We start from the raw sequence: 70,015 nt of genomic DNA, 5'->3' as shown, positions 1-70,015 counted from the left end.
TATTAATAATAAGCATCATGCATCAATGATGAGCAGCAGCCACCCACTAATAAGTGCACAGTAAACGAATACGAATAATGTGGAACACCAAATTGCAAACTCATGGATATCAGTCCCGTAAATATGTCTAATTTATTAATTTAGAAACATTAATTATTACCTGTGAAATTGGTGGGTGCTTCCCCCCACCACCCCATCCCCAGTGACCAGTGATTCTTGTTTCCTGGCAGATTATGTGATTTTGCGCGCCACTGAGCCTGTCACACAGAGCCCACTGCGGAGAGCCCTCAGCACTCAACATGACCAGACCCTGTTTGAGGAAAGACACCTACGCTACATCACCCCTCTGGGAAAGGTAAGCATGAGACACCAGAGCAGCCACAGGACCATATCTCTATGCAATGTTACACATCAAGATCATATGGTTCATACTTCATTTCTGGGTATGACAAACAAATGCGTGACTCAAAACCTTTCCAGGGAAACTTCGGCAGTGTTGAGCTCTGTCGTTACGACCCGCTGGGTGACAACACGGGCGAGCTGGTCGCTGTGAAAAAGCTGCAGCCCAACCAGCAGTCGACTCAGGAGGACTTCCAGAAGGAAGTCAAAACCCTCAGCGTGCTGCACTGCGACTACATCGTCAAATACAGAGGAGTCTGCTACAGTATGGGTAATGAAATCACGCAACATAAACACACAATCCTTTTCAAAACGAGAAACTAGATCAACAGCTTTTTGCCGTTCGCTGCTGAGAACATGCATACTGTGAAATCTCAGTCCATTTCAACAATTCCACTTATTTTTATGACAAACTCGTAGTGGCACACATCTATCTGTTTGAGGTGTAGTTATGATTTGGAGTTACTATATTCAGAAGCTTTGCAGAACCATGGGGAGACCATAGACTCTCTTTATCCAGAAATCAAGCTAAAAGGATCCTGGATGCGAGCGTAGCCATCTTGCATATTCAGAGCCAGAGTCTACACAGTAGTGATCGAAGGATGGAGCCACGTTATCAAAAAACCATCGATACACCGACTCGACGAATCACCAGTCAGTTTGAGCTGTAAATAACGATATTTAACCTCAAATTAATGATCTAATACAAAATGTACTAGTAAACTAAAAACTTGAGCAAACACCAGTATGATAAGAACTACCTTTTGTGAGAGAAACCATCTTGAAGAAAATATTTATATTTTCTATTTGGTCCATGTCCCCTCCACAGACCTGGATTAATGACTTGTACTGCAGTATGCTTTTGGGTAGCGGTCATGTCGTCCATCTTTAAATACAGTCAAAGATGGAGATTTATTATGAATAATTTCAATTGATTCCCATGTTTTCCCTCCTATGGCAGCATATGAAAGCTGTAATGTTGATGTGACTTCAAAGTGCTTGTTTGGATCAATACCAGAAACTCTTAGGATTTACAGTGGAAGATTTAGCTCAAACTGACAGGACAGCCTTGTCAGATCTTGTGCATAATTACTTTAATGTTTAATACTTATGTTCACAGGTCGCCTCAGTATGAGCTTGGTGATGGAGTACCTGCCGTACGGCAGCCTTATTGGCTACTTGGAGAATAACCAACATAAAGTCAATACTAGGCGGAAGCTGCTCTTTGCTTCGCAGATATGTAAGGTAAGAGTCAGCGACCTGTAGATCAGACATTAATCTGTATATTAAGATTGACGATATGACAGCTCCACAAAAGTGAAGCCAGTGTCTTGATCACCCCCTGGTGGCCGGCTGCAGGATAGATCATAAACCCATCATAGACTCTTGCTCCAAATGACTTCATCGGTGCAAGAGCATTTGTATTACAGTCAAAACTTTCAAAGCAACAGTGAAAGAACATAAAATTAAAGCATGCTGCAAATTTTTTAATGTTCAATGCAAAACTAAGACTCATCTTAGCATCTTACTTGTGGTTTCACAGATCAAATTCACTTTCACGGATTAAACAATGTCGAGGACAAAAAGAGATGTTTGTTTCAATTTCTTCCGTTTCATTATTTCCCCAGGGGATGGAGTACCTGCAGACGCTGCGTTACGTTCACAGAGACCTTGCAGCCAGAAATATCCTCGTGGCCAGTGAGACGCTGGTGAAAATCGCTGATTTTGGGCTGACCAAGATTATTCCTTCTGACAAGGAGTACTATCGCGTCAAACAGCTTGGCGAGAGCCCCATCTTCTGGTAGATCTTTTTTAATTAAATGTTTTGAAACTATGTTTTTGAATCAGAAGTAATAAAGTAGAAATATATCAAATTATGCAGGTTTTTGTTTTAAACCTGCTGTGAAATATCTATCAGCAGCTCAGTGGAAAAGTTTGAGGAAGCCTACTCTGTGTTTGAAGTGGAGACGAGACAACTTGGCTGGTAGTTTCCAGTCTTTGTGCTACGCTAAGCTAACTGATTTTTTTTTTTTTATATTTAACAGAGATGCCAGAGAGCATCAATATAAGAAATCGAGAAAGAGAAAACATAGGTTTTTGGAAATATTTTAAAAAGACAAATGAAAGTTATAACATTAAAACCGGATCAGGCCTTTAAGATCATTCTGTAGGTTAGCTTTCATATCTTTAAATTGAAGATTACATTTGGGTTCAGGAAACTTGAATGGTCTAACACTGCTGATCAAATGCAGGTACGCTCCAGAGTCCATCAATGAGTCCAAATTCTCACACAAATCAGACGTCTGGAGTTTTGGAGTCGTTCTTCACGAGCTTTTCTACAACTGCAACATGAACTGCAACCCGAAAAGAGTAAGACACATGCCGATAATTCAACAGTTAACTCAAATCCCTACTCCTTACTATCTTTACCTATTTAAAAACCTGTGCCACTATTTCAGCTGTACATGCAGGAGATCGGACACAACGTGCAAGGTCCATCCATTTCAATGCATGTGGAGAATATTCTAAAGAGTGACTGGAGGTTACCGGCTCCTCCCCACTGCCCACCCAAGGTATGTTGACTCTGCTGTATGGTTTATTAGGTAAAATGCAGATTTTTTCCCCCCGAAAACCCTCATTGTCATGACTGGTGATACCAGCACAGGCAGGGAAGATCCAAGAACAGATGCACAGGCAGGCTGGTGAAGTTAGAGGACCAAGCTTATAGGCTGAAACTTGAGCAAGCAGGCAACAGACAAAAGCAAGCATGGTGGTGGCAATCAAAGGTCAGAAGAAAAATATAAGGAGACAAATTATTATCTGGCAGCAAACTGGGGAGAAAGTGTATAACTACAGGGGAGGGAAATGAAAGACAATATTTTAGTTGTGTTTACAAATAATCTTTGAGTCTAATAATCAGTTGGGTCTACAAATAGTTTTTAAGTTAGGTGCACTTGACTCTTTCAGTAATTTCAGATTAAACTATTTATAAGTATTTTTTTATAAACTCAAATGAATTATGTACATTCAGCTCAATATTATGGTTTAGTTATACATATTTATAGGGCAACAGGTGGATGTGTGAACAGGATGAAAGTCCGAGGACCTCTGGTGGGCGAGAAGAATAAAGCAGGAGACAGAGTGGTCAATATAAACATAATCCATGATGTATAAGCTTTGATGATCATTTTACTGTCTGTCAGTGAGACCACAGAGGAGATGATTGTAGAAATTACTTCTTGGATGTCTTTCTGCTGCTGTAAAATTGCAAATTTCCCCATTTCGGGACTGATAAAGGATTTCTTAATCTTAAATAAGGACCATGTGACACCTGCCGGAAATATTAGTTTTCCTAAACGTTTTCTTTTTTTAACGGATAATCTTTATCACCGTGGACCCATCTGTCACAATCAGCAAAATCACATTTCAGATTCTTCTCTGTGTACCACCAGGTGTACAGTTTGATGAAGGAGTGCTGGGCGTACAACTTCGACGAGCGGCCATGTTTCTACAGCCTGGGAAACCAGATTGAAATCATCATGCAGGATGACAGAGAGAACCCTAAAGGCTGAGAAGGAGCCGCTTCGCACCTCACAGCAATGCTCAGTATCAAATGACAAAGTGTCCTTCATTGCTGTGGAAATTCATTTTTTTTAATGCAACATTTCCTGGTCCGATAACAAACAAGCTGCTGAGGAAAAAGCATCATGAATTCCAAACTGTTGCATAGTAGGTACCGAGACATTAACATTTCTATTGCGTGTTTCTTAGTTTTGGAGGAGTCGTTTGTTATGGTCTGTTGTTGAGATGCTGAGCAAGGCAAAGCTTTGACCAGTCACTGCTCGGCCTCTTGACCGACACATCAGCAAAGTAAAAGTTACAACTTATTATGCTACATTTCATTATATTTTCTTACAATTGAGTTAATAAAAATATCCCCGCAATGCCAGATGCAGATTTCTTCATCAGACTCACAACTAATTTTGAACAACGAATGATATTTACCTGGATCTCTCACATCGGGATTGTGCCAATATAAAATGTGACACATAGGGTCACAGTGGCAAACATTTGTATGAAAGACAAGATGTATGACTTTCTTATTCAGCTGTGGCCAAAGGTTTCGTTCTTACCCAAGTGAAGAACATTTCATATTATTTTAGCAGTGTCTCTAAAGGCTGTAGTTCAGGTAAGGTTCATACATCATATAGCTAGAGGGAAATCTAGAGAGACCATCTCAAATAATAATTACACCAAGTTTGGTGAAAATCTGTCCTACACTGGGTCACAGTTCTATCAACCAGCTGTAGAAAAGACAAAATGATTTATGTGAATTAAAATCTCTTTTGATAAAAATTTTAAGAATTGTGATCGGAAATTCTAGACAGTCTCACATCTGCCGTTGGAGCATCAGGGATGTACATATATAATAAATTATGAAATCAACAAACTGTCATTTACCCAGCGATCTTAACATTAACATTGTCTCTCCTAATATTGCTCCAGGTGCATATTCCACAAATTTGGCAGTGAAATCACAACAAAATTTCAAAATTTGCCTTTCTCCCATGGCTGCTGTGGAATTTCTATCAATCCAAAAAAGAAATGCTTGTCCTCCGCATTTGTCAGGGACATCCAGCAGCATGGGGAAATGTCGACAGTGTTTATGGTAGAGAAAGTCTTGAATATGAAGACGAAGAGAGCTGAAGTTGTCCACTTTGGCAGGGGAAGTGTTCGGTTGGCATTTTGGCCAGGAGTATACATACTGGTTGTTTGTGGCTGGTTTTCTTACTTCGTTGTCCTCCTCTCTCACCTTTTTGTCGATGTTGATGGTGACTCGATAGTTAAAATCTTTACAGAGTTGAAGGAACAATAGACCAAGAGATACTGCCAGCACTAATGTTCTTACTCTGATATTTGTCCTCCTTGAGACTCTGCAGTAACAAAACAAAAGGGTTCTTATTAAAAGATCCCAGTCAACACTGTTTATGTCAGCTAGAATAGTCTGTGATGAACAAATAAAATGTCATAATAAAGGTTTGTTTCTTCACAAGAATCGATGCTGTATTGCTTTTCAAAGCCAACTTTTAAATTGTGCTGTGTAGGCCATGTTTATTTAGCCACCCAGCAGTAACATTAATTTTGTTCAAATACAGAAATTGCTAAACAGCTCATGCTTGCTCTCTTATGCGGTGGACCCACACGTTTCACGCATTCCATTATACCTCTGGGCTTAGCCGGGGAATATGACGTCAAAATCAAATAACTGGAGCTGGTAGAGACAAAAAGATAATTCGAACCATGCTGGAGAGGATCCTCAGTCAAAAGCACAACTGAATGCAACACTATGTCTCGTTTTCCTGGGGATAACGGTGCATATTTTCAAATGAGAGCAGTAAAGTAGTTCAGTTTACAGTTATTAAACTGAGCATAATTCCAACTATCCTTAAAATATACACTCTCTCACTCTGTTAGTTAACTACATTTCAAACTCTTTCCACTTTAAAATAGGGAAATTACACTTCACTCTAATGCTCTGCAGCATTCATGCGATATCCTTCACCAGAAATCTTTTAATCTGAATCAAAGTGATGGACTGAGAGAGGGACAAAAACGTCACACTATTTTATTATTAGGGCCCGAGCACTGACAGACAGTGAGGCCCTATTGAAATTGTAATGATTATTATTATTTTGCAGGCAAATTAATTTAATTTAATTTAATTTTTTTTTTTAATTATATTAAATTAATTTAAATTAAATAAAAATTAAAAATTAAAAAACTGGGCGCGCACATCCTGCGCAGAAGCCCATTGCGCACATGTGCGCAGAAGCCCATTGCGCACATCCTGCGCAGAAGCCTAGTGTGCACATGTGCGCAGAAGCCCATTGCGCACATGTGCGCAGAAGCCTACTGCGCACATGTGCGCAGAAGCCCATTGCGCACATGTGCGCAAAAGCCTAGTGCGCACATTTGCGCAGAAGCCCATTGCGCACATGTGCGCAAAAGCCTAGTGCGCACATTTGCGCAGAAGCCTACTGCGCACATGTGCGCAGAAGCCCACTGCGCACATCCTGCGCAGAAGCCCATTGCGCACATGTGCGCAGAAGCCTACTGCGCACATGTGTGCAGAAGACCATTGCGCACATCCTGCGCAGAAGCCTAGTGTGCACATGTGCGCAGAAGACCATTGCGCACATGTGCGCAGAAGCCTACTGCGCACATGTGCGCAGAAGACCATTGCGCACATCCTGCGCAGAAGCCTAGTGTGCACATGTGCGCAGAAGCCTACTGCGCACATGTGCGCAGAAGCTCATTGCGCACATGTACGCAGAAGCCTACTGCGCACATGTGCGCAGAAGCCCACTGCGCACATCCTGCGCAGAAGCCTAGTGTGCACATGTGCGCAGAAGCCCATTGCGCACATGTGCGCAGAAGACCATTGCGCACATGTGCGCAGAAGACCATTGCGCACATCCTGCACAGAAGCCTAGTGTGCACATGTGCGCAGAAGCTCATTGCGCACATGTGCGCAGAGGCCCACTGCGCACATCCTGCGCAGAAGCCCATTGCGCACATCCTGCGCAGAAGCCTAGTGCAGGATGTGCGCAGTGGGCTTCTGCGCAGATCCTGCGCAGAAGCCTAGTGTGCACATGTGCGCAGAAGCCCATTGCGCACATGTGCGCAAAAGCCTAGTGCGCACATTTGCGCAGAAGCCCATTGCGCACATGTGCGCAGAAGCCTAGTGTGCACATGTGCGCAGAAGCCCATTGCGCACATGTGCGCAGAAGCCTACTGCGCACATGTGTGCAGAAGACCATTGCGCACATCCTGCGCAGAAGCCTAGTGTGCACATGTGCGCAGAAGCTCATTGCGCACATGTGCGCAGAGGCCCACTGCGCACATCCTGCGCAGAAGCCCATTGCGCACATCCTGCGCAGAAGCCCACTGCGCACATGTGCGCAGAAGCCCATTGCGCACATGTGCGCAGAAGCCTACTGCGCACATGTGCGCAGAAGCCCATTGCGCACATGTACGCAGAAGCCTACTGCGCACATGTGCGCAGAAGCCCACTGCGCACATGTGCGCAGAAGACCATTGCGCACATCCTGCGCCGAAGCCTAGTGTGCACATGTGCGCAGAAGCCCATTGCGCACATGTGCGCAGAAGCCTACTGCGCACATGTGCGCAGAAGCCCATTGCGCACATGTACGCAGAAGCCTACTGCGCACATGTGCGCAGAAGCCCATTGCGCACATGTACGCAGAAGCCTACTGCGCACATGTGCGCAGAAGCCCACTGCGCACATGTGCGCAGAAGACCATTGCGCACATCCTGCGCAGAAGCCTAGTGTGCACATGTGCGCAGAAGCCCATTGCGCACATGTGCGCAGAAGACCATTGCGCACATGTGCGCAGAAGACCATTGCGCACATCCTGCGCAGAAGCCCACTGCGCACATCCTGCGCAGAAGCCCACTGCGCACATGTGCGCAGAAGCCCACTGCGCACATCCTGCGCAGAAGCCCATTGCGCACATGTGCGCAGAAGCCTACTGCGCACATGTGTGCAGAAGACCATTGCGCACATCCTGCGCAGAAGCCTAGTGTGCACATGTGCGCAGAAGCCCATTGCGCACATGTGCGCAGAAGCCTACTGCGCACATGTGCGCAGAAGACCATTGCGCACATCCTGCGCAGTAGCCTAGTGTGCACATGTGCGCAGAAGCCTACTGCGCACATGTGCGCAGAAGCTCATTGCGCACATGTACGCAGAAGCCTACTGCGCACATGTGCGCAGAAGCCCACTGCGCACTTCCTGCGCAGAAGCCTAGTGTGCACATGTGCGCAGAAGCCCATTGCGCACATGTGCGCAGAAGACCATTGCGCACATGTGCGCAGAAGACCATTGCGCACATCCTGCACAGAAGCCTAGTGTGCACATGTGCGCAGAAGCCCATTGCGCACATGTGCGCAGAAGCCTACTGCGCACATGTGTGCAGAAGACCATTGCGCACATACTGCGCAGAAGCCTAGTGTGCACATGTGCGCAGAAGCCCATTGCGCACATGTGCGCAGAAGCCTACTGCGCACATGTGCGCAGAAGACCATTGCGCACATCCTGCGCAGAAGCCTAGTGTGCACATGTGCGCAGAAGCCTACTACGCACATGTGCGCAGAAGCTCATTGCGCACATGTGCGCAGAGGCCCACTGCGCACATCCTGCGCAGAAGCCCATTGCGCACATCCTGCGCAGAAGCCTAGTGCAGGATGTGCGCAGTGGGCTTCTGCGCAGATCCTGCGCAGAAGCCTAGTGTGCACATGTGCGCAGAAGCCCATTGCGCACATGTGCGCAAAAGCCTAGTGCGCACATTTGCGCAGAAGCCCATTGCGCACATGTGCGCAGAAGCCTAGTGTGCACATGTGCGCAGAAGCCCATTGCGCACATGTGCGCAGAAGCCTACTGCGCACATGTGTGCAGAAGACCATTGCGCACATCCTGCGCAGAAGCCTAGTGTGCACATGTGCGCAGAAGCTCATTGCGCACATGTGCGCAGAGGCCCACTGCGCACATCCTGCGCAGAAGCCCATTGCGCACATCCTGCGCAGAAGCCCACTGCGCACATGTGCGCAGAAGCCCATTGCGCACATGTGCGCAGAAGCCTACTGCGCACATGTGCGCAGAAGCCCATTGCGCACATGTACGCAGAAGCCTACTGCGCACATGTGCGCAGAAGCCCACTGCGCACATGTGCGCAGAAGACCATTGCGCACATCCTGCGCAGAAGCCTAGTGTGCACATGTGCGCAGAAGCCCATTGCGGACATGTGCGCAGAAGCCTACTGCGCACATGTGCGCAGAAGCCCATTGCGCACATGTACGCAGAAGCCTACTGCGCACATGTGCGCAGAAGCCCATTGCGCACATGTACGCAGAAGCCTAGTGTGCACATGTGCGCAGAAGCCCATTGCGCACATGTGCGCAGAAGACCATTGCGCACATGTGCGCAGAAGACCATTGCGCACATCCTGCGCAGAAGCCCACTGCGCACATCCTGCGCAGAAGCCCACTGCGCACATGTGCGCAGAAGCCCACTGCGCACATCCTGCGCAGAAGCCCACTGCGCACATGTGCGCAGAAGACCATTGCGCACATGTGCGCAGAAGACCATGCGCACATCCTGCACAGAAGCCTAGTGCATACGAATTGCGCGCGCAGTTTTTTAATTTTTTTTAATTTAATTTAATAAAAATTTAATTTTCCTTTATTTCTGTTTTTATATTTATTTAATTTAATTTATTACATAAATCCTGCCAATTTTAAGAGTTCATTTTATTGCCGGCAAGAAGATGGGAAGGAGTGGGGCTCGAACCCGAGACTTTAGTATTTGAGGATCATCACTCTACCGACTAGGCCACATGCCTAATGACTTATATGTGGAACTAAGCACAATAAGACGATGGAAATATTATCGTGTGTCTGTATTTGACAGCCTTACTTAGAAGTTACTTTTTATATTTTGGGATTTTAGATACTGGATGATTTAACATGCTTTAAAAACCTATTGTTAGAGAATAACCCAGTAGTTTCCAACCTTCTTCGTCTTCTGACGCCTTACAAGAATCACAGTCTGCTGCAGAATTCCATGTGATGTCCTGAGGCTGCCCCCTGCTGGCTGCTGGGTTCCTCTGCTGCTCCTGCTTGTTTGTCCAGCTTGTGATTAACTAAAGTTGTCCATAAAAGAAAATCTTTATTATCCTTCAAGGGCAATTTGATGTACAACCAGCCACCAGTGCACGACAAAAAGAAACCAATACAATGTAAATAAAACACAATATAAAAACCGTATAGACTAAGTAGCAGGGGGAAATGAGCTTTTAATAAATGAATTGATAAGTCGACTAACAGTAAATTCCAGTCAACTGCCAATATCAGCAAACAGCTCCAGGAGGTTTTGAGGTACGACCAGATACTCTGAAGGGACATAAAATGGAGGGATAGTCCAAAGGAAGCGGAGAAACAACACATGAAGGCAGAGCATCAGAAATGGATGGAGTGGATGTGCTAATAGTCCAATAAAACCAAATATATTTCCTGTCAGCGTCGCTCTTTTGCAATGTGCAATATTGAATTAGCTTGGACCCCTAAAGAATGTTTGTATTAAACTATGAAATGGTCTCAATCTCCTTATTCGCCTTCCCTCAATGTTTCTCCTCCTTCTCCCTCTCTCCCTCTCCCTCACTCAGCAGCAGAATGACAGGCTGGAGGTGGGATCACATCAGATACCATGCAGCGAATCCAGCCTGAGCAGCAATCCAAGTCGCAAACAGAACCTATCCCGCTGGGTGTCGGAGTACGGCCATGGCGAGTTGACCGGATTATGCCGTTCCACTCGACGCCGCTGGATGCACAGCAAAGAGAAAAACAAACCTTAACAACAACAAACTCACAACAGTTCCTCATAGCAGCATGATTCAAACAAAGAGAAGTATAAAAACCTACTCATTTAGGCAGCATAGTAGGGACATTTGCTGATGTCACCACCCGTGGCTCGTTGGACAGGCAAGCCAGCATCTAAAACATCCTCCTGGATTATTGTTTTTTATAGCTTACAATTTTGTCTGCCTGTGTGTGCATCTGTATACAGTCAAAAAGTTCTTGGGGATGCATGACAGTTTGTGTGTGTATGTTGGGGGGCACCAATTTGAGGGAGCATGTCTGAACATGTCAGTGTGCAGTATCAGTTCTTCCGTGGAATCGTTTAGAAATGAACTGTCCCTCTCATAATATAAAATCCTCAAGTTCCTTTTGTACAGAAAAATAGGTATATCACCTGCTGCAGTTTTATTTTTTATTTACTTTGCTTATTTACACAATATAAGCTGATATACATACTTGAAAGGTGTCGTCTTAAATGATAGTTCCCAGAGAGCTTTCATCCTCCCTTCAGTACAATGTAATGCTCAGGAATACAATAACATTAACATTCAAATTCCCTATTAAATGGAATGTTAAACCGTAATGCATAAATTCATCATGGTGAATCCTGTGAAAACCTTAAAAAAGATGGTATTTATTATAACTATAATGAAAATATATTAGATTGTTTTAATTCTTTGAAAAACCTGATGCCCAATTACCCACAATGCAACTCAATTGACTTCAATGTGTAAAATCAGATCAGAGCAGATCATCACTTTTATTCAACAGAATAATCAATTCTAACACAATATATACAAAATCATTCAGGTACAAAAAAAATTTGCAGCTAATATAATGTGTTCCTCCTGAGGAACGGGTCCTGCATTAAGTTTACAAAGCAACACACTAAAGACAAATCACTTACACAACTTATCACACCACTTTAAAAGTCCCTTTATAGTAAATGGTTTTGTATTTATATAGTGCTTTTCTAGTCTTTATGACCACTCAAAGCACTTTACAGTACAGTTTTACATTCACCCATTCACACACACATTCATACACACATTCATACAGTGCATCTACTCGCATCACTTTGTTATTCTATGGGGGGCCATCCGGGGTTCAGCATCTTGCCTAAGGACACTTCGGCATGCAGATGGGTCAGACTGGGGATCAAACTGCCGACCTTCAGGTTGGAGGATGACCACTCTACCCCTCAGCCACAGCCGCCCGTGGACACCCGCAGCAGCAGTCTAAATATTGCCGTCCTCCACGGAGTGATGGAAACACGTGTCCATTTTGTGTCGGAGGCGCTCCTTAAGATGAAAGTGTCGCTTCACTAAGCTGGTGTTGTACTCCTGGGACTTGAGCTTGGCATAGTAATCAGAGAACTTGTTAAAGAGCAAGGAGATAGGCATGCCATTCAGGATGATCCCGAAGGAGATGCAGCCGAAGGCCACGATACGGCCCAGGACGGTCTCAGGAACCACGTCCCCGTAGCCCACAGTCGAGATGCTGACCTGAGACAGAAAAGTGGACATGAGAATCCATTTCCATGAACATTTTACTGTTCTGTACAAAATGAAACATTTTGTTTATTGTCAGGTGACCTGTTGCTGCTGTTGTGATGATGAGGAGAACAGAGGAGGAAGTTAAGTTATTTAGCATAAAGAGTTATGTTAGGAGGAAGACTTTCACTCAATAGTTTATTCGTTTTTTTTAAACCAGAAGTCAAAGGTTGTCTTTATCCATGACATGCTCCACAACCGTAACCTCCTCCTATTATTGTAACCATGTAGACAAAGGTCCTATAATCTCAGGAAAGTAACTTTGTACCCGTGTGTACCGCCCGGCAACTTAATACGTTAAGACATTCCACAACTTTCAAGTTAAACTGGTAAGATAATGCAGTCTCAGCTAAGGCAGCATGGCAGACAGGATTTTATTATTGGTTTATAGGACGACACGCTTGCAGCTACAGGTCTCAAATGGACTATTCCTGTTTGATTGTTGCTGTGGTCCAAATCAGAGCAATATAGAGACACTGTGAATTTCATCACCTGGGTTTTAAAATCCAAGCAGGTGATTCATGTTGCTCCAACTGAAATTGATCCCTGTTTTTAATAATAAGCAGAAGGATTTACTCACATACAGCAACGTGTTCTGACTTGTGAGAAGTATGGTGTGCGTGTATTTTTGTGTGTGTGTGTGTGTTAAATTCACTGGCTGGCGATAAGAGCTGTGTTCCACCCAAAATGTGTAATAAATGATATTGAAACCAGCAGTGATGTATAACATCAAAGAATAGTCATTTAATTTAGTTTAAATCTCCTAACACTATTGCGAGTCCAGTATCTCTTTAAAGACTTTTATCCTTCATCTTTCCATGTGGGAAATCCAGCACAATGAGGATGACGTTTGGTTATTTAGCAACTGGTACTCACTGCAGCCCACCACCAGGCGTATGGGATACTGCTGATGGGAGATCCCTCAGTCTCCCTTTCGGCTGAATGCAGAAGAGCAGAGAAAGTTAAGATCCCCATGGCGATAAAGAGGAAAATGCAAGAGGCCTGCTGGTAACACTGCCGCAGAGTGAACCCAAACGCTCTCATGCCCGTTGAGTGTCGAGCCAACTTTAAGATCCGAAAGACCCTCAGTAGCTTGACCACTTTGAGGACGTGGCTGAGTCTGCTGACTCGAGCCACAGCCCTGACCTCCTCCTGTGCGCCCGCATCTGCGTAGTTAGTGAAGGCTGCGAAGACGATCTGGAAGAGATAAGGCATCACCGCCACCATGTCCACAAAGTTAAGTCCACTCTTCAAAAACATTGTGATGTCTGGAGTGCTTACAAGGCGAAATAAACATTCAAAGGTAAAGAAGACAATGGTGATGATCTCCACCCATTCCATGTGTGTTTTGCCATTAATCGTATACTTTTGAATTTCCTCCACAGTGTTGAGAGCCATCGCCACGATAGAGAGGAGCACAAAAACATTGGAGAGCACGTTGAAAGCCTTCGCCAGATTTGAAGAGTACGGATCCTCTACAATGTTCCACAGAGTCTTCCTCACATCCCCAAACATCATGTCCCTGAAAGACTCATCGTTGTACTTAACCTCAATCTCAGCCATCAGCTCCTTGTCCACCTTCAGGTAGTCCTTCACCTCATCCACCTTCTCCTCAAACATCATCCAGCAGCAGCGCTGAGTGTCCTTCAGGCTCAGACCCCAGTAGGTCATTTCCTCCTCAAAGTTGATTGGGCACATTTCCTGTATGACCCACAGCACTCCACTTGTGTAGAAATGGCAGATGTGGTGGAAGAAGGCAGGGTCCCGATCGAAGAAGAACTCGTTCTTGCGTACGGAGTAGTCGTCGCACAGTGTGCAGAGTTTTGCTCGGTCTAAGCATAGAGCCAAGGACCCGATGCGGGTATTAGGGTATTTGATGACACACTGTGTGGGGATGTGAAAAACTTTCCCTCCGATGTTAACCCTGATGCTCTGCTGCAGCTGAGGTCTGTCCTCAGCTTTTGGACACTCTGCTTCGATACCAGGACTGTCGAGATCCTCCAGCGAGCTCCATGCTTTGATCGTTTGCTCCTGAGAAAACGGGAATGTTTTGTTGTTGTCTGCACCCTTCGAGAAATAATTAATAGTAGACCGGCGGTTATGTAAACACCTCTGGAGTTGAGCTTGTGCCGAAGCCATTTCAACTGTACGTCAGCACAGGAAATTAGTGAAATTGAGCGAAAAGAAATGAGCAAACACTCCAGGAAACGTGTTCTAGCAGCACATAATATCTTGTTGAATCATCAGAAAGACTGCATCAGGTCCTACAGGAAGAGATACCCCGAGATCATCCTGTTTTGCTGCTTTGCTTTGAGACTTTATGTTACTGCAGAGACTGAATGAAGGCAACTGATTCTTCAGAGTAGGAGAGCGATGACGAGCAGCAGGGATTTCCTCTGTTTAATCTCACTGGTGCCCTTCCAAGTCTCCTTAAGCAGTTGTAGGAGGTGGAGTGCGTGTGTGTGTGTGTGTGTGTGTGTGTGTGTGTGTGTGTGTGTGTGTGTGTGTGTGTGTGTGTATCTGCGTGCGTGTGCATTAGGAAGCAAAGTTGATTTAAGGATTTCGCAGTGTCGGGGGCAATGAGCCAACTGAGGCCTTATGTTGTATCTGTTCTCCTAATTCCTCGTTTAAATCACTTTTTTTCTATTCTTGTCTTCTTTCCTTTATGGGTGTTCTCTACTCCCTGCAGTATTTTCTTTTTAACCCATGAGGTCAAATACGATTTATGATGAAGCTGTATACAGTGTTAACATACAGTGGGAGTTGGCAATTAAACTCAGCTATGGGCCATTATTTTCCTTGTATGTAGTTTTAGGTAGTGTCGGGGGATGGAGGTGGTGCCGGGGACCCCAGCAACACATCCATCAAGTTTGAAGTCAATCAAATGAGCAGTTGTTGACGAAATTGAAGAACGAACTATGACTTATAACTATTATGGTGGAGATGCAGAGCTGTATGGCTCAAATTTGTTTAGTGCCATTTAAATTATTTGAATGGCGTTGCTCCTAAATACTCTCGGACTATCTAGCATGAAAACAGGTCTATGTGTTTGAGTAATTGCAAACATTTCCACCACAGTGTCCTCAGAGTGCAGACAGTGTGTCAACCTAAAGCTCATTATAGAGGCGACGTCACGTGATCAAGTGAATGTTTGTTTCACCGCTCAGCAAGAGGCTCCTTCACCTCAGTTCCACAGGTCTTGTTAGTAAAGACCCGATTCATAACTCGCGATCCAGAGTTACTAATCTCATCCCACACGTTTTACCAAATGTCACCAAGTGTTCTTCCTGCATTTAGCAGCTGTAACTGTGTTTCCTTTACACTGGATAATGTGTTTGTTCTCCTCCTATTTTACCTAATATAACGGTTTGATCCTCGTTGTGAAGTCTCTCTGCTGCCAGTCAAACTTGTCCATGTCTGGGATTGGTCATATGCATGTATATGTTAAATTGATATTACAGAACCCCTGCAGTAATTGGGTGGCGGCGAGTAAAGACAGGACTCAGTGCACAGAACTGATACTGCTTATAAATCCTACATATTAGATTTACTGTGTAATACTGTTTAGAATACACAAATAAATATAATTTTTGAAACTAACAATTTAGTAGCACTTAAATGGCACTTACTTAGCACTTTGTAGATTTGCTTTATTTTTGAAGAAATTGTACTTTCTTGATATTTGCTGTTCTGAGAAATATAATGTAATGTAATGCAATGGACTATGGCCCACTGTATTGCACTTCTCAGTTTAGTCACTAGGTGGCACCCAACTCACGCCTGACCTGACTGAGGTCAAGACACCATGGTGGCTTCCTGTGTGCACTATTTAACCAACAGACTACTCTGTTCAATCAAGTACTCGTTTTTTCATCTTTGGTAGCAAACAAATATGATTTAATGTTTTAAATGATTAGTTAAAGACAAACCACTGCAGTGTTAGGTTATTGTTAAATAATGAAGATTAAAATTATTAAAGTTTTTGTTTCTCCATCTTTCTATGATGTGACACAAGGTTGTATTTTTTATAAATAGACAAACCTACAGGAAACAACATGAAATACTTTCGATATTTATTTCATGTGCATTGTGAATTTCATCATTCAAGCGAATCCCACGTGGCGCAAACACAGTTCATCAATGAATGTGAAGCCGCCCAAATATAAATAAAACTCTTCCTTTGAAATAAATACCAACAGCGAAACTCACACCGTTTGAGCACTCATACAGAATCTTCAGAAAAAAAAAAGAACACAAGGAGACTGGACATCAGACAAGTTACGTCCATCAAACATTCACGAGCAAATCAAAACCTCTAGGAGACATTTAACCAAAACACACACATTTGTTCCCATGTCTCTCTACTCAAACTCCTAACACTGACTACACGTACAGTGTTATTGTCTCTGAACAAGCTACACTTCATATTTTTTTTATTTCTTTAAAAGCAATAGTTTGAAATGTGGGGAAGACGCTGATTTACTTTCTTACAGTTAGAAAAGAAGATTGTTACATCTCTCATGTCTGCACAGTCGATATGAAGCTACAGAGGCCGGGCTGCAGAGATGGAGGAAGGTGGACTTGATATCAGCATCACGCATTTCCCGACATTCAAAGACAAAAAAAAACAAAAAAACAATTAACCTTGATTACCTGTCCCTTCCTCTGACAGAGGACAAGCCGAAGCAGTTTCAGTAGTATTCAGTAAAAACTATAAGAAAAGCCGTACCAGATCCTCCTCTGATGGATAATTGAAACCGAAGGATGCTATTTTGCCACAACTCCAGATGAGGAAATCCCAGTGAGAGTAAAACCCAGTGTTTTCATCTATTCATTGACCTTTAAAAGTTCAGTTTACATAAATACTTTGAATTGATGGATGAATATTGTACAAAGGCAGCAGTTTGCACACAAAATATTAAGGCCATGTGTAAAATAAATAGAGAGTATTCTTACACTGTAATAAAAATAAAGAACATTTTCTCAGTCAAGTGCACTTTTGGGAGAGTGTAGAATGATTTTCCTTAATTGGGCAAAGTTTTTAAAACAATAAAGCTTCTTTTTTACAGATTACAGTTTCATAGAATTTCCCTCCGGGGGAAAATAAAGTTGTTTTGAATTGAATTGAATACTGACAAACCTGAAGGTCAAGAACTAAACATATTTGTTAGAAGGAGATTCTACTATTCACAACTACTCCAATCAATCGTAAAAAGTAAAGTGACAAAAAATAAAGTGGAATTGTAACGAGTCATTATTTTCCTCAATGATTCTTTCCCTCTATGACACTCTAGAGAACAGTGAAATTAATTTGTCACCACTCCCAGCAGAACACTAACTGCTTGTTTTGTCTGATCCACAGTGCAAAACCCAAAGATAATTTCATTTTACTCTCAAATTTGAAAGAAAAGCTGAAAAATCTCATCTGAAATCAGCTAATCAGTCATGAAAATATGCAAATTCATTTCAGTTCGTTGAAGATCTATCGATCAGTCAACTAATAAATTAATCTCTAATCCGAACGGATTCTTTTTCCATTGGTCATCTTTGAGAATTTTATGCTTTAAAAATTAAGCCAAATATTTTATCCATATTAATATTTAACACAAACAAATAAATAGATGAATGCTTGTTGACCTGTTTCAGAATCAAAATTGACAATGGCATTAAACAACAAGGATAATCTACAGTAGAGGTAAAAGGGCTGAATGTAATACTCCTCCAGAACAGAAGGTACAACAGGAATGAGTGTTCAAAGGACTTTCCCCTTTCCGATCTCACTCATCTACCACCAGGTCACCTCTCCGGAGATTTAACCTCCAGGGGGAGTTGTGATCCGCCGAGTTCGCCGTCAGGTCGTTCGGTCCGGGGGGTTGAGAAGCACCAGGTGAAGCCCGGTCAGCTGGTCGTCTGTGTCACACTTTCTTCGTTCCCCGTCCAAGGCCAGCTTATAGCCGAGTTTCCTAGCAGGGAAGAAAACACATGGCTTAGTCGACAGACACTGCAAACTGTAAGCCCTCAAGCTAAAGAGCGCCGTCAAGCTGTGTTTATCTGCAGAATACCCAGAGTGCTTTTTAAGAAAAGCTGAACCGCATTTAGAAACCAAGAGATCTAAATAAACAACAAACAGGCTTGATACTGGACTATTGAGAAAATATTCATGCTTATAAGTAAAAACTAATTATGTTTATATTTGATACTGCTAGACTTGGTTTGTCAACATTTAGATTGAATATATAAGTACATTTTTATGATAAGTCGATGATAAAAGATTTTGGGCTTCTTAAATAAGTTTAAGAAGCCATAACCAATTATTTTCTGCATAAAATTGATTATCATATAAAAAGTTGTGGGTTAAGTTTCTGTAAAATGACCAAACGATAAAGTGATAAATGAATCCTTCATATATGAATATATCCTTCATAGTTCTCTGTGCTATAATGGCTTGTTACTTCTCTGCAGACACACACACCTTCAGTGACAAATCTGTCTCCACTCCAGCTGGTCACGGCCACAGTTTCAGAGAAGGAGAGATGGAGGACAGGTGAGGACACATGCAGCTGGATGAATGGTGTCTCCTCTCGGGAGGTGAAGAACATGCCCGTCTTTGAGTGTTTGTGTGTTTACCGACTTCTCTCACCTTCGCCCCTGGATGATGAGCGGGTCCTGAGATTCGTTGAGGTAGAAACTCTGCACAGTGAGAGGCCTGGATGGACTGAACTCCTCTTTCCACCACCACACAGCAATCCCCACCAGCAGCAAACTGAGAAAAACTGGGAAGTGTTCACAGACACACACAGACACAGACAGAGTTCAGATGCTGTTGACAGGGTCCTGTATTAAACTATGAGCAGACGAACCAGTGGCCGCTTCGACCGAATTAATGAGGAAACTACAAGATATAGAAAATGTAAAGTCTTTCAGAATCAACAGGGATTCATACAAAGAACATCTAAAAGGCATTTTCCAAACTTAAAACAAGTTTAATAATATATTTTCCTGGTCAAGTCTCTACATTCCAACTCAAACACTTCACGTGATACATAACTCACATCAAGTTTAAACATTTTAAAAAAAAAACTGAGGACACACGCCTTATTTCCTGGTGCCTTGTTTTTTTATTGTGTTTATTTAGCAAAGCTTCACTCTGCTTCTTCAAAGCTTTTATTAGTTTGTTTAAAGAATCAATATTTGATTATGAGTCACTGTTGTGTTAAGACATTTGTGTCATGTGGTGGCTGTTCAAACACACGTCTGTTCTTGTTGCTTTAGCAGTGTTGACTTGTAATGATAGGACAGGAATGAACTGTCTTTGTCTTCATCAGTAATGTGTCCCGCAGTCAAGACTGAGGACGGAGAGAACAAAGGATTCTTACTGATGAGGGAGAGGATTCCGGTGAATGCCGGATCAGATAAACTCGAGGCAGGAACAGAGCGAGAGACAGCAGGAGTTTCTTGAGAATCATTTTGTCCAGTGTCTTGAAGAACGCAGCTGAACTGTGGACTCTCGGGCAGCAGGTCGACCACACACTCGTGCCGGCACACCGCCCCGGCACGTCCACACACAGACCATCCTGAGAACAAGCAGCATGTGGTCAGTTGAGATGAACCAGCGATCACGAGGTGACCATATATATATATATAATATATATATATATATATACACCCCGTTTTTATTAATCACACCTAAACAAAACGTAAACCAATTATGAAATTTGAGACTTATGTAAAAGAAGTGTCCTTGACCATACCATGGGGCTGGAGGACGGGCTGAACCACGACCACACCCCCCGGCGACGTTACGTTTGTCAGCAGTGCTCGAAGTTGGCTGCCGTTGTGCTTGTTTGCTCTGCAGATGGAGTGCGTGACTTCTTCACTCCAATACACAAAACCCTGCGTGGAATCAGAGAGAGAGCAAGTAGGAGCGGTTTCACAACAGATGTGGGAGAAAGGATTTGATCCCTCTCAGTTAAAGGTTGAGTGATATATCGTGGGTTTTCTTAGGCTTCTTTCCACAGTTCAAACACATGCAGATCAGGGCTAGGTTGATTGCAGCCTCTAAAATCGACTGTCGCTCTGAGTGTGGAGGATTTTTTTTTTACCTCAAACACAGCCAGTCCGAAGGGTCGGTCCAGATAACCATTAGACTCTACCACTGTTTTACGATCACGGCCTTCAAAATTTACTCTGGAGATGCTTCTCTGGTCAGCCCAGTACAGCAGCTGACGAGGCATATCTAGGAACCAAGGCCACAGTAAACAGGATTGCTGAGGGACTCAAACATGTTCAAATACATTCAACTTACCTGGGACGGCTGTCAGGCCTCACACATACTGTTTTAAAGTAGAGGCTAGGGTTTATTTTGTAATTTTTACTTTCCAAAACAAGTCAGATAGATTTCAAAATGACAAAGTATGGAGAATAGAGATTCAAAACCTTCTGCAAGTTCCACAGAGATTGAAAACGTTCTGTGATTTGTATCACAACCTACCTACAGAGAGGGCACCAGGGCAGCGTATCGAGGAAGTGACCAGGGCCACAGTGTCACGGCCGTCCAAGCCAGATCTCTCGATCTTCGGGAAGCTGCCACATTGAGCCCAGAAGAGAAACCTGAGAAAACAAAATGCAGCAGAGTTCTCTGATAAGATTCTCGCCTCATCCCATTTAATTGTTGTCCAATAAATCTGTATTCCTTTCATTCTTCCTTTTCCCAATTTTGTGAAAATTGCAATTAAACCAAACGCTGATGATTTTTCTATTAATTTTTTTAATGTTATTAATGTTACAAAAAAAGTTTAACAGCCGGGTTTGGTTTAGTAAATGAACCTGGAGACTCTCAGACTGACGGATGAAAACAACCTCCGTGTTGAAGGTAAACAATTTTAAATGTGTGTGTAGCTCTACCCTCTGAGAGGATCCACAGCCACAGCAGAAGGTTTGTCCAGGCCTGTGATGAGCGGACGCTGTGTCGAACCATCCAGCAGGCCGACGTTCACCGAACCACTCTCCACGCCGGACCAGTAGAGGAGCTGGTGGATCCAGTCCACAGCCAGGCCCGACACCGAACCTTTAACTTTCAGCAGCAATGTGGCATCCTGTGGTTTTCCATCCATGGAGACCCTGAGAAACCAAGATAGTGAACGTGGTGAACATTATAGCTGCTAAACATGTGCATGTAGGTCTCGTCTTTGTGAGCATGTTTTCCCTGAGAACCATGTTTTGCCGAACCAAACAGAACTGTGGCTGGAGGGTAAGACTGCATCTACTTCGAGATCGCAGATTGTTTTATTGACTCTCCTCTTTGCTTTGGTCAATGACAACGTGTGTGGTGGCTGCAGACGCTAGCGCTCCACTCTGGTACCTGTATATAGCGCCTCGTCCTCGCCGGGCCCAGTACAGTGTGCGGTTTGAGGCCAAAGCCGCCACAGGCCCCGGCCCTGATAAATGTGGGGCCAGTTCCCTGTGCTCTGTGCCAGTCACGCTCATCCATTGTGCTCCTTTAGAGGAGATGAAAACCACCTCAGCCTGATTTCCTGGAAAAGCCAACAACAAAATTTAAAAGGTCTGCGCTTAAAATGGTCCAGGTAGTACAGGGGCACAGACACACATACAGACACACACACACAGAGAGGTTGTTCACCTTTGGCTTTGCACTCTCTGGTGGTTGGATTCATGCTGTAGCCCTCAAGGCAGTCACAGGCGAAGCTGCCGTTCACGTGAACACACAGTTGATCGCACACATCAGTCTTCAGGCATGTGTCCTCCTCTACATGAAAGAACAGATACTAGTTTTAATTTTCTTTTGGAGATATAAACTTCCCTCCTTCAGGCGGCCGCTCACCCTCGCACTGACTGTCCCCGACCAGCCTCATGTTCTCCGGGCAGTGGCAGACGAAACCCATCTTCAGGTCCTCGCAGCCATGAGAGCAGCCCCCGTTGTTTACCAGACACTCATTCTGATCTGCAGGAGACAAAAATCCTTAAATCCTTCAGATGGTAGATATCATCATTCATCGGAACCTCAGCATTTAGGCCACACCTCCACAGACTGAAGCCTTGTCACTTGTGGGTGGATTTGCTGTTGGAGGCATTAAGACATGCAGACATGCTGGCAGGTAGATAGTAGCTTTTGTGAGTCAGTGGTTCGACCCCCAGCTCCAGACTGCATGCCGATGTGTCCATGAGCAAGACACCCTACTCCCACATGATGACAGCGTGTGAATGGTGTGTGGTTGAAAAAGAGCTGTACATAAAAGTACTGTATGAATGTGTATATGAATGTTTGAATGTGTCATTACACAAAATATTTATAATAGCAAATATGCACTTTGTGCGATTTACCAACTGCCTCAAATCAAACTATTGTTTCTCTCTTCACCTTCAATCCAGTGGGACTGGAACTCATGTCCTGTTCTGTCCAATTGAAGTTTAATTATGTTTGTCTGTTCCATCTGTTCATCGAGCGTTGCTGTGCAGGAATTTGTATAACAGCTCATCCAGGTTGGGCAAAAAACAAAACATCACTCATAACATGAGAAGAAATTCCATCACCATAGTGTCATTAAAAGATAATGTCTTGTTTTGGGCCCAGCCCCCACAAACCAGCAGAGTATCTTCCTTGTTTCAGATATGAACTCCATGAATGGAGAAACATTTTACTACATTCGTTTGATGCGACTTTGCCGAAGCCCATCGATGGTGCATGCAGGTGGTTGAGCAGCTCAGCTATAAAAAGAAAGGTTGTTGGTTCTATTCCTAGCACCTCTGGTACATGTGGAGAAGATTGAGAAGCCAGTGAGCTCAAGCTTCCAAAAAATGTGAGCTGCTTTGGACAGAGGTGTAAGGTTTATGTAACACAGTCAGTGGAGGTGGCAGAAATGAAAGAGTCAGATCACATCACTAACCACAACTGTCCTCGTCGCTGCCGTCAGAGCAGTCGGGTGCGTGGTCACACCTCCAGGTCTGGCTGATACACCGCCCGTCTCCACACGGAAACTCGGAAGCTGCACATGTGCGAGAGCTCTGTGGCCGAGGCTGGGTCCACCCACACAGCTCCGGGGTCTCATCCCGTCCGTCCTTGCAGTCGGCCCGTCCATTACACAGCTTGTCACTGGCCAGGCAAACGTCAAACGGACCGCAGGAGAAGAGGCCCGTGGTGCAGATCTGGCAGGATGCCTCGTCGCTGCCGTCGCCACAGTCGTCAACGCCGTTGCATAAGAAACGTGTGGATATGCACCGTCTGCTGCGGCATGTGAATTCATCTTTGTTACACCACACATGACCTGTGAAGACAGGGAGATGCCGCGTTGATTCAATCTGAGCAAGAACAAACGAGTGTTATCACAACACGTGTCTCAACCTTTAACTTGAAATTCTTGGCAACATGTTAGAGTTGGAACAGATTCAGGGGTCTAATCTGTCAGGGCTTTGAAAGCTTAACGGGTTTAAACCAGTTCAATAATTTCACAAAGGGCGGCTGAAATTGTCCTCCAACTAGAAGGTCGGCAGTTCGATCCCCGGTCTCCCCCATCTGCATACCGAGAAATGCTGCAAAGATGCACTGTATGTAATGATGTTGTCTAGAAATCCCCTTTATAAAACCAAAACCATTTTCCACTTCTCATAGACTGTCAAGTGCAAGACACACACACGTCCTATATTTAAATCTTTATGCATTTTCTGGCAGATAGTCAAAGCAGCATGTTCCAGGTCTAAATCTCTAATCTGTCAGTAACCCCTACTAATAATTATTCCTTCAGCCACATTAACAATGTTAACGTTTAAAACATTAAATCCTTTTAAATAGAATTCCTCCACAGGGTTTTTCTTTGTGACTCAAACGGTTGCCCTGAACAGTAAGTCGCTCTGGAATGTATCCCTAAAGATTTCAACAGGTACAAAACTCCACTTTGTGTGTATATTTTCATAAGTAGAATTAAGATTAAACAGAAACAAAAACAATTTTATAATGAACTTAAAACTGTGCAATTTTTTACTTTGAAAACAGCTTCAAAATGAGTTTGAACCAGAAGTTCAAGAGTTGTACTCAACTGTGAGGTAAAAACACTAAGAAGTCACTAAGAAAATATGATGAATTCTGAACAGAGTTATGTGGATTTGTTACAGGCGCAGCTCGTCTGAGTCACGAAGGATCATGGGTAATATCCACTCTTCAGTTGTTATTGGGGTTTGTTTCTCTCTACATGAAAACCCCTTCATTGCTCGGACAACGAGCACAACAGATTTAAACTACACTGCCTGGCTGCAGAGGGCGCTGTTGCTCAGGAACTAGACAAATAACAGTTACAAGTTGTAGATTCACACGTGTCATTCAAGGAAGTTCTGCTTTGAAACGGTCCTGTTGTTTTTTTGTGTTTGAAGAATCGGTCACTACTTACTTCACTTGTATTGGATTATAAACACTGTTTACCCCTGAAACTCCAAAAGTGTTTTTGGGCTCCAACACTTTACCCCCCCCCCCTCCATCTGCAAGGTGGCGAGTACATATTGAGTGAATTTTAATGTGTACTTTTGGGATAACATGTGTAATTGTATGAATGGTGCGGTGCTTATGATGGTGTCATCTTCACGTACATACACTTCGTCATCACCTGTGTGTGTCAGGACGGGTGAACGTGGGCAGCGTGGTACTCACTGCAGTGTTGTTCGTCCGAACCATCCTCACAGTCTGCGCGTCCATCGCACAACGTCGACCTCGGGATGCACGAACCATCGCCGCACTTATGCTCCAGCTGCAAGAGGCAGCCGGGCAGAGAGTGACCTGCAGCACCTGACACACGTGCAAATGTACAGTTCACTATCAGAGTGTAAATCACACAAAATAAACTACTATATCATCTAAATGGTTCACAAGTAAGGAATCAGGAAACGGGAGAGGTGAAGCCTTTCAGAAGCAGGACGCATCTTGAAATAATGATAAACAACCATGAAGAATATATGATGACTTGGAGTTTTCAGTCATGTGATGCCTGTCAGGCGGGACTGAAGATAACATGTACTGTCGCTTTTCTTCATTCAATCCATGAAATATTATTTGTAAAGCCCATATTCGCAAATTATAATTTTGCCTTTTGGGGGCTTCGCTCATGTTTAAAAACATTTATGACTTAAAAAACCACCAAAACTGCAACAATATAATAATATTGATGATACTAATGGACTTATATTGAGGCACCTGCATTAAGATAAGTGCATGTAACTGTCAAAGTCCCCTGATCACGTTGACTTTAGTCTCTCGGCGCAAACAGAGGTGAGCTCCTGTCCTCGTCACTCTCCTCCGACACAACACGGGACACGCGGAGCTTCTTACCGCGGCTGGGACGCCACCGCACCGAGCCGAGCAGAAGGAACCAGACTGCGAGGTGCACCATGCTGGACGTGTCCTCCACGCTGAGTCTGTATGGAAGGTCCTCCACCTCCACCTCCAGCTCCACCGCCGCTGCTGCTGCTGCTGATGAGATACACGCGGTCGCACAGATATGACGTCAGAGGCGCTCCCGGCCAATCTGCAGGTCTGTGAATGAAGGACTATGCACCTTCCTCACTACTTTGAACACTTAAGTCAATATTTAACTTTTTTTAATTAACGAATTCATTAGCAACAAGAAATCAGTTATGTAAAATATATGTATATTAACAAGACAAGAAAGCGTAGTGTCATTATTTAAATGTAATTTCAAGATAATGAGGGTGGGGGCATTGGACTTATACATTTTATATACAAATACCGACATTTTTTAAGGAAAAACTAAACTTACTGATGAACAACATGTAAATATCGTTGAGAAGGTCATTACTCAATCTGGATACAGAGCAGCAGACGACAAATAGAAATAATTTGTGATGTGTCCTCTCTCTTTATTGTAGCTGCTGTAATTTCACAAAGCTCCACGAAGAAAAATATTCAAAACTATTTAAAATCAATATCACAAGACCTCCACTGAACTTATCCGGTACCATAGAGACACGTGATATATGAGCACTTTCTCTTTTAGACATTCCTTGACCTCATAAACACTATTTGTAATGAAAGTGAGATTTTACACCAAGAGCATTTTTATTAATAGGTTTCCAAACTGGCCTCCCATTGACAGACAGGTTTTCTAGTAATATACCACATATCCCTCCAAGACAGTCTTCAAGTGGACTAAATTCCAGGCGTTTTTTCAAATATCTTCTTGAGTAAGTGTCTCTGTCCTCTGAACACAGGAATGGTAACAGAGACAGAGGAGCTTCAGAAATACACTGTTGTTGTGTTGGATTTGATCTCCACACAATAATAACAGGTATAGGGAAATGGAATATTAAATGTTTTTTGGGATGAAAATGAATTACCTTGGCACCTGGAGGAATTCCCATCATGCACCGAGCACTCTGTGTCTCTGCCCCACCCCCTCAGTTATTTGCATGGCACTTTTTTTTCACTCCCATATTTTGTGAAACCAATGAAACTTGACATGCAGCCAGTCGGGGTCCCCATGAACGGGAGTGAGGGGAAATATCTGTGTCACCTTTCAAGACTTTTTCGAAAATATTATGTAATATGAGCAATTTATGAGTACCATAATAAAAAAGTAGCAAAATTTGCTGTAATTTTTCTCAGAACTTCTAAAGTAAAGTGTTCTGAACCTTGACATGCAGACAGTGGGGCTCACCATGAACAAGAGTGAGGCAAAACATCTGTGTCACCACTCAAATATTTAATATGAGGTCCTCCCCTCTTTCAACCACAACCCCACAGAGGATCAAACTGTTGATCTGGCAAACATCTATTGAGTACTCAACTTTTCCACATTGTTTACACCCAGTAAGTCTATTTGCACAATTGACACTGATGCTTTATCATCCATTACATATTTGTTCAGCTCATAATGAAACCAGAATTACCCCTTGGACAAAACACTTTAACAAAGGACACACTTTATTCACACTTTCTATTGTACAGGATACAGACACCATGTGCTGTGGTTTAGGCCTCTACAGCAGCACCGGACAGAGAAATGAGGCTGTTGGCGCTGAAGGAGTTTGTCCTGCTGCTCAGAGGTACGGCTCATCTGTGGAGAGTGGTGGATCTATATATACAGCGCCTGGAGTCACTGGAGGCTTTGGGGCTTCAGCAACTTGGCTAGAAGAGATTTGAAAAAAATACATTTACATAGATTCAGCTAAAACTGCAAATACACATTGGCGCATGATCAGGCGTGTGAGCTGCGCTGCTCTTCTAGAGTCCAAGTCTCCCCTATCGTCTCTGTGTGCAGAACGCAGTTCACAGCACAATAGACAAGGACAATGATTTTTCCCCACAGTTTCAATCTCTATCTGTCAAATATGTCAAACATAAATATTTACAACACTTCCTGTACCCATTTCTAAGTAAAGGCAAGCCATTCTTTTGGTTTAACAAGATTTTGTATTGTTATTGTAGGAGCAGAAGATGCTGCCTTTTTTCAAGAAATTACAGTAGTCAGCTCTGCTGCAGACACATGCCTGGGTGAATAGCAGATGGCTGCGAGACGTAACAGATGAGCGGCGCAGCCAGTGTGGCCAGTGTGGCCCAGGCATCACTGCAGCTCCTCTTACTTTAACTATGAACATAACTGCTATCTCATTTTCTGTCTCTGATATCCCCCTAGTAAACACCTGACTCAATAAAATGCATTTGTTGTGTTGTGACGGTAATCTTTTTTCTTGTTACCAGTCTGCTTTCATTTTAACAGAACACTTCATGTGTTAGTACTTCCCAGTAATAGCTCTCCAAACAGCAAATTGAACATGGCCTTTAGCATAAAGTAACAACAGGAAGTGCGTGAATCACTGTCTGCTGATCAGGCTTAACTATGTTAAGGCATTGTCCCTCCTCCAAGGAAGTTATATTTTAATTTGCATTTGTTTTTTTGTCTTTTCGTTAGCATCATATATTTATATGTACTGGTCAGATTGGTGGAAGGATGCAGTATGGGTAAGGGAAGAACCTGCTAAAATATAGAGTGGAACCAGACCAGGGGGCCGATTCAGGAATTTTTGTTCATTTTCTAAGTAAAATGTCCAGTATGTTTCAATCAGAATAACGTCCTTATACAGTTACAAACAAACAATTAGTGCATACAGAAAGGCAGAGATTATATAATGTACCTGCCAGCAGTGAGAGCCTTCTGTGATGACATGATGACTGTGGCAGGTACTGACAGTCTGCGTCCGTCTCTGCTGAAGTAGTAGTTGCTGGCGAACTTGTGGCTCGGGCCAACGGGCAGTTTGGGCGGCGGCTGTGTCCTACAGAAAATATAGTACTTCAATCTTGTAGCTACAGCAAATAACAGAATAGGGGTGGAAATTCATATAAATGACATTTCATGTTTGGAAGAGGAGGGTGAGGTGAGGGGTATTCAGCTTAAGATGCAGCTTCACCCCCTTTTAATTTTGGGATGGTAATGATCCTCTAAGAAGCACTGCTCATTCCTGATTCCTGCTCCTTCAGAGCTTTTATTAATACAGCAGTCTTTTTCAACAGTGTTTCTTCAGACAAGGCAACTCCTGATTCACCTACAGCACAGGTTTCAGTATGGATTAGCATCCATTAGTTCTCCCAGGGTCAATACCACAGCTGTCGGTGGGTCTCACCTCTTTGCAACCTCCTCATATCGCAGCTGGAGTTTGGTTTGCAGCTCCCGCTGAAAAAGTTTAAAAGTCATGTCATTAACAGAGCAGACTCATCACAGGAACAATGTGTGCACAGCTCTCCAGCTAGCTCGACCAGCTAGCTCCTCAATGCTACATGCTAACTAACACTGGCAGGTTAAATTACGCCTGTGGGGGAGCTTTCCAAGCGGTGATAAACCTGTGTAACAATCACTCAACGTCCTGACTTCAGTTTAAAGTCTGTTTCTTACCCCTGCTAAGAAGTTTCGCAGCCTCTGGACGATTTTGGTGGCCGTCGCCATGTTTGCTGTTGTGAAGGACACGGAGCTTCGTCTGTGAGTGTTGAGGGGAGCCTCTCAGCACGTGGCTGCCCCCTGGAGGAGTCGGAGGAGAACTGCAGCATTACTCTCTAATTCCATGCGAGTCATTTACACCCTCAGCAAGCTCTCAAATTGTGTTGCCCTTTCAAGTGGACATCTTTCTCTCAGTCTTCCACGTGCATGGCTCCTCTTTTTCATCCTGAGATATTTGGATTCAGTTTGTCCCGTGTGAGAAAAGTCATCAACAGAATGCTCTCTGTGAACTTTCTGGACATTTTCCTGCAGTATTCTCACATTCTGACTTTTTACCAGAGGGCTGGAACTAAAAGATCCGCAAAATGTTCTTAGAAACAGACCCGGACATCTGTGCTCTCACATGAAGCCCCTCTAGGAAATGTCAGGACTTCAGTGCATGTTTTTTTTTTTTCATTCTTGTGTTCAAACTGGATTGATATTGCCTTTTTAATAAGATTAACTCCAACGATGCTTTCAAAAAGCTGAGTCAATAAAAAAAAAAAAAAAAATCTAAATTCAAGCAGCAGAGGCCAGAACTGTTTAATTGTCCACCCACTGAAGAGCCAGCAGAGGGCAGTAGAGCAGTGCTTCTTTTTATGTAATCGTGCATCTTGGTGCCCACATCCTCGTCCTCCTCTCTCTGTTGACATGTGGACTAGGCTCATGAACTGGTCTCTGTCCTGTTTCATCAGTGACCTGCGGGAAATGTGACATAGTAGCGCGTGTAGATCTTGATGAACTTGTACTATTGTCGTGATTAATCATTGTTTTAGTAATCAATAAGCAAATAAAGAAAAATTTAGATTCACTTTGGTATTGGATTGTTGGTCGGGTGTCACCTCACAGAACTGTGGTAAAAGGGTTTGTCACTTTTCTTGCCGTTTCAGCTCCTTCCCACAGTTATAAAAGACGAGCAGATGGGGGTTAGGTTAATTGGAGGCTCTAAATTATCCATAATTGTGAATTGGTGTTTGTGTCTGTGTGTTGGCCGTGTAACATGCCTGCGACATTTCCGTGTAATGAGCCTCTTAGCTAGGATTGGCCTCAGCTCTTTTTCTTTGTTTGTTTTTTAGTTTTTTTTTTGGGACATTTTTGTTGATTTCCCAGGGAATAATTCATGAATCTTGATGGAAACAATCGGGGGGTTTAAAAGTACTGATTTCTATAAGTGTGTCAAATTTGGTACGGATTGAATTTAAGGGAATGTTGGGCCTTGGGGAGGTATGTGCACTTCCATTCTATGACGTATATAAGTCGTTCCTTCCCATGTGTTCAAACTGTGCTAACAGTTACTTCACCAAAATACATGTACATCAGTTGCTTCCCCTGTCATTTCTAATGAAAGAACTTTGTGGCATGAGCTTGATCAAGTTTGGTGAAAACTGAATGATTTCAAGTAGTCCAAATGATTTCAGGGAGAAAACTCGAAATTTACAGGTCATCAGCTGATTAGAAGAAAGAAAAAGGCTGATTACTAAAAAGATGCTTCGGATCCTTTCCTGCCAGTTGACGTGTGATATATGTTAACATTTGCAGACTAACATGCTCACAAAGACAAGACCTACATGCACATGTTTAGCAGCTATAATGTTCACCATGCTAACTATCTTGGTTTAGCGTATTACAATGCTAAACACATTACACATCACATTACATGTCATTTAGCTGATGCTCTCATCCAAAGCGTCTTACAATCAGCATTCATTAGGGGCCATTTGGGGGGGCGTTCAGCATCTTGCCCATGGATACTTCAGTGTGGGCTGGGGTTCGAGCTGGGTTCCTTGGGCAAGATGCTGAACCCTGAATCGCCCCCAATAGAATAACAAAGTGCTGGGATAGATGCACTGTATGAATGTGTGTGTGAAAGGGTGAACGTAAAACTGTACTGTAAGGCGCTTTGAGTGGTCATCATCAGACTAGAAAAGCGCTATATAAATACAAATCCATTTACCATGTATTTGAACTGTAGGAAGAAGCATACGATTCCCAAACTCAACCTTCAAGATTGATCTAATCATTTCTCCCACTTCCGTTGTGAAACAGCTCCTGTTTCCACGCAGGCTTTTGTATATTGAAGTCAGGCACTCCTTCTGCAGAGCAAACAAGCACAGTGGCAGCCAACTTCCAACACTGCTGACAAATGTGACGTCGCTAGGGGTGGCGTGGTTGTGGTTCAGCCCGATGGCATGGTCAAGAACATTTCTGTTCATTATAAGGCTCAGATTGCATGATATATTGAGGTTTAACACATTCGGCTAATCAGGATGACAAGTTGTTGTTGTTTTATTTTATTTCTCTCTTCATCTGTAAATATATATATATATTTTATCTTCTATTTTAAATGTTGATATTCTGTTTTATTCTATTTTATACTATTTCTATTTTATTTTTTTTGGTTGTAATTACTTGAGCATTGCTAGAAGAGAGCCTGTAACTCAAGCATTTCATTGCCAGCGACTGCTTAATGTTAATGCTTAAAAAATCTTGAATCTTGTATCTCTTGAAGTGAAAAGTTTAATAATTAACACCGACAGTCACACCAGGTTACTTTGACAGCCCCGCGGGCGCTGACTCATCTCAACTTTACAACATTCTGCTGCTTCTTAGGCATCATCTGTTTGTGGAAGTTCCGGCAGGGGTGTGTTGTCGACCTGCTGCCTGAGAGTCTAGAGTTCAGTGTGTTTTTCCAGGACAAAATAATTCTCAAGAAACTCCAGCTGTCTCTCGCACTGATTCTGCCTCGAGTTTATGTGATTCTAACATTCACTTGAATCCTCTTTTGACAATAGTAAGAGTCTGTTTCCTTATTTAAACAAAAGTCCTCTGTTCTTTTAGTCTTGGCAGCAGGACACATCACTGTTGAAGAAAAATACATCCGTGTCATGTCACAAAGGCTAGGTCAACACCACTTAAATTAGCTGTACAGAGTACAGACGTGTGTTTGAACAGCCGCTACCTTTCACAAATGTGTTTCTTTAACAGTGACTCATGATCAAATGTTGATTCCAACAAATAATATCTGTTAGTTCGTTCCTTTGCTTCAGTTTCCCAGCTGCCTACCAACAGTAAAAATCCACTTTGAGACAGATTGCACACGTGTGATGTCACTGTACGCTGACGTCAAGATGGTCCCTCCCTGCCGAGTCAGAAACATGGAACATTCATCATCTGTCTTTGTGCACACAACGCACTCTTTCCACACACAGAGATTAAGGCGTATGCAAATGATGCAACTGTTTTAACAAGCTAATAAAAGGTTTGAAGAAGCAGAGTGACGCTTTGCTAAAAAAAGAAAAAAGAAAATACAAATGAAGAGCACCAGGAAATAAGTCTGTGTCCTCTGGTTTGTTTAAATGCATTTACATGAACTAGATTTGACTCATGCATCATGTGGCGTGTGTTTGAGTTTGAATGCAGAGACTTAAATGGTAACATTTATTATTTTACTTGTTTACGTGTTTGGAAAATCCTTTTCAAATGTTGCTTATAATTTGCTCATTAATTCAGCCGAAGCAGCCATCCAGGCCTCTCAGTGTGTAGAGTTTCTCCCTCAAAGAGTTTTAATCTCAAGGTAAGAGAAGTCAGTAAACACTCAAACACTCAATGACCTCCACGCTCTGTCATCTCCAGAGAGGAGACACCATTCATTCAGCTGCACATATGTAAACTTGAACTATACAGTATATATGTACATGTGTATGATTGTGGCAAACACGGAGCGCATTTTAAAAAGGGAAGAGGACTTTTTTTTAAACTTTATTTTTGATATTTTGATTCGAGGAAACACTTAGATTAAGAGGTAAGAGCACACACAGGGAAGTACAAAGCAGCTCATATCTTATCAGTTGTTAGATTCATGCCTAAGTTCCAGTAAAGAGGGGGAGGAACGCAAATACAGTGGTATGTTGTATTTGGAAGAAGAAGAGTTTAAAAAGTGCACATCAAAATTTCATTTGATTAAGTTTTTGGATTTATAGGCCCTGAAGACGTATTCTCCATCAGCGTCTTCCTGCAGGTGACAAGAAACCTCCATGAGAACAGCCTGTGACTGATGCACAAAAGTTACTTGGATAACCATCAAACAGAATTCAATGATCTGAAAGTATGTCACTCTACCACTGTGCGATAGACAAGCACATTGTGTATGTTTCATAAGTAATATCAATCTGCACGCAAGTGATGGATAAACAAACTTGTACATTGTCTGTCTCTAATCCAGAGGTAACCAGCCTGTTGATCTGCATTCCGTCTGTGGTTCAACGCAAAATGAACAAAGGAATTCTTTCAGCACACTGTCAATGCCTAATAGTGCATACATCAAATACATATATATTTGTAAAACTTCCTTGGCTAAAACTTTAATTTCACTTCCATTCAGCTTACCTATTTACTTTAATAAAGTCCAGGTACTTCAGTACAGTAGCAGAAGTATATTATGTTACATCCCACCACAAAGATACTATGAGTGTACACTCTAAGGACAAAAGTATTGGGACACACTTCTTAATTATTGAATTCAGGTGTTTCATTCAGTCCCATTGCCATTGTTTGGATTAGTTTCAGTGAAGGTAAATCTAAAGTGCACATCATAATTTAATTTGATTACATTTTTAGATTTAAAGGCCCTGAACACGTATTCTCTATCAGCGCCTTACTGAAGGTGACTGGTTTCTACATGGGCACAAAAGCTGGAACAGTGCCAACAGAGCACGCGGAACAATCCCGCAGTCACGCTCATGATGCCAAATGAAAAGTTCAATATTTAAAACTGACAGTCACGCCTGTTCCCTGTCAATCTGTTTCCTGATTCAAACAAAAGTCCTCTGTTCCTCTAGTCTTGGCAGCTGGACAAATCCATGTCCTGTCACCAGGCCAAGTCAACACAATACTAGAATAACCTGTAAAGACGTGTGTTTGAACAGCCATTACAGAACACAAATGTTTTTACTGTAACAGTGACTCATAAACAAAACGTACTCAGGGACTTTTGGGAATTTTGTCACCGGTATTCAGACGCCACAGTGTTTGAGCTATTTCCACACGGCTGTCGTTCTAGTAGGATGTGCAAACAGGGCACGCAGAACAATCCCTTAGTCACCTCAACAAGTGTTGGTTTTCTTCAAGCCAAATAAATCGTAATCAACATGATTGAAACCTGCAGTGCAACTTCAACACATCCGACAAAATAAGATTTTCTTAATAATGGTAATATATTTCTAACCATAAATATTTGAGCTGGAGAGAAGAATCGATATATTCCTTAGTTTAATGTAATGCATTACATTACATTACATTTCATTTAGCTGACGCTTTTATCCAAAGCGACTTACAATAAGTGCATCAACTCCGAGGGTACAGACCCAGAACAACAAGAATCAAGACAGTACAATTTCTTCAAAATAAAACAAAACTACAAAGTGCTATAAGTAAGTGCCATTTAAGTGCTACTAAAGTGTTAGTTTCAAAGAGTTGTTAGTGTTTTTTTTGGTGTTTTTTTTCCATTCATTCAAGGTAAAGTCGGAAGAGGTGTGTTTTTAGTTTTCGGCGGAAGATGTGTATACTTTCAGATGTCCGGATGTCGATGGGGAGCTCATTCCACCATCTAGGAGCCAGGACTGCAAACAGTCGTGATTTTGATCAGTGTTTAGCAGTGAGGGAGCAACGAGCCGATTAGCCGAAGCAGAGCGGAGTGAACGAGCTGGGGTGTAACGTTTGACCATGTCCTGGATGTAGACAGGACCTGATCCATTCACAGCATGGTACGCAAGTACTGTAGTGTAGTGTTTTGAACCGGATGCGAGCGGCCACTGGTAACCAGTGAAGGGAGCGGAGGAGCGGAGTAGTGTGAGTGAATTTCGGTTGGTTAAAAACCAGTCGAGCTGCTGCATTCTGGATGAGCTGCAAAGGTCGGATGGCAGTAGCAGGTAGACCTGCCAGGAGGGAGTTACAGTAGTCTAGGCGTGAGATGACCAGAGCCTGGACCAGAACCTGCACTGCCTTCTGAGTCAGAAGGGGACGTATTCTCCTGATGTTATACAGCATGAATCTACAGGACCGTGTTGTTGCATTAATGTTGGCAGTAAGGGAGAGTTGGCTATCGAGTGTCACACCCAGGTTCCTAGCAGTCTGAGTGGGGGTTAACACAGAGTTGTGAAAGTTAATAGTCAGGTCGTGGATGGGAGAGTCTTTCCCTGGAAGGAAAAGTATTTCAGTCTTGTCAAGGTTAATCTTTAGATGGTGTGCAGACATCCACTGAGAGATGTCAGTCAGACAGGCAGAGATTCGTGCTGCTACCTGTGTTTCGGATCGGGGAAAAGACTAAATTAGTTGGGTGTCATCAGCATAGCTATGGTAGGAAAAGCCATGTGAGTGAATGACAGAGCCGAGAGAGTTGGTGTACAAGGAGAAGAGGAGAGGACCAAGAACTGAACCCTGAGAGACCCCAGTAGTGAGAGGACAAGGTTCAGACACAGATCCTCTCCAAGTTACCCTATAAGTGCGTTCATTGAGGTAGGAAGAGAGCAGGGAGAGAGCAGAGCCTGATACACCCAGGTCCTGAAGGGAGGAAATAAGGATCTGGTGGTTCACTGTGTCAAATGCAGCAGAGAGGTCTAAAAGGATGAGGACAGAGGAGAGAGAGGCTGCTCTAGCAGTGTGAAGCTGCTCAGAGACAGCAAGGAGGGCAGTCTCAGTTGAGTGACCTGCCTTGAAACCAGACTGGTGAGGGTCAAGAAGATTATTGTGGTTAAGATAGGAGGAGAGTTGATTAAAGATTCAAGAGTTTTGGAAACAAAGGGAAGAAGAGAGACAGGTCTGTAGTTATTTACTTCAGACGGGTCAAGGGTGGGTTTCTTCAGGAGAGGATTTATTCTTGCCTCCTTCAGAGAATTAGGGAAACAGCCGGGTAAGAAAAGGAAGAAGGTCAGGGGCAATAGACTGGAGAATGTGAGAAGGGATGGGGTCAAGGGGGCAGGTGGTCAGGCGGGCAGAGGTTGCCAAGGTCAGAACTTGATTGGGAGACAGGGGGGTGAAAGAGGAAAGCGAAGGTGATGATGATGAAGTTGATGGAAGTGTGGTTATAGAAGGAGGATCCGAAAATGAAGAGCGTATGTCATCTCTCTTTTTTGTAAAGTAGTTGACAAAGTGGCTTGGTAGAAGGGAGGAAGGAAACAAACAGGAACATTTTCGAAAAGATTATTCAACAATACAAAAGAAACTTTGTGCAAAACAAAATGGAAAAAATTAACCCCGATAAGAAACCTTTTTCCATTTCAAATGGAAGACAAATACCGTAGCTGCTCTTTTCAGATTGGAGACAATTGCTCAAATAATGATCCATGTGTAAAAAAAAAATTTAAAATATTCTGCAACTCATGTTTTGGTTCTCTTGAAACCCAGAATTGATCTCACCTGCACCCCAGAAAAACTACCCAGGATTTCGTGTAAGTGCATGGAACGAACTGGTTCTTTACATCATTCCATAACTTGCCTATGGTGTACAGAGTCAAATCTTATGTTGTTCTAAACATGAAATGACCAAAGCCTGTGGAAATTATTTACTATATCGAGGAGGTTGGAAAAGATGGAGAAGAGTTTTTTGGGGTTAGAAAATGACGATTGAATTGCAGTTTGGTAAAAAGTGCTTTTGGCTGCAGACACAGAGGCAGAAAAAGAGGAGAGAAGAGACTGATAAGCAAGCAGGTCGACCAGGTGTTTAGATTTCCGCCATTTCCTTTCTGATGCTCGCATAGTGGCTCTGACGGCACGCACCGAGTCAGACAACCAAGGAGCTGGGGAGGACTTGCGGACCTATGCAAACAATCTGGAGCACTGGTTATATATTATCCACACTTTATTACTATTGCAACTCGACATGCGGCTCCACAAAATCCCCAAAAGTATGATTCAGCTCCTGGACTAAATGTAGTTTGATAGTTCGGTTTAGTTTTGATCGAGTTCCAGTCAAAATACACTCTACACACACACATTTAATTCATCATTCACAGAAGTTGCTGTGGCTGAGGGGGGAGAGCGAGTTGTTCTCCAACCAGAAGGTTGGCTGTGGTCGAAAGGGTCTAAAACTGGACTGTAAAGTGCTTCAAGTGGACATCAAGATTACCAAAGTGCGATATAAATATCATGGTAAACCATTTCCCATTTCTCATGTGGAACATCATGTATCACAGGTGACTTCCTGGAGGAGCAGTTTTCTGGTGAGAAAATACAATTGATTCAAAGACAACCCATGGTTTAGAATCTCCTATATTTTTAACAGCAGCAGCTCCACATTAAACTGTGTTTGCAGTAGTGTGTGTTAATGTCTTGATTGTAACCTAGTTCTAACTGGTTCCTGCTTATCTTTTCAGTTCATCTGCTGGTTTGACCACATTTCCTGTCTTTGTCTCTGAGAGGAGACGAGAGAGGCCGTGAACCTTTGGAGACTCAGCTGATTCACAGCTTTTCAAGAAACCATTCACGGTAAATATATTGCCAACTTACCTTAACAGTTTTTCCTGAACTCTACATGAAACGGCTGCTGCTTTTTAAGCTCGGTCACTGAGAGGAGGGGCCAAGTTTTATTGTCTTTTTATGAATTTGAATGTTGGTAAATGATTGATACAACTTTTGTGTCTTTTCGGTAAATATTAACTTGAAGCCAGGAGCTAGTTATCTCAGATTTATTGCAAAGATCCTGACTCTGTCCAAAGGTAAGAAAACCCACCTTCCAGCATCTCTACAGCTCGGCCTCTGTGGCTTCATATCTACTGGGCAGACTGCTAACTGTAAGATATTAAATCATTGTCTTTCCCCACATTTCGAAACTATTGATCTTAAAGAAATAAAAAAGGAAATGAAGAGTAGCTTGTTCAGAGATAACACTGTACATGTAGTCAGTGTTAGGAGTGTGAGTAGAGAGACAAAGAGGATTTCTTTGGTTGCAGGTTTAAGATCTGATGGTTTCTAAACGATGGTGCTGCCATGGGAACACATGTGTGTGTTCTTTTGTTAAAAGTCAGTTTTGTTTTGTTAAAAACAGTTTTGGATTTTCTCTTGAAATCCACATTACTGATGAACCAAAATACACTACTGCAGGACCAGAGGCAGTCTTTCTGATGATTCAGCCCGATACCATGTGTCAGAATACGTTTCCTTGAGTGTTTCCTCGTTTCCTTTTGGTCATTTTCACTCATTTCCTGTGCTGACGCACAGTTTCTATGGCTTCAGCTCAAGCCCAACTTCAGAGATGTTTACAAAACTGCCGGTCTGCTATTAATTATTTCTCAAAGGTGCAGATGACAACAAAACATTCCCATTTAAAAAACAGGGATCAAACTCAGCACTTTGGAGCAACACAAATCACCTGCTTGGATTTTAAAACCCTGGTGATGAAATTCTTTGTGTCTCTAACTTGCTCTGGATTAGACCACAGCAGCAAACAAACAGGATTAGTCCATTTGAGACCTGTAGCTGCATGCGTGTTGCAGAGGCAGACTATCAGTAGCTGGGGAGAGAGATGGTGATTACTCCTGTTGCACCAGATCACCGTCTGCTCACGGCAAAGTGGTTGAAGAGTATTCGAAAGTAAAAATGTATGAATATGATAATTTTCTTCCGACCTCAGACAACCCGGAACCCCTCCCTATAAACTAATAGATAAAGTCTGCCATGCTGCCTTAGCTGCATTATCTTAGCAGTTAAACTGGAAAGTTGTGGAATGAAAAGGAACAAGTCCTCCAACTTAACTTAACGTATTAAGTTGCCGGGCGGTGACCACGGACAAAAAGGCATGGTGTACCAGACATGTTAAGATAAATACTTTTCTTAGATTACATGACAATAATTATTATTATTACAATAATAATTATTTACAAGAATAGGAGGAGGTTACGGTTGTGGAGCAGTCATGGATAAAGACAACCTTTGACTACTGGTTTCAAATAAACAAAGGACTATTGAGTGAAAGACTTCCTCCTAACACAACAACTCTATATATAGAATAACTTAACTTCCTCCTTTGTTCTCCTCATCATGACAACAGCAGCAATAGATCACCTGATATTACGCAACATTTTATACCGAACATTTTGAATGATTGTTTTAAAACAATAACAGAGTCGTGATCGCACCTGACTGTGGATGCTTATTTCAGACAGTCAGTCAGACAGTCAGTCAGACAGACATACAGACTGTTGCGGGTGGAAAATCAAAGGAGAGGAGTCGTCGTTCTCAAGTTGAAATTAAGCAAGTTTATTCAGAGGTCACAGGTCAGGAAAACGCGGTGTCCAGCAATTGAACATGCATGGGTCTCTAGTTCTACGCAGGAGGCTGCACAGGAAAAGAGGCGCTTAAACAGAGTGCGCACATTGGTGTATGTCAATAAATGTATGTGTAATGTATGTGGTATATGTCATTAAGACATACAGACAGACAGACAGTTAATCAGACAGACAGTTAGTCAGACAGACATGTAGACATACAGACAGACAGTCAGTCAGACAGTCAGACAGTCAGTCAGACAGTTAGTCAGACAGACAGTTAGTCAGACAGACATGTAGACATACAGACAGACAGACAGACAGACAGTCAGTCAGACAGTCAGTCAGTCAGTCAGACAGTCAGTCAGACAGTCAGTCAGACAGACAGACAGTCAGTCAGTCAGACAGTTAGTCAGAAAGACAGTTAGTCAGACAGACAGACATACAGACAGAGAGTCAGTCAGAGAGACAGACAGACAGACAGACAGACAGACAGACAGACAGTCAGTCAGTCAGTCTGTCAGTCAGACAGTTAGTCAGACAGACAGTTAATCAGACAGAGAGACAGTCACTCAGTCAGACAGTCACTCAGTCAGTCAGTCAATCAGTCAGACAGACAGACAGACAGACAGTTAGTCAGACAGACAGTTAATCAGACAGAGAGACAGACAGTCAGTCAGTCAGACAGACAGACAGACAGACAGACAGACAGACAGACAGACAGACACTCAGTCAGTCAGACAGACAGACAGACAGACAGACAGACAGAGAGACAGTCACTCAGTCAGACAGTCACTCACTCAGTCAGTCAGTCAGACAGACAGACAGACAGACAGACAGACAGACAGACAGACAGACAGACAGACAGATAGACAGACAGACAGTCAGACAGACAGTTAGTCAGACAGACAGTTAATCAGACAGAGAGACATTCACTCAGTCAGTCAGACAGACAGACAGACAGACATGTAGACATACAGTTAGTCAGACAGACAGTTAATCAGACAGAGAGACAGTCACTCAGTCAGACAGTCACTCAGTCAGTCAGACAGACAGACAGACAGACAGACAGACAGTTAGTCAGACAGACAGTTAGTCAGACAGACATGTAGACATACAGTTAGTCAGACAGACAGTTAATCAGACAGAGAGACAGTCACTCAGTCAGACAGTCACTCAGTCAGTCAGACAGACAGACAGACAGACAGACAGATAGATAGACAGACAGTCAGACATACAGACATACAAAAACATGTAATATCTTCAATGTCATTCAATTCAAAGTTTCAATTTAAGTGGAATCAATGACTCCACGGCCAGTGGACCACAAATCCACAGAGTGCGAAGGCAAAGCAGTCAACTTTACTTTCGCAACAAACAGGCACCGCCCAGCCAGGCTGTCGCACCGCAGCTCAGAGACACGAGACTTTGAATTTAACCTTAAACTATGTATCTACGGGCAAAATTTGGACTAGGAGCTTCTTAATTATTGAATTCAGGTGTTTCATTCAGTCCCATTGCCATTGTTTGGATTAGTTTCAGTGAAGGTAAATCTAAAGTGCACATCATAATTTAATTTGATTACATTTTTAGATTTAAAGGCCCTGAACACGTATTCTCTATCAGCGCCTTACTGAAGGTGACTGGTTTCTACATGGGCACAAAAGCTGGAACAGTGCCAAAAGAGCACGCGGAACAATCCCGCAGTCACGCTCATGATGCCAAATGAAAAGTTCAATATTTAAAACTGACAGTCACGCCTGTTCCCTGTCAATCTGTTTCCTGATTCAAACAAAAGTCCTCTGTTCCTCTAGTCTTGGCAGCTGGACAAATCCATGTCCTGTCACCAGGCCAAGTCAACACAATACTAGAATAACCTGTAAAGACGTGTGTTTGAACAGCCATTACAGAACACAAATGTTTTTACTGTAACAGTGACTCATAAACAAAACGTACTCAGGGACTTTTGGGAATTTTGTCACCGGTATTCAGACGCCACAGTGTTTGAGTTATTTCCACACGGCTGTCGTTCTAGTAGGATGTGCAAACAGGGCACGCAGAACAATCCCTTAGTCACCTCAACAAGTGTTGGTTTTCTTCAAGCCAAATAAATCGTAATCAACATGATTGAAACCTGCAGTGCAACTTCAACACATCCGACAAAATAAGATTTTCTTAATAATGGTAATATATTTCTAACCATAAATATTTGAGCTGGAGAGAAGAATCAATATATTCCTTAGTTTAATGTAATGCATTACATTACATTACATTTCATTTAGCTGACGCTTTTATCCAAAGCGACTTACAATAAGTGCATCAACTCCGAGGGTACAGACCCAGAACAACAAGAATCAAGACAGTACAATTTCTTCAAAATAAAACAAAACTACAAAGTGCTATAAGTAAGTGCCATTTAAGTGCTACTAAAGTGTTAGTTTCAAAGAGTTGTTAGTGTTTTTTTGGGTGTTTTTTTTCCATTCATTCAAAGTAAAGTCGGAAGAGGTGTGTTTTTAGTTTTCGGCGGAAGATGTGTAGACTTTCAGATGTCCGGATGTCGATGGGGAGCTCATTCCACCATCTAGGAGCCAGGACTGCAAACAGTCGTGATTTTGATCAGTGTTTAGCAGTGAGGGAGCAACGAGCCGATTAGCCGAAGCAGAGCGGAGTGAACGAGCTGGGGTGTAACGTTTGACCATGTCCTGGATGTAGACTGGACCTGATCCATTCACAGCATGGTACGCAAGTACTAGTGTTTTGAACCGGATGCGAGCGGCCACTGGTAACCAGTGAAGGGAGCGGAGGAGCGGAGTAGTGTGAGTGAATTTTGGTTGGCTAAAAACCAGTCGAGCTGCTGCATTCTGGATGAGCTGCAAAGGTCGGATGGCAGTAGCAGGTAGACCTGCCAGGAGGGAGTTACAGTAATCTAGGCGTGAGATGACCAGAGCCTGGACCAGAACCTGCACTGCCTTCTGAGTCAGAAGGGGACGTATTCTCCTGATGTTATACAGCATGAATCTACAGGACCGTGTTGTTGCATTAATGTTGGCAGTAAGGGAGAGTTGGCTATCGAGTGTCACACCCAGGTTCCTAGCAGTCTAAGTGGGGGTTAACACAGAGTTGTGAAAGTTAATAGTCAGGTCGTGGATGGGAGAGTCTTTCCCTGGAAGGAAAAGTATTTCAGTCTTGTCAAGGTTAATCTTTAGATGGTGTGCAGACATCCACTGAGAGATGTCAGTCAGACAGGCAGAGATTCGTGCTGCTACCTGTGTTTCGGATCGGGGAAAAGACAAAATTAGTTGGGTGTCATCAGCATAGCTATGGTAGGAAAAGCCATGTGAGTGAATGACAGAGCCGAGAGAGTTGGTGTACAAGGAGAAGAGGAGAGGACCAAGAACTGAACCCTGAGGGACCCCAGTAGTGAGAGGACAAGGTTCAGACACAGATCCTCTCCAAGTTACCCTATAAGTGCGTTTATTGAGGTAGGAAGAGAGCAGGGAGAGAGCAGAGCCTGATACACCCAGGTCCTGAAGGGAGGAAATAAGGATCTGGTGGTTCACTGTGTCAAATGCAGCAGAGAGGTCTAAAAGGATGAGGACAGAGGAGAGAGAGGCTGCTCTAGCAGTGTGAAGCTGCTCAGAGACAGCAAGGAGGGCAGTCTCAGTTGAGTGACCTGCCTTGAAACCAGACTGGTGAGGGTCAAGAAGAGTATTGTGGTTAAGATAGGAGGAGAGTTGATTAAAGATAGCGCGCTCAAGAGTTTTGGAAACAAAGGGAAGAAGAGAGACAGGTCTGTAGTTATTTACTTCAGACGGGTCAAGGGTGGGTTTCTTCAGGAGAGGATTTATTCTTGCCTCCTTCAGAGAATTAGGGAAACAGCCAGTTGACAGGGAAGTGTTGATAAGATGGGTAAGAAAAGGAAGAAGGTCAGGGGCAATAGACTGGAGAATGTGAGAAGGGATGGGGTCAAGGGGGCAGGTGGTCGGGCGGGCAGAGGTTGCCAAGGTCAGAACTTGATCGGGAGACAGGGGGGTGAAAGAGGAAAGCGAAGGTGATGAAGATGAAGTTGATGGAAGTGTGGTTATAGAAGGAGGATCCGAAAATGAAGAGCGTATGTCATCTATCTTTTTTGTAAAGTAGTTGACAAAGTGGCTTGGTAGAAGGGAGGAAGGAGGAGGGGGACTGGGGGGGTCGAGGAGGTTGGAAAAGATGGAGAAGAGTTTTTTGGGGTTAGAAAATGACGATTGAATTGCAGTTTGGTAAAAAGTGCTTTTGGCTGCAGAAATAGAGGCAGAAAAAGAGGAGAGAAGAGACTGATAAGCAAGCAGGTCGACCAGGTGTTTAGATTTCCGCCATTTCCTTTCTGATGCTCGCATAGTGGCTCTGACGGCACGCACCGAGTCAGACAACCAAGGAGCTGGGGAGGACTTGCGGACCTATGCAAACAATCTGGAGCACTGGTTATATATTATCCACACTTTATTACTATTGCAACTCGACATGCGGCTCCACAAAATCCCCAAAAGTATGATTCAGCTCCTGGACTAAATGTAGTTTGATAGTTCGGTTTAGTTTTGATCGAGTTCCAGTCAAAATACACTCTACACACACACATTTAATTCATCATTCACAGAAGTTGCTGTGGCTGAGGGGGGAGAGCGAGTTGTTCTCCAACCAGAAGGTTGGCTGTGGTCGAAAGGGTCTAAAACTGGACTGTAAAGTGCTTCAAATGGACATCAAGATTACCAAAGTGCGATATAAATATCATGGTAAACCATTTCCCATTTCTCATGTGGAACATCATGTATCACAGGTGACTTCCTGGAGGAGCAGTTTTCTGGTGAGAAAATACAATTGATTCAAAGACAACCCATGGTTTAGAATCTCCTATATTTTTAACAGCAGCAGCTCCACATTAAACTGTGTTTGCAGTAGTGTGTGTTAATGTCTTGATTGTAACCTAGTTCTAACTGGTTCCTGCTTATCTTTTCAGTTCATCTGCTGGTTTGACCACATTTCCTGTCTTTGTCTCTGAGAGGAGACGAGAGAGGCCGTGAACCTTTGGAGACTCAGCTGATTCACAGCTTTTCAAGAAACCATTCACGGTAAATATATTGCCAACTTACCTTAACAGTTTTTCCTGAACTCTACATGAAACGGCTGCTGCTTTTTAAGCTCGGTCACTGAGAGGAGGGGCCAAGTTTTATTGTCTTTTTATGAATTTGAATGTTGGTAAATGATTGATACAACTTTTGTGTCTTTTCGGTAAATATTAACTTGAAGCCAGGAGCTAGTTATCTCAGATTTATTGCAAAGATCCTGACTCTGTCCAAAGGTAAGAAAACCCACCTTCCACCATCTCTACAGCTCGGCCTCTGTGGCTTCATATCTACTGGGCAGACTGCTAACTGTAAGATATTAAATCATTGTCTTTCCCCACATTTCAAACTATTGATCTTAAAGAAATAAAAAAGGAAATGAAGAGTAGCTTGTTCAGAGATAACACTGTACATTTAGTCAGTGTTAGGAGTGTGAGTAGAGAGACAAAGAGGATTTCTTTGGTTGCAGGTTTAAGATCTGATGGTTTCTAAACGCTGGTGCTGCCATGGGAACACATGTGTGTGTTCTTTTGTTAAAAGTCAGTTTTGTTTTGATAAAAACAGTTTTGGATTTTCTCTTGAAATCCACATTACTGATGAAGCAAAATACACTACTGCAGGACCAGAGGCAGTCTTTCTGATGATTCAGCCCGATACCATGTGTCAGAATACGTTTCCTTGAGTGTTTCCTCGTTTCCTTTTGGTCATTTTCACTCATTTCCTGTGCTGATGCACAGTTTCTATGGCTTCAGCTCAAGCTCAACTTCAGAGATGTTTACAAAACTGCCGGTCTGCTATTAATTATTTCTCAAAGGTGCAGATGACAACAAAACATTCCCATTTAAAAAACAGGGATCAAACTCAGCACTTTGGAGCAACACAAATCACCTGCTTGGATTTTAAAACCCTGGTGATGAAATTCTTTGTGTCTCTAACTTGCTCTGGATTTGACCACAGCAGCAAACAAACAGGATTAGTCCATTTGAGACCTGTAGATGCATGCGTGTTGCAGAGGCAGACTATCAGTAGCTGGGGAGAGAGATGGTGATTACTCCTGTTGCACCAGATCACCGTCTGCTCACGGCAAAGTGGTTGAAGAGTATTCGAAAGTAAAAATGTATGAATAAGATAATTTTCTTCCGACCTCAGACAACCCGGAACCCCTCCCTATAAACTAATAGATAAAGTCTACCATGCTGCCTTAGCTGCATTATCTTTAGTTAAACTGGAAGGTTGTGGAATGAAAAGGAACAAGTCCTCCAACTTAACTTAACGTATTAAGTTGCCGGGCGGTGACCACGGACAAAAAGGCATGGTGTACCAGACATGTTAAGATAAATACTTTTCTTGGATTACATGACAATAATTATTATTATTACAATAATAATAAGTTACAAGAATAGGAGGAGGTTACGGTTGTGGAGCAGTCATGGATAAAGACAACCTTTGACTACTGGTTTCAAATAAACAAAGGACTATTGAGTGAAAGACTTCCTCCTAACACAACAACTCTATATATAGAATAACTTAACTTCCTCTTTTGTTCTCCTCATCATGACAACAGCAGCAATAGATCACCTGATATTACGCAACATTTTATACTGAACATTTTGAATGATTGTTTTAAAACAATAACAGAGTCGTGATCGCACCTGACTGTGGATGCTTATTTCAGACAGTCAGTCAGACAGCCAGTCAGACAGACATACAGACTGTTGCGGGTGGAAAATCAAAGGAGAGGAGTCGTCGTTCTCAAGTTGAAATTAAGCAAGTTTATTCAGAGGTCACAGGTCAGGAAAACGCGGTGTCCAGCAATTGAACATGCATGGGTCTCTAGTTCTACGCAGGAGGCTGCACAGGAAAAGAGGCGCTTAAACAGAGTGCGCACATTGGTGTATGTCAATAAATGTATGTGTAATGTATGTGGTATATGTCATTAAGACATACAGACAGACAGACAGTTAATCAGACAGACAGTTAGTCAGACAGACATGTAGACATACAGACAGACAGACAGACAGTCAGTCAGACAGTCAGACAGTCAGTCAGACAGTTAGTCAGACAGACAGTTAGTCAGACAGACATGTAGACATACAGACAGACAGACAGTTAATCAGACAGACAGTCACTCAGTCAGTCAGACAGACGGACAGACAGACAGACAGACAGACAGTTAGTCAGACAGACAGTTAATCAGACAGAGAGACAGACAGTCAGTCAGACAGACAGACAGACAGATAGACAGACAGACAGACAGACAGACAGACAGTCACTCAGTCAGTCAGACAGACAGACAGACAGACAGAGAGACAGTCACTCAGTCAGACAGTCACTCAGTCAGTCAGTCAGACAGACAGACAGACAGACAGACAGACAGACAGACAGTCACTCAGTCAGTCAGTCAGACAGACAGACAGACAGACAGACAGACAGACAGACAGATAGATAGACAGACAGACAGACAGTCAGACAGACAGTTAGTCAGACAGACAGTTAATCAGACAGATAGACAGTCACTCAGTCAGACAGTCACTCAGTCAGTCAGTCAGACAGACAGACAGACAGACAGACAGATAGATAGACAGACAGTCAGACATACAGACATACAAAAACATGTAATATCTTCAATGTCATTCAATTCAAAGTTTCAATTTAAGTGGAATCAATGACTCCACGCCCAGTGGACCACAAATCCACAGAGTGCGAAGGCAAAGCAGTCAACTTTACTTTCGCAACAAACAGGCACCGCCCAGCCAGGCTGTCGCACCGCAGCTCAGAGACACGAGACTTTGAATTTAACCTTAAACTATGTATCTACGGGCAAAATTTGGACTAGGAGCTTTTCTACGGTGAGTACACTTTAATTTCATAACGTGGTTTTCTCCAGTAACGACCCGACACGCCCTTCACAACGCGAGCTGAAGTGGAAGCAGCGGAAGTGAGTTTCCGTTGTAAAGTAACGGGAGACATTTCAGATGAGCCACAGCGTCGAGGAACAAGGAATGATCGGTTTAAAAACAATAACGGAGTCGTGATCGCACCTGTGGATGCGTATTTCACCCGCTATCACAGGCGACGTGTAGAGGATCATAAAAACCGCGGGTCAGTAGATCTGCTTTATTTCGATTTTATTTATACAAGTCTTTTTTAATTGAATAATTGTCACCTGATTCGGTGAGTCCACCACAGACAACATGCTGCATGACACTGAGACCTGTACGACTTGATGAACAATATCCTGATGAATCCTCAAAGGTTGAAATAACAACAACTTATTTAATCTCTCTCTATAAACCAGTTAAAATAGTTTGACTTGGGTAAGTTCCAGTTCTAAACGGCACTGTTCGCTTGGCCTGTGGTAATGCTCCGGGAAGTCTCCCTCAAACAGATCTACAATAAACGATTGTTTGTTTGCAGATAATATTATAAACAGTGTTGAGTGCATCCTGGTTTATCTGCCACAAGTTGGTAAGAACATACACTTGGGTCTGATCAGCCTGTCGTGGGCCTAACTTAGAAGAGGGTGTCTTGTGCTAGAGTCCAAATCAATCCCATCAGTTTATCACTCATTAAACAATTCAGCTCAGTTATTTACAGACACCAGAGTAAACAGAGGTCCGCCCTAGGTGGGACTATTTGGTCATCGCCCACTCGACAGGATACAAAGGAATTAGAACGTTGAGAGCAAAGTCCTCTTATCAAAGCTCTTTTTCTGTCAGACATCGTTCACACAGCAACAGCACAGGCGTCAGGGGCCATCATGGATTTGGTGTCCTGCCCGAGAATATGCAGACTAGAAGAGCCTGGGATTGAACCACCTGTCTTCTAGCTAATGGACGACTCGCTCTCTATCCGATATTCACCCCAAACACTTGCTTGTCATGCTGGACTGTGGGCATGCGCAACCCTTGGTTCTGGCACGACTGTCATAATGACGACAATCGCGCTTTCATGCTCGGGATAGCTGGCTTTCAAGCTAACGTGCCCTGCTAGCTATCAACGCGATTCTAGAGGGAGGTATCCAGATAAAAGTATCCGATTACTTCTGCCGTAGAAGCAGCATGACGGAACAGAGCCACATTGCAGTTCAGCAAAATATGACGTCACCTTATTCAAAATGAATGAGCGGTGTTTCGGTTGAAGCCTCCAGTTTGAGTCCTTCGCTGAAACGTCACATTTCATTTGAAGAGAGAAGAGGTGCCTTAGCATGTGGACACAAAACCCTGCAGAAATGTTCAGGAGACCCCAGTCTTTGTGAAAACCCCTGGTGAACTGTTCCTTAGACCCCGTTTAACTTGCGCAGCCGCCACTATTTTCAAAATCAATAATTTAATTGGAGCAAAGACTTTGCAAAGTTTACAAAACCATTAAATACTCTGTGTTCACTCTATTTAAAAATCATAGTCTGTGGAGCAAATTGAATGTTACATTTATGAAGTAGAGCGTTTCATAAATATTGTACTTGTCGCTCCAACGTGTTACTTAATATCATTTGCAGCTGAGAAAGTAACACAATGAGAGAGAGAGAGAGAAAGAGAGAGAGAGCATCATTTTGGTGTTTATCCTGTTTTGCTCTGACGTTTTTAAAGTATTTGAAGACTCAGCTCTGTATTCTTCTCTCTGCTTTCTCAGAACTGGTTTCACATCTATTCAGAACAGTTCAGTTTTCCTCCGCTCTGTTCCTCTCTGGTTTTGTTCCTGTTGGTTCTCCAGTTTTTAACTTGTTAAGATTTTCTTTTTGCCTCCATGCCAGCTTAACCACCAACTGACTGTAAGACTACTTATTTTGATTGCATAATTTTTTTATTTTTCTAATGTCTGCATTTGAGTTATATAGGCAGACATGATGAACTCTGGTCAGTTTAAGTGAAGGAATAATTTACAAGTTGTTGTTTTAATTATTTTGGCTGAGGGTGAATTTGTAACTTCCTGTTTTTATATGTGTGTTTCTCTTTGTGAGACTTGAGAACCATTTTGAGTAAAGACCTTACAGAGTGAAGTCACTTTGGCAAGGTTGGGACATTTTGTCCATTCCTTACTTTTTCAAAGGTCTGTTTGAAGAAGTTTCTTAAAGTAGGGGTAGGCGAGTTCGGCAATGAATGTGTAATGTTAAAGGTGTGTGTGTGTGTTATAAACATAATCAATCACCATATGTGATATTAAGGCCTCTGACAGCTCAACATGTAGTCTTCTACAGTAGTATCATGACATAAATACACTAGAGCTGCTCGCAGCTTACTGACTTGGCTGTGGTCGATTTTATCAATCTGTCAGTTGTGGGTTTCTCTGCATGAGTTCTTCACACTGAGTGACAGTTATGTTGGCTGGTTCATATTTTATATAAGTTCGTATTTTAGTTTTACTGACTTAATGTCTGACATCACCTGTGTAACTTAATTCATTCATGACAGAGAGGAGACATTACAGCATTTGATTTATTGCCATCCCCCAGCCCATGTAAAAATACAGTATGCTCAGAAGCTCAGTCTGCTCCCTCCTGTTTGCCTCGGCTTGCCCCTCACAGCAGTAATATTCAAAATGTTGTCTCATTTGTCCAGAATAAGGACAATATTAACCCTATATGGTAATTATCATCTGAATCTGCAGCTGCTCGTAGCTTTACAGAGTTATATAGAAGTTTAAGTTCCTCCTTAAGCTGTATGCCTCAACTTTACTGTTTGCTTCACACTCACCACTCGCATGACATTTTCCGAAACTGCAGGCAGCTATTGTTGTTACCAAATGAGCCCCTCCTGCTCAGAACCAGACCGACAACCTCAGTGACCAGCTGGTTAACATTGAAGAGATATTTTATTCCTCCTAGGAGTCGATAGATTCTAAAAAGAGTGGGATGATGGTCAACTGTAAATTAAGTATGTATATGGAACACAGTAAATTAAAATATGTGTATTTTTTATTAGACTTTTTCTCCATTCTTTAACTTTGTCAGACTTTTTTTACATTCATTTGAAGTATGAACATTTTTTTGATAAGAAATCTGTTTTTTCTCTACAGAGATTTGAAGATGGGAAAAATCCGAACAAAAACATTGGTGCTGGGGGTTTCTCTTGGTCTGTTCCTCCTCTATCTCAGTAAAGATTTTACTGCCAAAAGAGTCATTTGCAACTCCAACACTGTGAGAGAGGAGAGCAGTGAAATAATAAAAAGATCCACTAGGAACATCTCCTACGTATACTCCTTCCCGAAATGCCAACAAAACGCATCTGCTGGAAATGTAGAAGGCTTCAGTTCTCTTCCTGTTAATATAAAAGACTTTCTCTACCATAAACACTGTCTACATTTTCCCATGCTGCTGGACGTTCCTGACAAATGCGGAGGAGCTGATGAATCTGCACAGGTCTTTCTTCTCCTGGTCATTAAAAGCATCCCTGATAACTTTGAACGCAGAGAGGTACTGCGCAAAACCTGGGCTAAAGAGAGGCTGCACAATGGTGTGCAGATCCGGAGGATCTTCATCTCAGCAGCGACGGGTTCTGGTTTTGAAAGAGAGAGAAAGAATAGACTTCTTGAACTGGAACAAAATGAGTACAATGACATTCTTCAATGGGACTTTAGAGACACGTTCTACAACCTCACCTTAAAGCAGGTACTCTTCCTAGAATGGATGGAAAGAAATTGTCCGAAAGCTCGCTTCTTGCTAAATGGTGATGATGACGTTTTTGCCAACACAGACAACATGGTTGAGTATCTCCAAGGCCTCAGGGACAATGATGGAAGCAAGCACCTCTTTACCGGACATTTGATACAGAACGTGGGGCCCATTAGATCACCAGGGAGCAAGTACTATGTCCCAGTACAAGTGCAGGAGTCAGAGTCTTATCCCCCTTATTGTGGTGGTGGAGGCTTCCTCCTGTCGGGCTATTCAGCTATGGTCATATACAACATGTCCAAGTCCATCCCTGTTATTCCTATTGATGATGTTTACATGGGGATGTGTATGGCCAAAGCAGGATTAGGTCCAGCTCACCATATGGGTGTACGGACAGCAGGAATGTACATTCCCTCGCATAAACTAGATGAATTTGATCCCTGTTATTATAAAGAGATTTTACTGGTGCACCGATTCCTTCCAGCAGGCATCTATCTTATGTGGCAAAGAATAAATGACCCCAATCTAAAATGTGAATTGGCAAGGAAATCCTTTTAGTAGCATTAAGCTCACTGGTAGTGTCAATACCCTGTGATCAATTGACGGCAGGTCTATGACACAGCCTCTAATGTCACTGGTAGAGGACAGGTCTCCTCAGCCAAACAAATACAGACCTACAGTACAGCACTGCCATGCTTTAAGTGTATGGCCTTTTTTAAATATTGTTATCGTTAAAAAAAATTCTGTAGACGCAATATTATCACATCTATGAAGAGAGAAAGTGGTTTCTGACAGAAATTGTTGAAGATCACAGATTGTACCATTTTATCAGTGGGTGGGCCTTTAATGATGATTGGTGTGTGTGTTTGTGTTTTTTGTTTGTTTGTGTGGCTGTGGGTTTATGTTTTGACTGGAGCTTGATGTTGGTCCACATTTCTGACTACAAGCTGAATCATGTTGGTTGCAAATTGTTTAAAAAACATTAACAACCAGAAGTTGTCAGGACTGTATAATGTATAATGTTGTGGCCAAAGTCTTGAAAATATTTTCCAATAATTTCTCAGGTTTTTCTTTAAACTAATGTTGTGATGTTAGTTTATATTTCGCTTTAGCTCATATATGTACAGTTTCCTTTATTTTGTTACTATATCTTGTGTATTTATGTTTGAACAATAGGTTCAGAAGACTAGATGTTTTGCATGACTGACATCATTTTTGCACTGTCATTTACAAAACAGCATTCGGGTTAAAAGTAATAAGGTGGGACAGTGCATTGTATTAAAACAGTGATGGTAGCGGTATTTCTATGTACTGTGAGTATTAATGTTTGTTTGTTTTTGGAACAGGGAATTTGTGAATCCTTGCAAAAAGTGTGTTTAATTAATTAAAGAGAAGAATGCACATGAATCCAGACATGCGTACTGTAGTGTAACATAAACTTAGTTAGAGGAGCTCATTTTCATCAGCTATCAACGAAACAGCACGAGCAGATGTCAGAATGTACCCAGTTACAGTCCTTTATACATACAGTTGGACTTTAACTAGCCAGCATTTTAATCACTGATACCATTGATAATGTAACGTTAATGTACACGTGAAAGTTCAGCTTCACTTACACCACTCTAACATAGACCACAGCAATAAAGTGTATAAAACTATAGTTTATTGCAATCTACTGTAGCTAACTGCAGGGCACCAAGTTCATTTTGAAAGAGGAACATTTTAGAGGAGCATCAAAGCAGCAAGTTGTTGTTCAGGTGGACTGTCTGTTTAAATGTAAAATAAATTAATTCTGGTGTATAATGTTGTTAGCCATCAACTTACCACTAAATTATAAATGTTGCCCTACTGCTCATTTTTTGACTGTATTAAGGCTTTTGAAAATAAATCCAACGATTTTGAAAATATTGTTGTAATATTACCAGTAAACAGTTGTGATTTTAAGAGAAGAAAGTCGTTCCTGAGAAGAAATTCATGAACAAAAATACAGTTATAACGTCATATGACAAAGTCATATTAAAGAATCAAGGGGAAAGAGAACAAACATTTCTTGATATAACCAGTTATTGAAACCAGAGCTTGTGATGTTACGACTTTATTCTCGAAATATTATGATTTTTTTTTCATAATCTTGTTCTCATAATTTCACAACTTCATTTTCCTCCTAACTTGATCGCTTTTATTGTGAAATGACGACTTAATTATCGTAATATTTTGATCGGGAGGGCGGGGCTGTCAGGCTGCAGGTGGTCGCGAGTCGTGTCGTCACGTTTCAAGCCCCTCCCTCTCCTGAATTACGAGGACCGGCGGGTGACGTCAGGGTGGTCGCTCCGCGCATCAAACTGACCGGACGGACCGAGACACAGAGACACAGAGAGCTGAAGCCGGAGCTTGAGACAGGTAAGCAGAGAACTTCACTGTCTGACGTCTCTTGTGCTTCAGAGACTTTTATCATCTCACCTGGGACGAGGTGAAACACTGAGCGTCCATCGTGACGGCAGGTGGCTCGGTGCCATTAGGGGACTTCTCCAGCTCGCTGCTTAGCTCACGGTCAATTCCGGCGCGTCCATGTAGTTGAACTCGGCTGCTGCCCAAGAGTCTCATTTACAGAACAGTGCGTGGGATTCATACTAAAAGTAACACCTGAACGCAATTTTCACTTTACAAATCACAGTCCACCTGGAAACGTACGAATGCTTCCAGGTGGACGAACCGACTTCAGAGGAAGCGACACTTTCTGACACTGACATGAGGTGTTTGCTCGTGAGGTGGAGGTGAGGAGCGACTTCATGGGACAGCAGGGATTTCACGAATAGAGAAAACACACTGATACTCTGCTGCTGCTGCTGCTGCGGATAACACACTGTGTGAGAGTGTGATAGAAAGAACGGAGCCTGAAATTAAAAAAAGATAAAAAAAGATCACAGATCAAATGAATCTGTATCAGCTGATCAGACATCGCTGAACCCTCCATTGTTCCTCATCCTTCCATCCGCGTGCACACATCACGCAGAATCACGCACCAGTGTGACGACAGTATTTATTTATTTAGAGCACCGGACCGATTCCCTCACGTCAGCGGATCCTCACCTCCACTCCGGGATATTATTTAGAAAGTTTCTTCATTACTTGTAAGTGATATCCTGTGCGCGCTGGGTTCTCTGTGCGCCTGATGGCACAGTCACGTTCACTGCAGCGATGTGATGATACACGCACAGTGTTAGAAGATATTAATAAAACCTATTAATGACCCGGCTCTGTAACTCCGCTGTTAAATTGAATATGAACGCAATTTTCTGTAAGTTGTTTTGTATTTTTGTTTTTATTAAAAGGTTCGTGTGGAACAGATGGGTCGCGCGAGCACAACCTATCTGTTTTAATGTAAATGATGAAGTGGACCAATAATCTTTTTCAGTTCACCACCTCACTTCTGCGTCGCCACTCGCCCGTCTCTAGAACGTTCGTATACGCACGGGTCAAGGCCAATGTATGCTTCTGCGTTTTGACGGACACGGACAGATAGGACCGCCCTCTCCAACGTGGAACGCCCTCTCCGTGCCTCTCCGAGGCTCCTCGGAGAGCTTTTCGTGCCGCGCTCATTTTTCTAACTATACGTCGAAATGACGGACAGCCCACGGATAGCACTTGGCTGTGATTGGTCCGCTAACGCCAGCATTTCGGAATGGAAACTTCCTGTTCCATTCCCTACATCACAATAAACCAAAATCACAACTACGACTCTATGATTAATGTGACAAGTGTGTCCGACTGACGGTGGCTGGTTAGAGCACTTACAGCATGTGTGTACGGTCACATACGGTTATAACGAACTTTGATAACGGGGGTAGCGGGCTAGCCACCATGCTAACTGCGGTGGGAACAGCGCAAAAACCCGCTGACTTTAATCCCACGGCTGTCATGACACTGTTTCTCAAACACCGTCAGGTTAGAAGCAAACACTTGGTAGTAGTTAGTATCGGCTGTCCGTGCTGACTGTGTGTGGAAGCTGGGGGGAGCTAGCTGCCTCCGTGTAGCTTCAAGCTGTTGCAGCTGTTGAATTAGCAACGCGTTTGGAAACAAGACCGGGGAACCGCTGCGCTAAGACACGATAACAAAAGCATTTTGACCCGCTGGGTGTCACTTTATTCAGCAAAAACTGTCGCGTCATCAACATCCTGTTTCTGTTACCATCGTTCCCTGTGTGTGAGGAGCCGGGAGGACGTAAATAAACCAGCGTGGACTTCTTCTATATACCTCATGAGGTAGGCTTGTCTATGCTCGAATTCAGTGGCGCCATCTACTGATCTGGCGGTGAATTGTTTTCACAACAAAAAGGCTCGTAGAACTATAAATCAAAAAGGGTCCGTCCGATCCGTCCGTCCGTCATTCCGAAACGGACTCGGAGAAGCATACTGAGGCCTTCAGAGTCTGCGTGGAAATATGCAATAATCCAAAGGTTGGTTTGTACCGTGCTTGAGTCTCCTGTGTCCTCAACACTCCTGCTGACCTGCTCTCACTCTCACAAATAAACACCAACACTCAACTTCTTAGGTCCAGGGGTCTCATTTGTAACCGTTGCGTACGCACAAATCGGGGCCTGAAACGTGTGTACGCAACTTCTCACGCAGACGTTGGGATTTATAAAAAATCCCGTAGCCGGGGTAAAGTGGGACACAAGACCACTTTTTTAAAAACAATCATATTTTCACTGCCCTTTGTCCTGAAGACATTCTGATCATTTCCATTGCTAGAAAACATCCTGAATTAATGGGAAATGTGTAAATGTTACTGATATATCATTTTAGCTCGCCTAGAGGGGAGCAAATGTAAAAAATGTCCCACATTACCCCGCTCTCCCCTAAGTCATAAGGTGCTAAGTCATAATTATGAGAGGCTAAGGGGTAATTTTGAGATAGTAAATAATAATTATAATACTCACAGGGAGAGCGTGGTTTAGGGGATAGAGCGGGTGCTCTAGCCTGGATGCCAGACGAATTTAGCCCCGCCCACAACAATTTGGTCGGGCAGTTCGGTCTGGAGTCGCTCCATTGGGAAAAAATTATGGCCTGACCGGGCCAACCAGATTGTCAGGGCGGGCTTTATACGATGATTGACAGATGATCAACGGTAACGTAATCAACCACGTCATCACAGTGCCCCTGGGTTCGATTCGTTTTCAACAAACATGCCAGCCGCTGGCGAGCTGAGATGTGTAGATGCTGCCATTGAGTCTGTTTTAGAAGACATCGACAGCGCATTCAGTTTGAAAGAGGAACACAGAACGTGGAGGCTGCGCCAAAGCACCGCGCTAATCCCTATCGCCCCGGCGCTTTGCTGTTCACAACGGACACTGAAGCGACGCTGAACCGCCGGGCAGCGCTAATAATATCACCCGTTGATCCAGTAGATCGCTGCACGGCTTTGTGCCAGTCACACCGGAGGCTGAAGCATCGCGCTGCGTCAAGGCTGCCTCGCGGTGCTTCAGCCTCCGGTGTGACCGGCACAAAGTTTTAACATGGGAGTGGATGGGAGCCAGCTGTTATTTAAGGCTTGGCGCTGCGCTGAAGCGTCCGGTGTGAACCCGGCGCTAGTAAATAACTCACAATGCGTTGCTTAGCATACGTCACATACTACGTTGCTCTGATTGGTTGTAGGTCTATCCAATTGAGCGAAGAGGAATTTTACTTCCTGGTCAGTTGAAACACGCCCCATCATTTTTTCCCAATGGAGCGACTCCAGACCGAACTGCCCGACCAAAATGTTGTGGGCGGGGCTAAGTTCGTCTGGCATCCAGGCTACGGGTGCTCTGCAACAAGAAGGTTGCTGGTCCGAATCCCACTCTATCCCATCTGCACGCCTAAGTGTTCTTGGCAAGATACTGAACCCTTAAATGGCCCTTCACAAATGCTGAGTGTTCTAAAAATGTAAGTCGCTTTGGATAAAAGCGTCAGCTAAATGACAGTAATGTAATGTAATAACATGCTTAGTGATAATTTCAATAATTATGAGATACTTTGTTCCACATACAGACGAGCCGATAGAGAAGTTCAAACATCTTTTTTTAAAACGTAAATGTTTGACATAATTTACTGCGAAGGCCAGAAGAAATCATTGACATCAGTTTAACACTCGTGAAACAATCTTGCTCAGTTTATTTACAGACACCAGAGTCAACAGAGGTCCGCCTAAGGTGGGGTAGGTAACCCCACCTAGGTCGTTGCCAACTCGACAGGATACAAAGAAACTGGGATTATTAGAGTAAAGTCCTTTTATCAAAGCACTTTTTCTGTCAGACATCGTTCACACAACAGCACAGGCGTCAGGGGCCATCAAGGGTTAGGTGTCCTGCCCAAGAATATGCAGACTAGAAGAGCCTGGGATTGAACCACCAGTCTTCTAGTTAGTGGACGACTCGCTCCCTAACATCCGTCTTTCTTCTTTGCCTAACCCCATAGGGTTTTAGCCAACAGTTATCATCAGCTCTATGTTGTAAGTCTGTGGTCCTCGCTCTGCTTTCTCAGAACTGGTTTCACATCTGTTCAGAACAGTTCAGTTTTCCTCTGCTCTGTTCCTCTCTGGTTTTGTTCCTGTTGGTTATCCAGTCTTTAACATGTTAAGATTTTCTAAGTAAGTCTACTTATTTTGATTGCATATTTTTTTTATTTTTCCGATGTCTTCATTTGAGTTATATAGTCACACATCAAGAACTCTGGTCAGTTTTAAGTGAAGGAATAATTGCAATTTGTTTTGTTAATTATTTTTGCTCAGGGTGAATTTGTAACCTCCTATATTTATATGTGTGTTTTTCTTTGTGAAACTTGAGAACCATTTTGAGTAAAGACCTTACAGAGTGAAGACACGTTGGCAAAGTGTGTGTGTATTATACATAATCAATCACCACATGTGATATTAAGGCTTCTGACAGCTCAACATGTAGTCTTCTACAGTGGTATCATGACATAAATACACTAGAGCTGCTCGCAGCTTACTGACTTGGCTGTGGTTGATTTTTTTCAAACTTTCAGTTGTGGGTTTCTCTGCATGAGTTCTTCACACTGAGTGACAGTTATGTTGGCTGGTTCTTTTTTCACTAAACTCATATTTTAGTTTTACTGACTTAATGTCTGACATCACCTGTGTAACTTAATTCACACATGACAGCGAGGAGACATTACATCATTTGATTTGTTGCCATCCCCCAGCCCATGTAAAAATACAGTATGTGGATTCTACAAACCACCTCATGTCGGCTCAGAAGCTCAGTCTGCTCCCTCCTGTTTGCCTTGGCTTGCTCCTCACAGCAGTGATATTCAAAATGTTGTCTCATTTGTCCTGCTCAGAACCAGACTGACAACCTCAGTAACCAGCTGGTTAACATTGACGAGATATTAAGAGTGGGATGATGGTCAACTGTAAATTAACTATTAAAATGGAACACATTCAATTAAAATATGTGTATTTTCACTTTTTGTCCATTCTTTAACTGTGTCAGAAATTGTTTCATTAATTTCAAGTGCGAAAAAATGTGTTGATAAGAAATCATTTTTTTCTCTGCAGAGATTTGAAGATGGGAAAAATCTGCACCAAATCATTGTTGCTGGGGGTTTTTCTTGGTCTGTTCCTCCTCTATCTCAGTAAAGATTTTGCTGCCAAAAGAGCCATTTGGATCCCCAACACTGTGAGAGAGGGGAGCAGTGAAATAAAAAGATCCACCACGAACATCTCCTACGTATACTCCTTCCCGAAATGCCAACAAAACACTTCCGCTGCCAAAGTGAAAGGCTTCAGCTCTCTTCCTCTTCATATTCAAGACTTTCTCTACCATAAACACTGTCGACATTTTCCCATGCTGCTGGACGTTCCTGACAAATGCGGAGGAGCTGATGAATCTGCACAGGTCTTTCTTCTCCTGGTCATTAAAAGCATCCCTGATAACTTTGAACGCAGAGAGGTACTGCGCAAAACCTGGGCTACTGAGAGGCTGCACAATGGTGTGCAGATCCGGAGGATCTTCATCTCAGGAATGACGGGTTCTGGTTTTGAAAGAGAGAGACAGAACAGACTTCTTGAACTGGAACAAAATGAGTACAATGACATTCTTCAATGGGACTTTAGAGACACGTTCTACAACCTCACCTTAAAGCAGGTACTCTTCCTAGAATGGATGGAAAGAAATTGTCCGAAAGCTCGCTTCTTGCTAAATGGTGATGATGACGTTTTTGCCAACACAGACAACATGGTTGAGTATCTCCAAGGCCTCAGGGACAATGATGGAAGCAAGCACCTCTTTACCGGACATGTGCTTAAGAAATCGGGGCCCATTAGATCACCAGGGAGCAAGTACTATGTCCCAGTACAAGTGCAGGAGTCAAATTCTTATCCCCTTTATTGTGGTGGTGGAGGCTTCCTCCTGTCGGGCTATTCAGCTATGGTCATATACAACATGTCCAGGTCCATCCCTTTTATTCCTATTGATGATGTTTACATGGGGATGTGTATGGCCAAAGCAGGATTAGGTCCAGTTTACCATATGGGTGTAAGGACATTAGGAATGTACATTCCCTCGCATAAACTAGATGAATTTGATCCCTGCTATTATAAAGAGATTTTACTGGTGCACAGATTCCTTCCAGCAGGCATCTATCTTATGTGGCAAAGAATAAATGACCCCAATCTAAAATGTGAATCAGGGAAGAAATCTTTTTGGTAGCATTAAGCTCACTGGTAGTGTCAATACCCTGCGATCAATTGACAGCAGCTCTATGACACAGCCTCTAATGTGACTGGTAGAGGTTTAACCTAAACCAGACAACAACAAAAAACAATTCCATACCCTGACAGTGACACAGAGTACTTATGTTTGCAACATTAATTATAGACCTACAGTACACTGCTATGCAAGTGTATGGCCTTTTTAACAATGTTGTTATTGTGTTATTTTTTTGCATAAACAGGTTTTCGTTGGCTCGCTTATGCACTTCAGCAGAGAGAGAGAGAGTTTTAATTACTGATCTTTTTTCACAGAACATAAAACTTGTTTGAGGCACCACATCTTCTCAAAATCTTCTACATTACTTGTCAAAATAAAAAAAGGAAAATCAGTTTTCAGTCTTGCTTTTAACATGCGTCTAAAGATGCATGTTACGTCTACATTGAATGAGTTTTCAAGCTTGTTTAGCCGGCAAATATAGATTACCATCTTAGTTTGCCGCAAAACAAGAGTTGACATTTTATTGTATTTGTACTGTTGTACGCAGTCGGCAAAAATCAATGACAAAAATAGTCGCAGACTAATTTAATCGTCGATGATTCGTTGATTACGTCATAGCGTGTGTTTTTCGTGCAGTGCAGCTGAACTACATGTCGATTTACCGGAGGTGCTGATGGAAGTAGCTGAGGAGTGAGCCATCTCACTCCCTTTCTATCTCTGAAAGTCACGCGCATGTTCAATATTGAAAAAAACATGGACCAATGGCGATGTACGTTGCATTACCATCGCATACCAGAAAGTCAAAAGTAGTATTGGAGAACTTCACACTTAACATAGCCCAAAAAAAAACTACCTGCAATATTTGTTGGGCGGACCTGCTCTCCATGGAAGCAGGACACGGGCATTTGAAGAGGAGGCCCGTTTGACATCGTAACGTAGACGATGCGGACTCGCCTCTGTAAGATAGCCTGTTATTTAGCTTGCTTTATAAACGTATACCTGTGCGCAGGATTCTAGAATCCATTTAAAAAATATGGTGTTTAAAAGCGTAATGTTATCCTATAGCCTAGGGGTGTCCAAACTATGGCCTGCGGGCCAACTGCGGCCCGCCATCCATTTTTAATTTGACCAGTATCAAAGTCTAAAAATATAATATATACCCCAAAAAAATTGTAGCACTTAGATGGCCCTTACTTATAGCACTTTGTTTTGCTTTATTTTTGAATAAATTGTACTTTCTTGATTTTTGTTGTTCTGGGTTTGTACCCCCGGGGTTGCATGCACTTATTGTAAGTCGCTTTGGATAAAAAAGTCAGCTAAATGAAATGTAATGTAACGCTGCCACGCCGCCACGCCCCCTGCCCAGAGCAACACGGTTGAGTCGCTCAGGGCAGGGGGGCATGGCGGCGTGAGTGGCCCAGTCCTTCGTATCCTTTGCTGCATGTGGCCCTCGGGACAAAAGGTTTGGACACCCCTGATATAGCCTGAGACTGTAGTTTTGTTTGTTGATGTTTCTATTGCTGAAACGTTTCATGTCGTTTTGTTAACAGAAAAAATGGATACTTGATTTTTAATTTATTTTTAGTAGCAGCACTTGGCCTGTTCTTGGTTCACAGGAAAAAGGGAATCTTGAATTAGATTTTTTTTTTTACATTAGCACTTTGCCTTTCCTTGGTTTTAAATGGACAAAAACTAGATTTTTCTTTGCGTTTGTATCAATAGTAAACTAATATGCAGCAAAGTTTATTAAAATACATTTTTGAATGACGTTTTGATCTTTATTGTCTTTGTTTTCAGTCATCACATGCCGCGAACAACCTCAAGCTAAATTTAAAAGCTGTTGGCTAAATAAGAGCAATTGAGAATTTGTGTGATTCATAATCTGATAAGTCGATTAATCGTTTCAATAATCAATAGATTAATCGACTATCAGAATAGTCATTAATCAAGCCCTACTGTTGTTCTTGTACCCCAGGATGAACATTTTATCTGAGGAAACTTCATCAAACAAAGCAAACAAGTTAGTCAGAAACAGAAACAGTGAGGAGAGCCGACCAAACTCCAGAAAACGGTGAAAAACTGTCTCCCGCTGTGGACAGAAGGGACAAGTAGCGGCATCGTCAGAATTAATAACAGAAACAAAAAGCGTTTACAGCAACAGCTCCGTGTAGAACCCTCCACTGTAAGTCAACCCCCCTCTTTGTCAACGGTGGTTCGGTGGTTTGTATAGTGCTCTCCACTCAGGCCTCTGAGCCTCTGTCAGGGCCAGACGAGCCCTCCATGGAGAGTCACTTCGGTCTTCTAGTCCAGGGGTTTTCAACCAGGGGTCCGCTGAATCGACTATCAGAATAGTCGATTCAGTCGAACATCAAGACTACCTTGATAGGTCATCAAGGTGATGAGGGTAACCTTGAAACCGGCTTGGGGCTAGAAACTGCCAGTAGTTTTCCCCTGTGCATGTGTGTTAAAGGTAGATGTATAAGAGCGGTTGAGCTAGGTAAACAAACTCTTAGGAGGTCTTGGAGATGTAGTTTGTATGATGGGAATTTTTATTTTCCCAAAAAGAAGGCCCAAAAGGGCAGAATTAATAATGAAAATATTAAATAAAACAAAAGAGCGAAAAACAAATACTTTGTAATAAGAAAAATAAATTGGCATAATAGCCAAAACAATTAATTGCAATAAAAGTCAACTTTACCACGTTAGCTGGTTGAGAAACAATTTCTTAGGAGAGCTCTAGACACACACACAGAAGTACTACTCACACAGTAGGTGGGATTTGCTGCTGGTGATCATGAGGTTAAACTTAAGTAGGCCTCAATTGTTTGTGTGATATTGTATGATTATCATTTGTGACATATTCTGCATTACTTTGTAATCTTCCCTATTCAGTTGTAGCCCCAGTTTATGTTGATTGTTATTGATCACCATTGCTTTAACATTCTCTCAACATGTCAGCTACATGTCTGTACATTTAAGTCATGAATTTTATATATTGACGTACATATGGTTCTGAGATGCACAACTACAAACTGCATTTAAATTTTGTTTTAATTCCTTAAGCACTAAAAATCAACCGTTTCTGTTGTTTTTTACGCATTTTTGTAGATTTGTTTGAGGTTTTTACATAAAACCAACATGGAAAACCAAACGTTAAAACTTCCTTCTATCCACGCACGCACGCACAGACACACAGACACACACACACACACACACACGTAGGCACGCACGCTTAAGCACATCAGTGGGCCGAGGATTACTTTCTAGTCAGAATGGTGGTCCCTGGGACAAAACCAGTTGAAAACCCCTGTATTAGACGATCACAGTGAGCAGTGATCAACACAGGTTCACAGTGTGTTAGCTGCTGTTTCCAGCCTCTCAGCAGGAGGCTGACCAGCCTGACTCACCTGGACCCCAAACGTGAGGCCAGACCTGCAGCGTTGTCCAGGTCAGGGCCACACATCTCCACCACAGGGCCCAGTGTGAGGACTTTGGCCTGGCACAGTTTCTGAGGTAGGCCTGGTTATGGATCACACCGGACACGAGTCCCATGAACTACTGGCTCTTTGAGGAGCCAGAGCAGAGAGTCACAGTTCTGAAGTCTCTCCTTATTGAACAATCCCCACACTTCAAGTCCATGTCACCCCTCCTCCTTAGGCAGAAAGAGGACACTGTGCAGACGTTCCCAGAAGAAATCCACCATCACAGCCTGTATTCTGGCCAGCAGATGTGCTGGGGGGTCAACACATGCCAGTCGGTGCCATGGCATGGAGGACACCAGGTTGTTAATGATGAGGGTGTGACCTTTAAAAGACATGTGTGGGCGAAGCCACATCCATTTTGTAAGACGTCCTTCTACCTTTTCTCAAACATTGTCCCAATATTTACTCATGAAGGTTGCATTCACCCGGTAACACAAGCTCCAACTAGTATATCGATGTCCTCTTTTTTTTTAACAAGGACCATGACATCGTCAGCATAAGCAGATACTTTGAAAGCTTGTGGACACTCTGGGATATTCACACATGAAAGCTGTACCCTCAGTCTGTGCAGGAGCGGCTCTGTGGCTAGAGAGTACAGCATGCCAGATAGAGAGCAGCCCTTACTGATTCCCCTCTGACCTTTAAAAGTAGAGGTTAAACCACCATTAATCTTTAAAACATTCTCAATGTCACCTGCAGCGTCTGCCACAAGTATCTGTGTTCAACCCGGTCATAAGGCTTTTCTTAATCTATATAAATAAGACCAAGTTCACAGCCCAATGAACCAGACAGGTCAAAAATATAAATTATCAGATATCAGTCTCCTGGGCACACAATAGGTCTGGTCTACATGAACCACAAGCTCCATCACTTTTCTCAGCCTCCTGGCCGTGAGTGAACGTCTTGTTCATTTTTTAAATCATCATCGTATCAGGACATCATGAAATACCAGGAGAGGGAGTGTGTGTGTGTGTGCGCTCCCAAATAGCGCACACACACACATACATAGGCGCAATCATAACTCTACTCTCCAGTAGCTGGTTAGCTTTGTCTAGGTTGTCTGGAAAAACCACCACAGCTTCGATAGAGCAGTCCACAGCCTGACACAGTTCTATGCCACGCCGGCAGCTGCCAACTAAACTGCTGCTGGACCCATCAACACTTACACAGAAACACACCTCAACTGTAAAAGTAGAGAGAGAGAGAGAGAGAGAGAGAGAGAGAGAGAGACTTAAATAACTTCAGATCTGGTTGATCAGGAGCAGAGGTAAGTTTTTTTAAGTATTTAAAGACTCAGCTCTGTATTCTTCTCTCTGCTTTCTCAGAACTGGTTTCACATCTATTCAGAACAGTTCAGTTTTCCTCCGCTCTGTTCCTCTCTGGTTTTGTTCCTGTTGGTTCTCCAGTTTTTACCGTGTTAAGATTTTCTTTTTGCCTCCATGCCAGCTTATCCACCAACTGACTGTAAGTCTACTTATTTTGATTTCATATTTTTTTCTAATGTCTGCATTTGAGTTATATAGGTAGACATGACAATATCTGGTCAGTTTAAGTGAAGGAATAATTTGCTGTGTTAATCATTTTTGCTGAGGGTGAATTTGTAACCGACTGTATTTCTATGTGTGTTTCTCTTTGTGACACTTGGACATTTTGTCCAGTCCGGTCTGTTTGAAGAAGTTTCTTAAAGTAGGGGTAGGTAAGGTTCGGCAATGAGGTAACACATGTGAAAGTGCAGGTCAGATTAACTGCATCGGACTTTGATTGTCGAGTTGAGTTAAACAAATCTGAATTCCTGACAGGGTTCGGATCTTGAAAGGATCATTTGGCTCAGTTTGGAACCAGACTGATGGGTAAAGTTGATTTCAAATGTATTAATTATTCCTGACATTTAATAATTGATTGGCTTCTGACAGCTCAACATGTAGTCTTCTATAGTAGTATCTGGCAGAGGCGGTGGTCTAGTGGCAGAAACTTGGACTATGGGCAGAGAAGGTCTCTGGTTCGTCTCCACGGACGAATCTGGATTGCTCTGCCCAAAAATCCAAGAGTCTCCCTACCCTGTCTAGTGCCCCTGAGCAAGGCACCTTACCCCCAACATCTGCTACCCGAGCGCTGTACATGGTCGCTCACTGCTCTGTGTGTCCTGCACCAGATGGGTCAAAAGCAGAGATTAAAGTTCCCTACCTGCATAAGTGTGCCTTTGCATGTCTGTGCATGTGTTTGGGACTAATAAATGCATCTTAATGACATAAATACACTTGAGCTGCTTGCAGCTTACTGACTTGGCTGTGGTAGATTTTTTTCAAACTGTAAGTTGTGGGTTTCTCTGCATGAGTTCTTCACACTGAGCAAAAGTTATGTTGGCTGGTTCTTTTTTCACTAAGTTCATATTTTAGTTTTACTGACTTAATGTATGACATCACATATGTAATATGTTATACATATATTCATATTATTTAATTTAATATTCCCCACTCCTTCACCCTGTATACTGCTGCTTAATTTGACTATGTTATATGTTACGATGTTATATGTTATATGTTGTATGTTACATAGTATGTTATTCCTCTATTTTGTAAAGTCGTCTACTGCATAGGTGTTGCCTGCCATGTCACAAGAATTTCACTGCTCCGATGACGCTGTCATTGGTGCATGTGACAATAAACTTTGATTTGATTTGATTTGCAACTTAATTCACACATGACAGCGAGGAGTCATTACAGCATTTGATTTGTTGCCATCCCCCAGCCCATGTAAAAAAGCAGTATGTGGATTCTACAAACCACCTCATGTCGGCTCAGAAGCTCAGTCTGCTCTCTCCTGTTTGCCTCAGCTTGCTCCTCACAGCAGTGATATTCAAAATGTTGTCTCATTTGTCCAGAATAAGAACAATATTAACCCTACATGGGAATTATCATCGGAATCTCCACCTGCTTGTAGCTTTACAGAGTTTTATAGAAGTTTAAGTTCCTCCTTAAGCGGTTTGCCTCAACTTTACTGTTTGCTTCACACTCACCACTCGCATGGCATTTGCAGAAACTGCAGGCAACTATTGTTGTTACCTAATGAGCCCCTCCTGCTCAGAACCAGACCAACAACCTCAGTGACCAGCTGGCTAAGATTGAAGAGATATTTGATTCCTCTCAGGAGTAGATAGAGACTAAAAAGAGAACACAATCAATTAAAATATGTTTTTTTAATTAGACTTTTTGTCCAATATTTAACTGTGTCTGCCATTTTTACATTAATTTCAAGTATGAAAAAATGTGTTAATAAGAAATCAATTTTTCTCTGCAGAGATTTAAAGATGGGAAACGTCCGCGCCAAATCATTGTTGCTGGGGATTTCTCTTGGTCTGTTGGTCCTCTATCTAAGTAAAGAATTTTCTGCCAAAAGAGCCCTTTTGATCCCCAAAACTGTGAGAGAGGAGAGCAGTGAAATGAGAAGATCCATCATGAACATCTCCTACGTATACTCCTTCCCAAGATGCCAAAAAAACGCATCTGCTGGAAATGTGGAAGGCTTCAGCTCTCTTCCTCTTCTCATTCAAGACTTTCTCTACCATAAACACTGTCTACATTTTCCACTGCTGCTGGACGTTCCTGACAAATGCGGAGGAGCTGATGAATCTGCACAGGTCTTTCTTCTCCTGGTCATTAAAAGCATCCCTGATAACTTTGAACGCAGAGAGGTACTGCGCAAAACCTGGGCTAAAGAGAGGCTGCACAATGGTGTGCAGATCCGGAGGATCTTCCTCTTAGGAGCGACAGGTTCTGGTTTTGAAAGAGAGAGACAGAACAAACTTCTTGAACTGGAACAAAATGAGTACAATGACATTCTTCAATGGGACTTTAGAGACACGTTCTACAACCTCACTTTAAAGCAGGTACTCTTCCTAGAATGGATGGATAGAAATTGTCCGAAAGCTCGCTTCTTGCTAAATGGTGATGATGACGTTTTTGCCAACACAGACAACATGGTTGAGTATCTCCAAGGCCTCAGGGACAATGATGGAAGCAAGCACCTCTTCATCGGAAATTTGGTCCAGTACTTATGGACCATTAGATCACCAGGGAGCAAGTACTATGTCCCAGTACAAGTGTATGAGTCAAATTTATATCCCCCTTATTGTGGTGGTGGAGGCTTCCTCCTGTCGGGCTATTCAGCTATGGTCATATACAACATGTCCAAGTCCATCCCTTTTATTCCTATTGATGATGTTTACATGGGGATGTGTATGGCCAAAGCAGGATTAGGTCCAGCTCACCATATGGGTATAAGGACAACAGGAATGTACATTCCCTCGCATAAACTAGATGAATTTGATCCCTGCTATTATAAAGAGATTTTACTGGTGCACAGATTCCTTCCAGCAGGCATCTATCTTATGTGGCAAAGAATAAATGACCCCAAACTAAAATGTGAATCAGGGAAGAAATCTTTTTGGTAGCATTAAGCTCACTGGTGGTGTCAATACCCTGTGATCAATTGACAGCAGGTATATGACACAGCCTATAATGTCACTGGTAGAGGTTTAACCTAAACCAGACAACAACAAAAAACAATTCCATTTAATGATGATTGCGTCTGGCTGTGTGTTTTGTTGGTTTGTGTGACTATGGGTTTATGTTTTGAGTGGACTTGGTGTTGTAGTATGTGACGTATGTTAAGCGACGCATTGTGAGTTATTTACTAACGCCGGGTTCACATCGGACGCTGAAGCGACGCCGAAGCGACGCTTAAGCTCAGCTACGCCTTAAATAACAGCTGGCTCCCATCCACTCCCATGTTAAACCTTTGTGCGGGTCACACCGGAGGCTGAAGCGCCGCGCTGCACCAAGGCTGCCTAGCACAGTGCAGCGATCGTTTCGGCGTCGATTACATTTTTGGCTCTTTGACGCGAGTGTATCGCGCCAGGAAACACTCTGAAAAATGATTTTAAACGATATTGATGACATATTTCATATGATATAAATGATAAAATATGCATCCCATAATTTGAAGTCCCCTTCTGTTGTCCTGGACTTTTAATTTTACCAATGACATTATTAAATGTCCCCCTCTGCCCATCCACTACACCAGGGGTGTCCAAACTTTTTATCCTGAGGGCCACATACAGAAAAAAATGTGAAAGTCTGGGCCAATCACGCCGCCACGCCCCCCTGCGTGGCGCTACCTAGTGTCAAAACTGAGAAGTAAAATACAGTGGGCCATAGTCTGTTACATTACAATTAATTTAGCTGACGCTTTTAGCACCGGACCGATTCCCTCACGTGAGTGGATCCTCACCTCCACTCCGGGATAGTATTTAGAAAGCTTCTTCATTACTTGTAAGTGATATCCTGTGCGCTCTGTGCGCCTGATGGCACACAGTCACGTTCACTGCAGCGATGTGATGATACACGCACAGTGTTAGAAGATACTAATAAAACGTATTAATGACTCCGCTGTTAAATGGAATATGATTTTGAAGTTTTGTTTTATATATTTTTTTTAATTAAAAGGTTCGTGTGGAACAGATGTGTCGCGCGAGCACAACCTATCTGTTGGTTTTCTAATTTTCAAGATTAAACACTTGGAAGGAAAGGGTTATTATTAATCATTTGCGTGAAGGCCTTATCTAGCTCAAACTACTTCTATCTTTATTCATTTAGAGTTGAGTTAGACACAGACTATAAGCTAAAATATTGAAATCCTAACAGTTTTAATGTAAATGAAGTGGATCAATAATCTTTTTCGTGCTGGAGTCTCCTGTGTCCTCAACACTCCTGCTGACCTGCTCTCACTCTCACAAATAAACACCAACACTCAACTTCTGTGCATTTATTGTTTTACTAATGTGTTGTATGCACTGTAAAAAAGAAAAAGTTGAGAAAACGTAAAATATCAAGGCAACATGATGCAAGAGATTTTTGAGTTTTCTCAACTTTTGCCTGCTGTTGTTGACTTAACTAAGGTTTTCAAGTTCTGCAAAGAATTCTGCCAACTTGGATCTTCTTGTTCACCTAATTAGGATAATCATGTGAGACTAATAAAGAAATTCTTGCTTGAATGCCATGTATTTCTACCTTCACCAAACGCAGATTTTTTTGTTGAATTAATAAACAATTATGCCCCTCAATGTCATGCATTTGTACCTCCTTTAAACGTAGGTATTCTTGTTGAATAAACGTACAATTATCCCTTCAATGGCATATATTCCTAGATGCACCAAACACAAATATTCTTGTTGAATAAACATACATTTTATCTGTATAAATCAAGAAAAATGTATGTTGCTGTAATTTTATTATTATAAAATGCTAAACAGATAATAAATAAAACACAGTACAGCTGAATGTTATCTGAAATATTTCTTTATATTTTTTTATTTATTTTGAACAGGCGGGTTAAGCGCCTTTGTAAAAAAACATTCTTCTCAAATTAGTTCGCAACATCAAATTGAATGACTAACCATTTTTGCATACACATACAACAA

General features: G+C 42.7%; 7 protein-coding genes across 14 annotated transcripts in view; 4 read left to right on the top strand and 3 right to left on the bottom strand.

The window, feature by feature from the left end:
- Nucleotides 1-5,455, top strand: part of jak3 (Janus kinase 3 (a protein tyrosine kinase, leukocyte)) — a 16,099-nt gene extending 10,644 nt beyond the window's left edge. Inside the window, exons 18-24 of the mRNA XM_053429978.1 lie at nt 231-355; nt 481-670; nt 1,520-1,644; nt 2,028-2,200; nt 2,652-2,769; nt 2,859-2,972; nt 3,852-5,455. Of these exons, the coding sequence (XP_053285953.1) occupies nt 231-355; nt 481-670; nt 1,520-1,644; nt 2,028-2,200; nt 2,652-2,769; nt 2,859-2,972; nt 3,852-3,971 (965 nt within the window). The 3' untranslated portion in view covers nt 3,972-5,455. The remainder of the gene's footprint in view (nt 1-230; nt 356-480; nt 671-1,519; nt 1,645-2,027; nt 2,201-2,651; nt 2,770-2,858; nt 2,973-3,851) is intronic.
- A 6,457-nt stretch (nt 5,456-11,912) lies between these two features.
- LOC128448319 (potassium voltage-gated channel subfamily V member 2) lies at nt 11,913-14,588 on the bottom strand. The gene is made up of 2 exons (XM_053430910.1): nt 13,266-14,588; nt 11,913-12,341 (listed from the first exon to the last, which is right to left on the bottom strand). The coding sequence occupies exons 1-2, from the start codon at nt 14,526-14,528 to the stop codon at nt 12,075-12,077; spliced, it is 1,530 nt and encodes a 509-aa protein (XP_053286885.1). The 5' UTR covers nt 14,529-14,588; the 3' UTR covers nt 11,913-12,074.
- Nucleotides 14,589-16,445: 1,857 nt separating this feature from the next.
- Nucleotides 16,446-25,851, bottom strand: LOC128447951 (very low-density lipoprotein receptor). Its single transcript, XM_053430418.1, has 13 exons — nt 25,720-25,851; nt 25,045-25,179; nt 23,294-23,671; nt 22,231-22,350; nt 22,030-22,155; nt 21,751-21,922; nt 21,294-21,509; nt 20,881-20,999; nt 20,492-20,625; nt 20,141-20,282; nt 19,766-19,963; nt 19,030-19,162; nt 16,446-18,352 (listed from the first exon to the last, which is right to left on the bottom strand). Exons 1-13 carry the CDS (start codon nt 25,778-25,780, stop codon nt 18,241-18,243), a joined length of 2,046 nt encoding a protein of 681 aa, XP_053286393.1. The 5' UTR covers nt 25,781-25,851; the 3' UTR covers nt 16,446-18,240.
- A 1,461-nt stretch (nt 25,852-27,312) lies between these two features.
- ndufa7 (NADH:ubiquinone oxidoreductase subunit A7) lies at nt 27,313-29,406 on the bottom strand. The gene is made up of 4 exons (XM_053430414.1): nt 29,297-29,406; nt 29,028-29,077; nt 28,542-28,679; nt 27,313-27,534 (listed from the first exon to the last, which is right to left on the bottom strand). The coding sequence occupies exons 1-4, from the start codon at nt 29,345-29,347 to the stop codon at nt 27,447-27,449; spliced, it is 327 nt and encodes a 108-aa protein (XP_053286389.1). The 5' UTR covers nt 29,348-29,406; the 3' UTR covers nt 27,313-27,446.
- An 8,346-nt stretch (nt 29,407-37,752) lies between these two features.
- LOC128447731 (N-acetyllactosaminide beta-1,3-N-acetylglucosaminyltransferase 3) lies at nt 37,753-52,752 on the top strand. Of its 4 annotated transcripts, XM_053430034.1 has the most exons (3): nt 37,753-37,858; nt 44,630-44,741; nt 50,751-52,752. In XM_053430034.1, the coding sequence occupies exon 3, from the start codon at nt 50,761-50,763 to the stop codon at nt 51,901-51,903; it is 1,143 nt and encodes a 380-aa protein (XP_053286009.1). In that variant the 5' UTR covers nt 37,753-37,858; nt 44,630-44,741; nt 50,751-50,760; the 3' UTR covers nt 51,904-52,752. The 4 variants fall into 4 exon arrangements, with proteins under 4 accessions (XP_053286009.1, XP_053286006.1, XP_053286007.1 ...); XM_053430031.1 differs by lacking the exons at nt 37,753-37,858; nt 44,630-44,741 and adding an exon at nt 47,415-47,584; XM_053430032.1 differs by lacking the exons at nt 37,753-37,858; nt 44,630-44,741 and adding an exon at nt 47,647-47,837.
- An 858-nt stretch (nt 52,753-53,610) lies between these two features.
- LOC128447732 (N-acetyllactosaminide beta-1,3-N-acetylglucosaminyltransferase 3) lies at nt 53,611-61,823 on the top strand. The gene is made up of 2 exons (XM_053430035.1): nt 53,611-53,745; nt 58,903-61,823. Exon 2 carries the CDS (start codon nt 58,913-58,915, stop codon nt 60,053-60,055), a length of 1,143 nt encoding a protein of 380 aa, XP_053286010.1. The 5' UTR covers nt 53,611-53,745; nt 58,903-58,912; the 3' UTR covers nt 60,056-61,823.
- Nucleotides 61,824-64,540: 2,717 nt separating this feature from the next.
- LOC128447730 (N-acetyllactosaminide beta-1,3-N-acetylglucosaminyltransferase 3) lies at nt 64,541-69,658 on the top strand. Of its 5 annotated transcripts, XM_053430026.1 has the most exons (4): nt 64,811-65,001; nt 65,196-65,251; nt 65,337-65,387; nt 66,835-69,658. In XM_053430026.1, exons 2-4 carry the CDS (start codon nt 65,247-65,249, stop codon nt 67,985-67,987), a joined length of 1,209 nt encoding a protein of 402 aa, XP_053286001.1. In that variant the 5' UTR covers nt 64,811-65,001; nt 65,196-65,246; the 3' UTR covers nt 67,988-69,658. The 5 variants fall into 5 exon arrangements, with proteins under 5 accessions (XP_053286005.1, XP_053286004.1, XP_053286001.1 ...); XM_053430030.1 differs by lacking the exons at nt 64,811-65,001; nt 65,196-65,251 and adding an exon at nt 64,541-64,804; XM_053430028.1 differs by lacking the exon at nt 65,196-65,251.
- The last annotated feature ends 357 nt before the right edge of the window (nt 69,659-70,015 follow it).

The sequence above is a fragment of the Pleuronectes platessa genome, chromosome 9 (genome assembly GCF_947347685.1).
Source record: "Pleuronectes platessa chromosome 9, fPlePla1.1, whole genome shotgun sequence".
In the NCBI taxonomy this organism is placed as follows: Eukaryota; Metazoa; Chordata; class Actinopteri; order Pleuronectiformes; family Pleuronectidae; genus Pleuronectes; species Pleuronectes platessa.
The sequence above is the reverse complement of the archived record's forward strand: the minus strand, read 5'-3'. Positions and strand labels throughout refer to the sequence as shown.

Coding starts and splice junctions, on each gene's coding strand:
- LOC128448319 (XM_053430910.1), bottom strand. CDS start 14,528: ATGGCTTCGGCACAAGCTCAACTCCAGAGGTGTTTACATAACCGCCGG. Junction 12,342..13,265: donor ACGCCTGGTGGTGGGCTGCA/GTGAGTACCAGT, acceptor TTTCTGTCTCAG/GTCAGCATCTCGACTGTGGG.
- LOC128447730 (XM_053430026.1), top strand. Junction 65,388..66,834: donor GTTTGGAACCAGACTGATGG/GTAAAGTTGATT, acceptor TTTTCTCTGCAG/AGATTTAAAGATGGGAAACG.
- LOC128447951 (XM_053430418.1), bottom strand. CDS start 25,780: ATGGTGCACCTCGCAGTCTGGTTCCTTCTGCTCGGCTCGGTGCGGTGG. Junction 22,156..22,230: donor CGGGGACAGTCAGTGCGAGG/GTGAGCGGCCGC, acceptor TCTTTCATGTAG/AGGAGGACACATGCCTGAAG. Junction 21,510..21,750: donor GGACGAGGCGCTATATACAG/GTACCAGAGTGG, acceptor TTGGTTTCTCAG/GGTCTCCATGGATGGAAAAC.
- ndufa7 (XM_053430414.1), bottom strand. CDS start 29,347: ATGGCGACGGCCACCAAAATCGTCCAGAGGCTGCGAAACTTCTTAGCA. Junction 29,078..29,296: donor TGCGAAACTTCTTAGCAGGG/GTAAGAAACAGA, acceptor AAACTTTTTCAG/CGGGAGCTGCAAACCAAACT. Junction 28,680..29,027: donor TATGAGGAGGTTGCAAAGAG/GTGAGACCCACC, acceptor TATTTTCTGTAG/GACACAGCCGCCGCCCAAAC.
- LOC128447731 (XM_053430031.1), top strand. CDS start 47,544: ATGTATCTACGGGCAAAATTTGGACTAGGAGCTTTTCTACG. Junction 47,585..50,750: donor GGACTAGGAGCTTTTCTACG/GTGAGTACACTT, acceptor TTTTCTCTACAG/AGATTTGAAGATGGGAAAAA.
- LOC128447732 (XM_053430035.1), top strand. CDS start 58,913: ATGGGAAAAATCTGCACCAAATCATTGTTGCTGGGGGTTTTTCTTGGT.